Below are 72,089 nucleotides of genomic sequence, written 5' to 3'. Positions count from 1 at the left end.
GAATATAACAAAAAAGAAGCAGACTCACAGATATAGGGAACAAACTTGTGGTCACCAGTGGAGGGGGGGAGGTGCTTCATAGGGTGGAGGAGTGGGAGGGACAAACTACTGGGTGTAAGACAGGCTCAAGGATGTACTGTACAAAATGGGGAATAGAGCCAATATTTTGTAATAACTGTAAATGGAAAGTAACCTTTAAAATTGTATAAATTTTTTTAAAAAAATAAAATAAATTGCTTCCATTTCAAACAGAAATAAAATAAAGTACAGGGTCTTTCTCCCAGCCTTGAAGAGAAACTCCACCCACAACTACTTAAGGTGAGAACTTCAGAATATCAAGTCACCTTGGCATCAAAACCAATTCCTGAAGATGCTTTACTCATTCAACAAATATTTGCTGAGCACACGTACTTCAGTGGAGGATACAGGCTTTATGAGGCCTTAATCTTTCACAGTTTAGGAGAAAAGGGCCTCTTTTAAAAAAGTAATATAAAATTATAAATACAAAAGCATCTAGGAAGGTATTTATTTGAAATGTTAAAATAAATCAAAAAATTACAAATTTTATTAAGTTGTAATGCCAAAAACATAAAATGAGAAAAATGGCATATTTCTATCAATTAACTTCCTTTACTAAATTAACTTTCAGGTTCACAAATTGTCATTGGTAACAAGATGTAAAATTTTAGGATTGTTGTCATATTTGGGAAAACCTCTATCAAGAAGACGACTATTTTGACTAAGTTTAATGAGTACCCATTTCTCTGCTTATACTTTACTCATCCAATGTATGGAAGAATTTTCCACAAATTAGCTTCTGGTTCTGAACATTTCTAACTTTGTCTCTCCCCACATACTTTAGGTGCTGAAGCTGTAGGACACATTCATATGATAAACAACTGCCTATGATGCAGTTTTATGTCTCAACCCTAACTGAGTGAACACAACAGGCTATAGTAATATTCCTAAAAATCATCTCTGCATCAACATGGCTAGCAGTGATTTAACTATATGAGGGAGCAACTGCAAACCACATAAATAAATCTCATTATTCAAGTGTATTACCAAATCAATTTCCTCTAAGCCAGATCCCAAAATTGCCCACGGCTACTTGAATGCCAACTCAGTACAAGGGAAAGTAAGATAAAGGTGAAGATGAAGTGGACAGACTGACTATAGATATTTTAAAATATTACTTTAAGAAAATATTGCAAAATCTTACACAAATATATGAACATTTTTAGGGCCTCTCCCTAGACTTTGGAATGAGTCCAGGCAAAGTAAGGGATCCTGAAACTATGCTTCCTTTAATTCATGCTAAACCTGCCTCTGCATCCTCTCACAAGCAAGACTAGGACTTTATCTTAGAAAAATGGGTGATGTGTAAAGGGTAAATGCTCTGGAATCAAGAAGGCTGGGTACGACTTGCAGGCCCCTATTTAACTGCTGTTGGCAATGGGCCGTGTACTTGACTTTAGTTTCCTCACCTCTAATATGAGGCTGATGACAATAATGTCTCCCAAAAGATTTAATTTAAGTATATGCAGTTCTTAAACTATAGAGTGCTCTATAACTGTTCATAATTATTCTTATTAACATTATCAGTACTAGTATTAGTAGTACTGTTAGTATGAATAATCAACTTAAGGTTATAAAAATTGCTTTTGCCCTTCTGAATTCTTAGCATCTAGACTTTAATATTTGCTCTTCAGTTGCTAACCTAGATGAAATGGAAGCACAGCAAGATTACAGCCTTGTTATACATGGACTCCTAGTACACAACTATCCTTTACCAGTGGGGAAAAAATTTCCTTCGTAAGTTGTCTTACAAAGCCCATTCCTCATAGATACCTGAAATAGCCAAGCAATAGGTTGAGTATGCAAGTTATTTCTTTAGCAATCTCTATAAATTCCTAGCAATTTTTTGAACAGGACTTCTTAAAAAGATTATATCTTCTTCCCTTTTCTAAACATTGTTGAAATGCATTGGAATGGCACCTTATGATTATTTTTGTGTTTTTAACAAAGATATGTGTTGATCTGCTCATATCAAGTGATGAAGCAAATGTAACTCATGACGGTTCATGGTTGATCTCCCAGGTAAATCTACTTGGAAACGCAGTAATACTCCCAAAATTTGTAAGAAATTATAAAACATGTCATTTAATACTTTACATCAAATTTCATTCATATTTCTCTAACGGACTAAATTTAGATTTAAATTTTCTCTTGAATACTTTGCTTGGAAATCAAGTTTTCAAAAAAGAAATTTTAAAAGCTAGGAAAATAATCTGGCATTTTAAAGTGAGTATAAAAGTCTTACAAAATCACTTAAGTGCCAAGGGGACTATTTTAATGTGATTTGGAAAAGAATGAACAAAAATAAGAATATTTCTTGGACAGTGCCTTTTAATAATCCTAAGTAAATCTGAGATCATTTCATAGCCATTATATTACAGCAGAACTCTCTGTAGAAATACAGTAAAGTTTTAAATTTATTTCCACAGTTCTCATAAAGTAATTATTTAACTAATAAATGGAAAGTGAAACCAAAGCATAAAAGTATAGAAATCTATACAATAAATACAATGGTATCAAAGGGACCAATTTAAGAACTTAGGTGTTTTAATCTATAAAGATGACGTTAGCAATTTCTCTGGGTGCCTATTTCCAGGACTGTGTCTTCTCTAGCTGTTGTGTGTTACAGAGTTTAGGATCAGGTTTTCTGGGTATTATGTTTGTCTTTTAATTCATTCAACAAATATTTATTAAACCCTATTATTTTGCATATAGACCCTGGAGATACAAAATCAGAACAGGAGAATAATGATCCCAGATCTCTGGTATTAATTTTTAGTCCAGTGTAACCAAGGACCATATGAGATTTTGTCCTGTTTTCTAGGAATTGCTGCGAAGACTCAAAATTAAATGCAAAACATGCAAAATTCTTGCATTCTAAGCTCAGAGATCACTAGGAGTTGGGGCCAGACACATCTTCAAGGTCTAATGAGAGGCAGAATCCAAGCATCTTCTCTTCCATATCTAATGCCCATAACTCTGACAGTCAAAACACATAGAAGACTGGTGGTAAGAAAATGAACTGCCTTTTCAGAAGCAGTGTCCAAGAGGAAAGACTATTTTCTTCCTTTTTCAGCATGAGCCTATAGGAATGCTTATCCTTCCAAAATCCACTGGAAATGGGGAGCTTCATGAGAATCACTTATTCAATAGTAGGATTTCTGCCAGAAAAGGAGAAAAGTATTTTGTCCCCCAGTTGTACACTGTGTAACCAGCAGACTCATTAATCTGCCCCTGGGTCACCATGAGCTGGGAAAAGAAGAAGACAGGGCTAAAATAGAGGGAAAAGTGAAACTTCACATACTGTTAAGGCTGAGGTGAGTGAACATTTCAGAAGACAGCTGGGTTTGAGCTATCTTGAAAGAACTTCTCCCAAGAGGAACCTAAGCAGGAAGGTGTTGTGGGAGAAGCCAGGAGCTACGAGTACAGGAGGTGGAAAATACCAAGTCAGAGCTAGATCTCCCATATCAGGGACTCAGCAGGAAATCTGAACGGAGCCCTCCTGGGTCCCATGACAGAAATGACCAATGTGAGCCAGACACCTCTCATCAACGAACAAGTAACTGCTTTCACCTACAGTCCAATAAGGAGAGGTCTGCCTTTTCCCTCTCCTTCCTCTCTACCAGAACCTAACAGAGAAGCTAGCACCTAGAAGGAGGAGGCAGATGGAGAAACTGCTCCAAGATGCTAAAGACACAGATAGTCCTACCTATGCTTTGAAGAGAAGAGAAAGCTTTGAACTGAGTTTCAGACAGAAGTTTTAAAATATACAAGACTGGATGTTAAATGCTGAAATAGGACTGTCCTAATAACTGAAAAGTGCCTGGAATGTGAAAGAGTCTATTCACAATTACATTAGGCAAAGTGAATGGCTTTGCTCTCCCCAGAGTTTGGCCCAAGTCTTAAGTAAAGCTATCAGCAATAAAAACTCAGTTAAGCAGCTGTTTTGTTGAAAGCTAGATGTAGGGCACAGGCAGGCCTGAATCCCAGAAAAGGTATCTGAACTGAAGACACGGAGTTGGAAGCTCTTAGCACTTAAAAATAATATCACCAATAAATAATATTAACCAAAATATATTAACAAAAATAATAGTATTAACAATAATAATGAACATTTATTGACCTCTTACCACCGGCCAGGCACTATACTGAGAGTTCTATATGAGTTACATAATTTAATCCTTAGGACATCCTAATGTACCTAAGGTACCACTATTGTGCTTATTTTACATGGAAGTAAAATGAAAATTTGGAAAATTTGAGGAACTTGCCCCAGTTTCCCAGCTAGTAAACAATAGAACAAGCATCTAAATAAAAGTAGTTCTGACTCCAATGTCCACTTGCTTAACTGAATTCATTAAACTGCCTTCTGAACATTTTTAACTGTATGAAAGTAGATGTTATCATTTAGAGAGACATGAAGTAAGAAGGAAGGGGAACTCTGAAAAACAAAGTAGAAAAGACAGAAAATGAATAAAAATAAGTAAGGTTAATTTAGATACTTTGTAAGATGAGGGCAGTGAGATGATTACAGAAATATAAAAGTTTTTTTCTTCCCAATCAGTGTTGAGGGCCAATTTAGGATGGAGAACATGTATTTATAATAGCACCAACTTTGCTGGTGGTTGCTATATCTTCACAGGTAAAATGCTTGTTTTCTTTAAGAAATAACACTTCATCTACCAATTCCATTCTGTATTCCTTGATAGCAGCACAGGATAAGTACATGATTAATAACTTCTATGTATGTATACCTATATGGAAAAGCTACAACTAGTGGATGAGTATATATACATTTTTAAAAGTAGAAGTATAATTTGTGGATCACATTCTTTTAACATAATTCATTTTATGGGTTACAGAACTTATTTCCAGTAAGGTGCAGGAAACTAAACTAAGACTGTTAAGGTCCATTTCATAGCTAAATATCCAAAGCTACTGCATTCACTATCCCTCTTGTTTTATATAGTCATACCTCATTTAATTGACACTGCTCAGGAATATGGTATGCAACATAGATCAATTTTCCAGATAGCTAAAGCTTGCCCACTATAGTATCAAATTGACTCAATTTTAATGAATCTGATAGAAACCTTCTAAAATATATACTTCCTGTCCTTCTTACAGTAGGTGTATTATATAAAATGTATCCTTTTCTTGATGGTCTAGAATCATCCTTATACACATCAGTGTTTGTGCTGCACTATAATATAGTAATGCCCTGAGGAGCTATCCAGGTAGTTTTTCCTTTAGACAAAGACTACTCCAGAGTTGGCATAATTATATTGAATAAAACAAAGCACAACGAATAACACCATGAGCCTTGAATCCAGCCATATATGAATTAAAATCGTGGGTCTCCCATTCAAGAGTTGGGTTACTCTTTAGGTAAGTTATTAACCACTTATGAGTCTTTGATTTCCCATTAGCAAAATGGAGGTAAAATAAGAGCTAATATTGAGTATGTGCTAAGTGCTGGCCACTGTGCTACAGTCTTAACTCCACACTGAGAAGCATACAGTGCAGGAATCAAAAACACAGACTGTGGAGCTGGACCATTTCCTAGCTTTGTGACCTTAGGCAAATTACTTAACCTCTCCATGACTTAGCTTCCTCATCGGTAAAAATGAGACCATAAAAATACCTTCTTTATGGAGTTACTGTGAAAGTCAGTATACTCAAAACACTAAAAGGAGTGCCTGAATCCTAGTAAGCGTTGAGTAAGTGATGATGATGGTGATGATCTCATTTAATCCTCAGAGCGATCTTGAGAGTAACTTAATAACTCCTTATTTTGGAGATGAGGAAGCTAAGATTTAGAGACCTTAATTAACTTGACAAAGTAACAGCACTAGTAAGGAAGTGCTGACTTCAGACACAAAGATGTGACCACTAAACATGGCCACTAGATGCACACTCCAACACATGCTGTTCACATTGTTGGTAATGACCTGGGACTTATGCAGGACACAACCCAAACAGCAGCTCTACCCCCTAGGCTAACTCTCTATTTCATGCAACATTTTTTTGAAGATTAAATGAAAGTATGAAGGCACGCAACACAATTTTTCGCACATAGCCTTTCGATAAATGATAAATCCTTGTTACCTCAACATGCTTCAGTTTTTTTAGCCGTTTAAGCCGCATCCAATCTAGTACACTGTGAATCTAAAGGGAAGTGAGATAACTTGTCAATTCAATAATTAATTCGAAGCCACTTTCTGGCCTGAAAAATATACTCTTATCTCCTACAAGGAAAAGTTCATGGACTTTTTGACAGATGTTTTATTCTGGGTGTTGTAGGTAGTTTCTAAAATGGTCCCCAATGATCCCCACCTCCTGCCTTTGGGTAATCTCTTTCCCTTGAGTATGGGGTCAACCTAGTGACTTGCTTCTAACAAACAGAACAGGGCAAAAGTGATGAATGTCACTTCCAAGATTAAATTATGAAAACTATGACTCCTATCTTGCTTGCACTCCCTCTCTTGTCCTCTCACTTGCTTACTCTGATGAAGTTAGCTGGTATACTATGGGCTGCCTTACAGAGAGGCACTCCTGGTGAGAAAGTAAAGGTGGCCTCCTGGTAACAGCAGCAAAGAACTGAGGCCCTCAGTCCAACAACTCACCAGAAACTGAATCCTACCAACAACCACATGAGTGTGCCTGGAAACAGACCCACTCCTGACAAACCTTATGATGACTACAGCCCAACTTTATTCCAGCCTTGTTAGGGACCCTGAGTCAGAGGACCCATTAAGCCAGCTCCTGACCCACATAAATTTCCAGATAGTTGCTTTAAGCCATTAAGTTATGGGATAATTTGCTACATGGCAATAGAAAAGTAATATAAATCTCTGACAAAACTTGCCACATGGAATTGTCATTATCTGACTCCTTTTCTGCCTATCCTACCAGACTGTGAGCTCCTTGAGAGCTAAAATTGTATCTTTTGCCTTTATTTTTCCAAAATCAGGAGCCCTGTTATCTAACAATTAAAATATCTAGAGCAAGGTTGAAAGACATAGATGAAGTACAAGCCCAGGAGAAGCAACAATACTGGAAGGTAGGGGAAGGGGAAAGAGGAGGCTGTGATCAAAGAGAGATTTCAGAGTTTGAAATCCTACAAACAAAACAATCAGAATGATGATAATGTGTGAAATGTGACAGTACTCTGCTAGGCGGCTGGGCACACAAGCCATTCTTAATTAGCTCTTGAGTAGTAGCTTGTTAAAGGCAATGACCACACGAGGAAGAATTAGTGGTGAGCCAAGCTCCCTCCATTTTGAGAAAGCAGTCTAGAGCTAATGCTGACAGCCCAATGCCTCTCTAACATTTCCTGGCCTCAGTAATGAGATCCAGGATGAGAACATCACACCCAGTTCCATTTCCAGGCCCAGCACGACAAAAGGAGTAGGGGCCCAAACCTTGACACATCACTTAGACTGTTAATCAAAAGAAAAAAGTGTCTGTATGAAGTTTCATGAGCAGAGCTTTGAAAGGTTACTATTAACATTAGTGTATTTTATCTGCCCAAGTTGACCTGATCTTTGATGATAACTTTTAAGACTAATTCAGAAATGTCATAATCAGTTTTTGTTTAATAACCACTCTACTTTTAACAGCTTAACAAATAGGAAAGAGACTATATCCTGTGGGAACAACACAGATCAGAACACAGGAAGTTTGAGTGCAAGTCTCAGATATTCAGTAAACAAAATGTGTCCTTAGGAAATACTTGACTCCTTTATGGCTTAGTTTCTTTATTAGTCCAATTGGTGTGATAACTGCTACAGAATTTTTGTCTAGATAATATAGAATGATGTGAAAACCCTTTGATAAGGTTAAATGAGCTGTTCAGTGCAAATTATAACACAAACACCAATCTGCTTCTATGACCTCCAAGAAAGAACTCACTTTCATTAAGAAACGTTCTCTAACTCATCAGCAATCTCCCTCACTCTAGAATTATTCTGTCCTTCTTGTGTGGTTTATTTTATCATGTGCTTATTTATAGTTACAAAACTTTTCACTCAAGTTAAAGGTACAAAAGTAGAAAAGGTTTTTAAGTTATATATCAAAGTGAAGTTTCACCTTCCTGTTAGCACCAAACCAAACTAAATGTGTGCCCCCATGTAATTTGTTAACCTCTCCAATAACCTGATTGAATGTTTTACATCTAGGATATTCCACAATGCCATCTCTCACCACCAGCAACAACTGGCCAATACTTTCAGAATCACATTTTTCAGGATGCACAATAGCATTTCCAGGAAGTTGGTTTTGTTTATAGGGAATCAAAACCTCCTGGTTTCAGGAAAAATCCCTGCAAGAGATAAAGCCTCATGAAAGAAAGAAATAGAAACAAATGTCTCCACTCTTGCCCTAAGAAGCCCACTTCCCTCTATCCAACTTTACCTAACACCTGATTAGAGCTGGGCCATGGTGCAACCTTCCAAACACACAAGTCCACCCTGCCTAGAATTCCAGGCCAACTGTGAGCACACCATGCTGGACACTTTTCAATGCCATCTACAGACACCCAGTGAGGTAAACTTTGCAGGTTAGAGGATCCAACATCAACAGGTCTTTTTCCTTTGCTGCTGTGGCAGGAGCTCCTCATTTTCTCCAAAACTCTTTTCCCTGTATCTAGGGAGTTCCTCTACATCAGGTACAGGTAAAATGAATTACAAGCATTTCGCAGCTTAAGCAAAACTTAGTTGATTCATATATCATCTCTACTTTTTTTAGGGTTTTACTCCCAGTTCATTGTCCCAGATTTGCTTTCCCCTGTCTTTTGGTGACTGGTGTGGTGGGAGGAAAGGTGAAGAGGAGACAGTGACACATAGTCCACTAACTCCACAAGGGATCCTACCTCAACAGGAACATTACAGAGATGCTAAATCGCTAGGTTGTTAGCACCGCAGTCCTTCAATTGTAATCACAGTGCCCCATCTTTGAGTTACTTCTCTGGCATGAAGGCATTTGCCAGTGCTTTCAAAGTCATCCAGCCTTCCAGTATAGTCACTCTTATCCCAGAGTACACTAGTCATCTCTTACTATTATTGCAGCTTCTACAGAGTATATAGTCAAGACTCCCCAAAACTGTGCTCTCTTTCAAAAGGCAGGAAGCTATTCCTAGAGAAGACAGCATATTCCAGATAAGTTTAAGTCTCTCTTACGTGCACCTACAGCACACTGTGCATGCCCTTATTAAAGCACCTATCACAGCATTGTATTGAAATTATCCATTTTCACAGTTAAAGTGTAAACTCTTTGAAGACACATACCAGATCTTAGCATTCTTTTTTTAGAGCTATGCATCTGTCTTTTAAACTGAACTAAGTGAGAGCAATGTACTGGGAAGTTGTAAATCTCTGGGTTATCCTTGCTATATTTCATATGATCAAGATAGAAAATGTTCCTAAAACCCTTGTAATGAAAATTTTCAAATATAAAATATGCTCTAGGGTATTGAATTTATAAATGTTAAAATCATTTTTTATTCTTTAATTTTTCTGTCATTAAGATTTTCAAAAATGTGTATATTTCTTAATATTGATATATATTAAGATTCTAATTCTTTGGCTTTAACTCAATGTTGCATTATTCAACTACCATAATAAGATACTCTCACCAAAACAGAAAATCTAATACTTCCCATTTATAGAATATGATAGTAGTACAAAATTGGATTATAAAAGATTGTGAGTGCTTGGATAAGCAGTGATTAGGAAGTAGAAATGTATCAAATTTTCTATATTAATTATGATTTAAGGAGATAATAAAGTCTTGAAACTAAGCAACTGAGTAATTGCATAACAGATTAGAAATTGCTTTAAGTGAAAAGCTAGTCATCTCATTTTTTGTTTTAGACTATTAATCATAGGGTATTCTTACTTTTTGCTTTATATTAATAGATGGTATCATAGTAATACAAACAACATAAATTCAGCTCTGTGATTCCTGTAGGCCCCTTGATTTCAGAGTAGACAAATCTCCTCAGTCTCTGTAGAACTGGCCATGCTCATAGGGACCAAGTGCTATCCAAGTGTATTTCTCTCTCCAACACTGCCCCAAACCACCCACCTAACCACAAATACACATAAAGAACCTCCACAGGTACAACTTTTATTTTATTTCACATAAGAGTAAACCTAGCTCTCTCTAAAGAGACAAAGCTTGGTATTGCAGCATGCCATGTTCCTTGACTCAGTCCACAACATTTACTGAAGAGCCACACTATGTCAGCCAACTCCTTCGTTGAATGTGCAATCCAATAAGCATAATCCAACACTCAAGCTCATCACATCCTTAAGACTCTGGCCATTCAAGCACAACCTAAGCAACTTCAATTATTCTTCTCTACGTACTTCTCTTAGTAGAAGCCCATCTACTTGTACATTTTGTAATACCCAGGTTCTCCATCAGAGTATCTAGGTCCTCATGTGCTGTCACTCTCCCAGAGGTCTGGAGTTCACTTGAAAATAACCTGGAAATAAATTATCTTGACCTCTCAAAGCCCTCTTGTCCATAAAGATAGAAATACTCATTGCCACCATTACCTTTAAGTCATGCTCTTTCTCTCCTGAAGGCTTTGGATTCTATAGTCTATTCTCCTTTAATTTTATTCAATCATCCATCTTGTCCAGCCAAACAAGATTATTTGTTTTTATCTCACTATGCTGTAGGAAAATATTAAAACACTAACTTGAAGGAATAAAATCAGAAATGAAACTTCCAGTGATAAGAGGAGAAAAAAAAGCAAAAGATATCTGAGAACAAGGTAGCAGAGACATTAAATTAACATATACTATACTTGAAAGCCATGCTGATTTTTCTGGAAAACTGAGGATAAAGTAGGTAATGAAGCTAACAAAAATGGGATTGATATTTCACAAGGACATTTCTTATCCCTTATCATTAAGGGATAAGAAAGACGGAAGCCCTCTGGAAACAAAACTGCAAGACAAGCAAATAGATACATGAATCCACTGTCAGGTAAGAAAACAGTAAAGGAAAGTTGCTGACAGATTTCATCAAGAATCATTATAGAATGCTTGGTTTATGACGCTTTACCCATATAGAATTATTTATTAGTAACTGATAATTATGCATGATAACATTTCTTTATGATCAAACATTGTTTCATTCATTTGTATCTGATCAGGATTATATATTAATTAGGTTCATGGCATCATTTAGAGTAGAGAAAAAGTATATGAACTTTTCTACATACTGATTCTTTAGGAGATACAGAATAATATTGAACTGGAATAATAAAGCATCACTATTTACAGACAGGTGTCAGGAGATCTCCTTGTGCAAAGTTACTCAAAAATCAAAGACAGCTTCAATCATCTCTTCACTTGGCTGATTTGCTCTTGGCCTTGAGTGTTATTCTAGGCCTTCTTTGAGTTAGATGTTCCTCTTATGTACTCCTATAATATCTCATGCTTCTATCACAACACCAGTTAAACTTTATATTATTGGCTTATATTTCATGCTAGATTTCAAATAAGTTTTACTGACTAATATAGCATTATCTAGCAAAGTCCCAGAACACAGTAGGCAGTCAATAAATATTTACTGAAGCAATGTATGAAAGCTTACATAGGAATGATTACTTACCAAAGAGTCAAGAATATGTAGTCTAAAAAAAAGTTTGTCATTTCCTGATAGGTACTCCTGGAGAATCTTAGAGAGAATTAATGTTAACATTAAGGCTATGATTGAAAGCATCATGGTCCCTAGGAAATGAATGCCTATTAGAAGCTTGGGATTTGAGGAAGTAGGCATCCAACCTAATTATAGTCTCATGATGATGACAAGAGAAGGCAGATAAACTAGACTCATTCCTGCCCTAGCCTGATTCTCAGAGTCCTGTAGTTCATTTTACAGTGTTCATGACACCATGTTTCCTATATTTAGAATTCCTTGTAATGACTAAATTCCAATGAGACTAAAGTCTCTGATATGCAGTTGAGATAGAACAATATTAAATGTTCACGAGCTTTAAAGTACCAACTACAATGCAATCCCCTTGCAATTGCTTGTAATTCCAACTTACATATGTTTTATAAAGGGACAACCCAGAAATAAATTAGAGTTTTAGTAATTTTGATACAAGTAAACACTTTTTCCTCCTCTATACTCAGTAGTTAACATGTGTCCTGAGAAGTGGTTTTGTAATTATAAATCCTTTCATTTAATAAACGATTAAAGAATGATATTTACTCCTATGACCACTTACACAAGAATTTCATTTTAAATTTATTTTTTAAGTTATAATAATGAACCTAATATTTTAATGAAAAGGGAAGCAAGTATAGTAACACAAAATTTCATTTATTGCATCTTAAGTTTTCAAAGAACAAATGCTATTGAAATGGTTGAGACTATTTGATTGATAGGATATTTTGTACTATGGTGGCTGGTTTTATATAGTTTAACATTTTGACTGTTTCTTCAGAAACACTTAGGCCTTTGTTTCATTTTGAATTATTAGAACACATTAAGATCTACAAACACTGTGCACTTTAAAATAGTAATCAGACTGAAGAGACACATAAAACATAATTTTTTGAAAATCAGTAACATACTAAACCTGTAGCAAATACTTTGTGGAGTAAACAATGATGTGAAGAACATTATTTCTTTCAGGATAACAGAAGACAATTTAGTTTAATATCTGAAAGAAGACTTTTACAAGAGAGGAATTAAACTTCCCCTAATAAAAGAAAACAGATTACTTCTAAAAAGTATTTCATTGAAAAATTCCTAAATTGAGAAGCTATGATAACCTCTCATCCATAATGAACCAAACAATTATTTATTAATAATTCACTACTGTACCAAATACAGCTATAAAACCTGAACAGAATGCATAGGGCAGTTACTTGAGGATTCTAAGAATTAAATTGTAGCAAGCAGACTGGGAAAGAAAAAACAGAAATCAGAGTGCCACTAAACCGACATTGAGTTTTAACTTTTATTTTACTCTGGCATCTCGTGTCTGGACTCAATTCAGCCTGAAATTCAGAAATAGAATTTGGTCAAGAACAGCAAATGCCAAGAGAATTCCTGCAGTTCTGGCTCAAGAACTGAGAAAGGCGTCCCCTAACACTCAGAGAGAGAGCAAGAGCTCTATTTTTCTTCCGTTTTCTCCATTCTCTCATGCCCCAGATCCAAGCAAGCCAATGGTGGCTCAGTGACCACGGCAAAGGTGGCAATGAGAGGTATGGGAGCCTAAAACTCTAAGTGAGGAGAATTTTCATCTCCTGTAGATGAGTTGTGGTCCAAAGAGGGTAAGGCAACTCCTCCCCACCCACCCACTTTTGTCTTCTTGCTACTTTGCATCAAATGTCATATTTATAATTCCTCCCTATGATAGAGTCATAGGAAGTATGAGAGTAGAGTAAATAAAGACATATTTCTGGCCAGAGGACCAAAAAGGGGAGTCCCAGGAAACAGGTAAGTACAGTAAATACTGCAGACTAAGGATTGTGGGAAAGTGACATCACAAATTGTTTATGAACTACAGTGCTCAACCCTAGCTACATATGTGTGTACTTGACCTTAAACAGCACACTAACAACTCTGAGAATTGAATCAGTATTTAAACCACTGCCCAGATCCCATACTGGCCATTGTGAGTGGTACACATACAAAAAGGATCCTTTGCACTATAAAAACTTTGAAAACAGAACTGACCTTGAAACCACATTCTGCAGAAAGCTGGTTATAATTCGTGGTCTGAACCCAACTTGACCAACTGCCAGCTAAAACAAAAATATCAATATTTTTCATAGGATTTAAACAAGACCCAGCACCTCATAACATAATATTCAAAATGTCCTAGATATAACCCCAAATTACTTGGGGTTACCAAGAAATCTCTCACAGGGAAAGAAAATCAATAAATGCCAATGCTGTAATGGCAGATTCTGTAATTATCTGACAAAGATTTAAAACCATTATTATAAAAACATTCCAACAAGGTCAAATACCTTGAAATAAATGGAATGGTAGAAAATCTTGAAATAAAACAGCAATTATAAAGAACCACCAAATGGTAATTTTAGAACTAAAAATACAATAACTTAAAAATTTACTGAATGGGATCCATGGAGATGACAAAGGAAAAAGATTAGTGAATTTGAAGATAGAGCAATAGAAACTATGTAATCTGAAAAACAGAAAAATGATTTAAAAAATTAAATGGAACCTCAGGAACCTGTGGTACAATAATAAAAGGTCTGATATTTGTGTCATCTGAGTCCCAGACAGAGTGGAGAAAGAGTACATTAATAAAACATATATATATATATTTATATATATATATATTTGAAGAAATAATGGTTGAAAACTACCCAAATGTGCAGGGAAATGCACAAACCTGAAAGTTCAAGAAACTCAGTAAACCCAAACAGAATAAGCACAAGAAAAATCCATGCCCAGACTCATCATAATTGAACTGCTGAAAACTATAGACAAAGAAAATATCATGATAGCAGCCAGAGAGAAATAATGCATTACGGATAGAGAAACATTTATTCAAATTAACAACTGTCTCATGGAGGCCAGAAGGAAATGGAACATTTAAAAATTGCTGAAGGGCTTCCCTGGTGGCGCAGTGGTTGAGAATCTGCCTGCCAATGCAGGGGACACGGGTTCGAGCCCTGGTCTGGGAAGATCCCACATGCTGCGGAGCAACTGGGCCTGTGAGCCACAACTACTGAGCCTGCGTGTCTGGAGCCTGTGCTCCACAACAAGAGAGACCACGACAGTGAGAGGTCCACGCACAGCAATGAAGAGTGGCCCCCGCTCACCACAACTAGAGAAAGCCCTCACACAGAAACGAAGACCCAACACAGCCAAAATTTTTTTAAAATAATTAATTTTAAAAAATGCTGAAATAAAATAATTTTTAACCCAGAATTCCATATCCATAGAAAATATCTTTTAGGAATGAAAGTAAAATAGTCTCAGATCAAGGTAAATAAACTAAGAGAATTTTCTTGCCAGCAGATCTGTTCCAAAAGAATTATTAAAGGAACTTCTTCAGACAGAAGAGAAATAATACCCAAAAGATGCCTGCAGCATTGAAAATGAAGAAAGAGCAACAGAAATGGTAAATATATGGGTAAACATAATAGACTATTCTTATCCCCTGTAGTTCTTTAAAATATGTTTGATATTTGAAAGCAAGAATTATAACACTGAGTTTTAAAATGTGTGTAGATATAATACATAAGATAGTTACAATACAAGGCAAGATAATAAAAACTATATGGTGGAAAAGTAAGTGGGTGCTTTATAAATGATAACCTATAGGAAGACAAAACTAAATATAAAGATTCCAAATGCAGTGTGACTGTCTACAGGAAAATGACTTCAAAAGTCAGAAGCAAGGTTAATCAGAAATAGATTGGGGAGTGGTATAATATGAAATCCTCACACAGCATATAAGTATGCTCATGATCTTGACCCATCATGAGGACTGCTTACCTCTCCAGCTTCATCTCACTCTTCATTTCCTTGTACTATATACCCTAGTCATATAAAAATTATTTGCAATTCCCCAAATATTCCATACTAACAAACCTCCATGACTCTGTATAAGCTACTCCTTCTCACGAGACTTCCTTCATTCCTTTCTTCACCTGGCTAATTCCAATTTATTTGTCAAGATTAGCTCAGGTGTTTCCTTCTCACACAGGACCCAAAATTAGGTTTCATGACTTTCCTATGCAGTCCACATACATATTATTATATGCATATGTATATTATTATATACACATTATATATGTATATATACATATTATATACACATATACATATAATACATATTATTATATACATTATTATATACATATTAATTATATAATACATATATAATATGCTAATATATACATAAATATTAATTATTTGGTTTAAAATTTCTAACAAATGCTAGCAAATTAGTACATAATAAAATTATAAAGCAATAAAACTATTTGAGGAAATAACAAAAGTACTCTTAAATCAATACATCAGTAGAATAATTGAAAAATGAACTAATTTAAAATCATTTAGAATCAGTAAAAAATGCATTTAAAATTATCTCTAATACACTCTACACTCTTATTTAGTTATCATCTTGCTACCATTATTAGAATGATCTTAACTAATGTATTAAACTAAATGCCCTAAGGTAAAATTACTTTTATGAATAATATTTAATGATCCAGAAGAACAATATTAAACCCACAAAAATGTTTTTCAAAACCCATTTTTAAAACTCCATATTAAAATCACTGTTAAATAAATGTGTGTTCTGGCATTTGATAAATTTATTACAAGTTTGCTGGAACTGAATGAATCTAAGAAATCTACTTCAACTTCTCTAGTTTACAGACAAGAAAATAAAGAACCAGGGAGGTGACTTGGGGAAGTTACATAGCTAATTAATGGTAGGGCTACATTAGAATCAATATTCTTTGACTCCTTCCTAGAGCAGAGTTCTTTTTTTTTTTTTTAATTTGGGGGTATAGTTGCTTTACAATACTGTGTTAGTTTCTGCTGTACAGCAAAGTGAATCAGCTATATATACACATATATCCCATCTTTTTTGGATTTCCTTCCCATTTAGGTCACCACAGAGCACCAAGTAGAGTTCCCTGTGCTATTCAGTAGATTCTCATTAGTTATCTACTTTATACATGTAGTGTATATATGTCAATCCCAATCTCCCAATTCTTTCTAATATGCTACCAAACCTCTCATAGATACAATAAATTCTAAACTTATGAATGGATTGTATTTTAAAAATTCATTTATGATTCACTTTCAGTTAGAACTGGGAATTAACTTTTCCCCTAGAATAATTTTTTATTTGAGTTGAATTCCTAAATTAGTCCCCAAATATAGGTACTCTGAGGAATTAACAGTCCTTTAATTCAACGATCTGAACAGAGAAAAATTAAGTTTAAAGGAAGGGCTATTTTTATGTGTAGATCTTTGACGCTCATAAATTAAACTCCTTGAACATGCCACTAATGATTATTGCTATAGTTGAAAATGCAAGATGACTTTCTAAACAGGTATTACTAGGATTCTAGCACAACTTCCTGACTTTCATGATCCAACTTTGTAAAATTATATTTGGGGATTTTCCCCCCTTCCTTATGGTATCTGCCAGATGTTTTGTAGTTGCTAGCCATCTTCAGCTGTGTACCTACCTGACTTCACAAACCTCCTATAGGAGCTGGAAGGATTTTTGTAGAACATGGCAAATTCAACATACTCATTGGCTTAAATCCAACCAACACTAACTGCATCCAGGAGAACTGAATGTTCTTATTGGTTTAAGGCAATTCAGGGCTACCCCCTGAGCTGGCAGTAGTATATCTCCCTGAACTTATGGGCCATGTACCAAAGGGGTGGATGGCCTAAGAACAATCTGGGTATTATAAGGAAGGTGGGTAAGGGAAAGAGATGTTATGTAATCAATCAATAAATGTCCACTACACTAGGAGATAATGTTCCTTGTTCTATGAAGTTCCTTCAAGGCAGAGTCATTTATAGTCTTCATGCAGTCTTTAATGACCAAAAAATACACAAACTGCCCCTCCTCTATAAATTCTCTTCTACTAATGTTTTTGTCATACCCTGAGTTTACCAGATTTCCCATGTACATAATATAGTTATGGAGCAGTCCACCAAAGGATTTTTTCTGATTTGGGAATTCATACATACATACATACATTCATATCTTAAACATGTATAGTTGTACAGCTAAAGACCAATTGATTATTAATGAATCACTTTTAATTGAAAAACACAAAAATTCCATTAAACAAAGGGGAACCCAGATATTTGATGGTTGTATATTACATTATCATTTTCCACATACACTGACTAAAATTCATTATTAATTTTTACTCCCTGCAGGATATTAAAAGCCCCTGCTAAGCAGAGTTAAAAGAGAATAAAGAATTAGCACTAAAGTTCAAAGAAAAGTAGAAGTCTATAAAATGACATATGATATGAAGACTAGAGTTCCCTGTAGCCTCCTTCCTTACTGCTACCTCGCCATCAGATGAAACAAAGGATGAAGGGGAAAAAAGTAGATAGAATAAAAGAAGACATAAGGGAAAACTACTTCATGTGAATGGCTGTAAGGAAAAAACTAAAGTTCTGCATTAATGACAGAATATAATTTATAAAACTGTATTGCCTATTGTCATGCACTAAACAAACACATAAACACACACACACAAATTAGAATTATTCAAAGAGAAAAAACCCAGGGAGGGGGACTAAACACTGTAACATTCAAGTATAGTAAAACCCTAACCAAAACAAAATTGAAAATTACTTAAAAATTTTTCCATATAATTTTAATATGCTTTTTTTTTTTTTCTTTTTGCGGTACGCGGGCCTCTCACTGTTGTGGCCTCTCCCGCTGCGGAGCACAGGCTCTGGACACGCAGGCTCAGTGACAATGGCTCACGGGCCTAGCCGCTCCGCGGCATGTGGGATGTTCCCGGACAGGGGCACGAACCCGTGTCCCCTGCAGCGGCAGGTGGACTCTCAATCACTGCGCCACCAGGGAAGCCCTTAATATGCATTTTTAAGCATTAACACAGCATCAAAGGAAAGTGATTTATTTTGGAAAGATGTTCAACAATAATATTGAAACCGATAGTATTCTGATTAAAGAGAAAATTCTGATTAGCTAGTATACCCCACATACATTCAAGATCTTTTTATCTGAATTTCAATTTTATATACACACATGCACATTCAACACACGATACTTAAGATACAATTTTCACAGAGATTAGCTTAAATTCTAAAATGCAGAATTTCCCCTTGAAAGCTATTAGATATTGATATTAGTTTTTAAGGAAATGTTCAATTCCTTATCTCTGAAGACTTCTAAAATCTGTTGTGGTTTAGGAGCCATCAAGCCTAAATCAGTACACTTACGTGCTGCTAAACAGACAACTCCAAGGACAGTCCACTAAACAGCTAATATGCAAATATGTGAAAACATTCACATAAACCACAGGAAGAAATGTAGAAAAGGATTCACCGTCACCTTTTTACTGTGTTCTCCCATACATGAATGAGGTGTCTCAGAATCATCACTGCTATTTTTATTATTATGGCTATTGTTAACCAGCTCAATTGCAAATTCCTGCTTTTCCTTATAGTTTCCATTAAGTCTTGGCTAAGAAGCCTTCCCTGTCTCCCCTCAACAGGCTTGGGTCCTTCTTCCTTCTATGATCCAAAGCACTTTGAACACATCTCGATTATCAACATTAAATTATTGCATTTTAATTACTTAATTGCATGACCATTTCTGAAGTAGGTTTCTCCTAGAGAAAGATATTCTATCACTTTGCCTAAGTAACTTCTACTTTGTTGGAGTTCAATATATGCCTGTCGAATGAATGGTCAATCAAAATCTGTATCAGAGATTAATTCCTTCAGTTAATTATATAGAGTAGGAGTTGAGATGGCAAGACAGTTTTTCTGACATGTTTTCCCTTCCCACACTCTGTATTACTAAAGAAAAAGCCTAAATTGCCTTCTTAATAGAAGGGAGGGAGTATTTCCTGCTCCCATCAAAGGTCAGCATAGCCACTTCTATTCCATTCCCTCTCAGTCTCTCATGGGGTTTGCTCCCACAATTATCCCTTTCCTGCATCATCAATTATTTTCTTGAGCTTAATTATTCCCATCAGCTTACAAACATAGCCTTGTATCCTGTATCTTAAATTTTTTAATTATAAATACATCAAATAGAAACCCCCCTGTTGCCTTCATATCCTCTCCCAGCTATCTTCACATTTCTCACCTCTTCTTCACTGCAAAACTTCGTGAACCTGTTAGTGATGTCTGTCTTAACTTCCTCATTCCCATTCTCTTGTCAAGTCACTCCAATTGTCCTTCATTTTTCCCACACTACACTAAGACCACTCTCATGAAGGTGCTGCTGATCTCTGTGTCTCCAACTCCCACAGACAACTTCTCTGCCATCATCCTGCTCAGCCTCTCAGGTCATTGGACAGCGTGGATCACTCCCTTCTGGAGAGTTTATTCTCTTGGCTTCCTTAACACACAGGCTAGTTTCTTTTCCTATCTCAATGACTGTGCCTTTTCTGACTTCTCTGCTAGCTCTTCTTCCTCTCCTCAATGTCAGGAGTGACTCAGTGATGAGCTCTATTCTCTTCTCTATCTACATCTCTTCCTATAATTTTAAATAGAATCTATACACAGATGCCTCTCAAATTTCATTCTGTAACTCTGACCTCTCTCTAAGACTCAAAAATCTTATGTCCAACTGCATATTTGACATCTGCACTTGAATTTCTACTTGGCATCTCATAATTAACAAGTCCAATGCAGAAATGTTGGTTTGTATTTGTTCTTCCCCTAATCTTTTCCATCAGGATAAACTCTACTACCATTTATTCAGTTGATTTCTTGAGAACAATGAAGATCTTTATATTAATCATGTATTGATTGCTGTGTAACAATTCTCCCAAAACTTAACTGCTTAAAACAATGAACATTTATTGTGTTGAACAGTTTCTGTAGGTCAGAAATCCAGATATGGCTTAGTAGCTCTGGCTCAGGGACTCTCATAAGACTGCAGTCAAGATGTTGCCTGAGGCTGGTCGTCCAAAGCCTTGACTGGGGCTGAAGGATCCACTCTAGTGGCTCAACAGTGCTGATTGTTAAACAGAGGGTTTCAGCTCCTCTCCACAGGGACCTCTCCAAATGCCTGCCTAAATGGCCTCAGAATATGGCAACTGACTTCCTCCAAAGCCAAAGATCCAAGAGATAGCAAGACTGGAGCAGGAATTTCTTTCTGATCTAGTGTCAAGAGTCACAATGTCATTTCTGCAATATCCTATTGGTTACACAGGTTAGCCATACTTGGTTTGTGATGGGATGACACAAGGACATAAATACCAGGAAGCATGAATCATTAGGGACTCTCTTGGAAGCTGGTTAATACAATTTTGCATAGGGGAAAAAAAATCACATAATTGAATCCTTCACAGTCTTTTCAACCCCAAATGTTTCTTTCCTGTAAATTACTCCATCACACACAAACACAACACAGAAAAATATGGAATACGGCAGCCTGACTATAGGTCCACATCCTCCTCCTTCTCCTCTCAAACCTCAGTAGACTTGGATAGTGCATTTGAAACCATGAGCTTTACTAGAGGCTTTGGAAAAATAAGTTAGGGACTTCCATCTACTCTGTACTAGGTAGGAGATTGAGGTCTCATGAAGTAAAACTCCCCCCAAAAGACACAACACTATAGGTCACAGAAATAGCTTAGTTGTCAAACACCTGAGAAGCTCTTCAGGAAGACCAGCACCTGATTGTCAGCAATCCGGATAATCTCCCCAATGTAGTCATATGGCTTCTGTTACTATATAGAGTTCTGTAACATAGTGGAATGATATAAAACCTTACCAAGGAGTTAAGTGGCATCCTCCCTAAGAAATATCAACATCATTAGTGTTCTTGAAAAATTCTCTTTTACTGGAGATCTTTATGTAACCGAGCAGGACCCTGTGGGTACTTCCTGGGACAGGAACCCCCCTTCAACCCCATGTCCTCTGCCTGCCTCCTGTTTGTAGAAAAGCCATAGTCTCCTAGGACTCCCCCTGAGTCACAAAAGCGTGGCTCAAGAATTAATGATTGAAAGAATGTGAACATGTAGTGACAAAAATATTAGTTGGGCCAGGAGAACTGGTAACAATTTAAACAGTCAATCTGCCATATATCAGTCACAGAAATTTTAGTTCCTCCCTGAAGAACATAGGTAACAGTGTCTGATGCACATTCCTGAGTCATTTTACAGATACTAAAACTCCCACTAAATGGAAGTTAACTACTTGATGATCATGAGCACAGAGCCCCCGGATCAGCTGGAGCCTGAGGATTGATGATGTTAACCCCTGTGACACCACACTGTTACCTCACCATCAACCAATTAGAGAATTGTGCATGAGCTGGTCACTCACCCTGCGACTCCCCACCCTCACCTGGCCTTTAAAACTGCTTCCCTGAAACCCATCACTGGAGAGTTAGAGGGTTTTGAGTATTAGCTGTCCATACTCCTTCTCTGGCACCTGCAATAAACACTGCACTTTCCTTCACCACAACCCATTGTCAGTAGACTGGCTTTACTGCACACAGGCGAGTGGACTCAAGTTTGGTTTGGCAACATTTAGATGGTGACAAATATCTAAACAAACTGAAAGAAAAAATTATGAATCATGTAATCAAATCATAGGGATATAACTAGCCTCAGAAAGACTAAAACTAGCTCTCTCTAGCTCTCCTTTCTGTTTCTTCTTTGGCATCAGTGCATTTTACCAGACCAGAAGTCTCCATTCAGTTGTAATTATAGCCACCACTGCCTCCTGGCTCATATCTTCTCAGTTCAGTCACAAGAAAGAGAAGGCTCTTCTGACCTCTTGACCCAGTTTGAAAAAAATCTCATAGGACTCTGCTTGACTCAGCTTGGTCACATGACTACCTCATTGAGTCAGGGGAGCAGAATGCTATGACTCAGTTGGACATACTGTTCATTCCTGAGAGCAAGGAATATGGAAGAGTTCATTCAGAATACATGCTACAGTGGGAGAAGTAGTGTTCCAAATGAGGAAGTATGCTATTCTCAAAAGAAATAAGAGTCAGTTGCCAGACAAAACAATGAATGTCAAACATACTTCCAACCCTAAACTATAGCATCTGTCTGCATACCTGAGGATACAGGAATTGAGAAATTAATGGTTGAAAGTAAAAAGTAGTTATTTTTAAATACTTGCATGGACTTATCCAGTCTCCACAGGGATACATCTCAGTTACCGATGGTAAATTTTTTTAAAAATCTCTTATAAGAACACATAAATTAAAGAAAATTAATGTATGCAATGAAAAAAACAGCAGTTCAAAGAAGAGGGTCCTTTTTGAGCATATAGTGAGTTACTATAAAACATAAGAGAGTAAAAGAAATTGGACCAGTGAATTTAAAGCTCAGTTGGAAGAATTCTCTCAGAACTTAAGGGAAAAAAATAATAAAATGAAAATTATGGAAGGAAGGACTTTAGAAAAATAAGATAGGGCTTCCCTGGTGGCCCAGTGGTTGAGAGTCCGCCTGCCGACGCAGGGGACACGGGTTCGTGCCCCGGTCCAGGAAGATCCCACATGCCGCGGAGCGGCTGGGCCCGTGAGCCATGGCCTCTGAGCCTGCGGGCCCGGAGCCTGTGCTCCGCAACGAGAGAGGCCACAACAGTGAGAGGCCCGCGTACCACAAAAAAAAGAAAAAAAAAAAAAAAAGTTTCCTAGGAAAGATAACTGAATTACATCACCTATAGATAAGCTTTCTTTTTAGTGATAAGAAACTCATCCATTCACCAGATATTTACTAAATTCCTACTACGTACTGTTTAGCAGCTGGAGATAGAGCAGTGAACAAACTACACAGTCTCTGCCATAGAATCTTCACTCTAGTGGGAAAAAAATTAAACTGCAAGGCAAAGTGGAGAAAGCTTACCAAGATAGATAATCTCTGTCAAGGTGGAAAAATTTTGTTTCATCATATTTTATGTCTCACCATATTTAAGAAGTGATGCATACATTTCATTTTACTTTGAGATATTCATTCTGTCAATTAGGATTAGGTTCAGCCACAAGAGTAAATTAACAGAGGCCCTTATTTCTTTCACATATAAGTCCACAGTTAGGCAGTCTGTGGGCATTTTAGCAGATCAGCTCCATGAAATATACAGAGACTCAAGACTCCTCTATTCCTAAGAATGTACCCTGTACCACCCTACCATGCCCACCCACATACATACACTCCCCCAAAACTGTTTGGGGAATCCAAGGAATCTGCATTTTAACAGGTATCCCAGGTAATCGAAATGCAGGTAGTTTATAACCCACCTGAGACATCCTGATATAGAAGACTGAGGAAAAAGATGATAAAATGACTCCTAAAACCTTGGTAATGAGAGAAATAAAATTACTTCTAAGAATCAAACTGTGAAATCAATAAATAGTTCCTAAAAGCAGAGATAAGTAAAGTCACCTTAAAGAAAGCCAAACCACCCACATTTGACAAAACCTCAACTTTTAGGTATTTTCTTATCTAAAGAAATTGTCGGAGTGAAGGTGGATGATGCAGAGTGAGCCCATAAACAATATGGAAGCAACTAAAAGATAGTCTCAGAGGTCTTCTCCAGACATGATGCCTACATCTTATTGCACACATTTTCAGAACTCCTCCAACCATTCTCTTATGAAAAGTTTGGATTTACTTTTATTGTTACCTTTTAAAATGTTTCACATGAAACTTTATAATTTTAAATTAATTTTGTGCCATTAATAGTATCCCCTGTCAGGTTATGTCTTGGAAACATAGGTAATATTAGGCTGTGGCTACTCATACCAAAGGCTGTATATCAGATAATGTTCAACTACGGAGCTGGGCAAAAATGCAAGATAAATTTTGGCTTCCACATTCTCATCTTCATTTCATTCTAAAGGGAAATAAAAAACAAAAGAAAAGAGAGAAGAAAACCCTAGAACAATGTGTCATAAAGCCAGATTAAAAAAAAAGGGTTAACACTATTTTGTAACATCTATCACTGTACTTCTTTTCCATAACACAAATGCAAAACTGAGTTGATTATTCCTGTCCACCAAGAACTTTTTAAAAATTCCTGAAAGAATTTTAGGTCCTGTTCAGAAAATATATGTATCTCCAACGAAATAATCCTAAATTCAATAGGTAAGTTAAACTGCATGCCATTATACTACTCCACCCTAAAAAATTTTCTCTTACCTCTCCTTTTTACTAAAGCTTATCCTTTCAAATTGCTGTTTAATTTCCAAATTAATTCTTCCACAGCTTCACATCACTCAGGTAACCTCTCAGTCTCTGAATTAAGGGACTCCCACCACCAGTTTCCGGCTGGAGATAGAACTTTTATTAAAAGTACGAAGTATGAGGTCAGCCAACAGGACCTGAGATTTGGGGCAAGTTCTTCAACGCTGGGAAACTTAGCTTTTTCATTTGAAAAATGACGTTTGATGCAGATTTCTAAAATTCCCTCAAATGTATAACGGTGATTTAAACATAACCAGAACTCTTGTTTGATATGGCAGTAGATTTTCTTAAGGGAAGCAATTTGGCAAGTTTTGCATCACCTGTCCCAAGCCCCTTATTGTGTGCACTTACGGAAAACTACTTAAGCTCCATTTTACTACCGAATTAACCGGTGGGGAGGTGGAGCGGGGGGCGGGGATGTTAACCTACATTTTAGCACTGGGGAGAATGGAACTGTTGCCCCTGCAAAAATCTACGAAAGGGACAACACTGCAACATACACCCAGGAAGCTTTCCAGAAGCAAAACCAAGGGATCTGTCAGGTGAAAAGTACGCCCCAGGTTGGTTTCACATGCTAACCACTGCCTGAGATCCCCTAAGGCCAGGCAGAAAACGCTTGTCTGTTCTTTTTTTCTTTGCAAATTTCAAATTCCTTCAACCCAAAGGCTTGGCTCCAAACCATGCTGTGGGAGCTAAACCGCCTCACCCGTTCTGAATGTGGAAACATGACTCCGCCTCGCCAACAACCGCAAGAGGGAGAAGCAGCTACAGGGAAGCCAGGTTAGGCCGGGCGCCTGTCTCGTCGGCCCCGCCCGGGAGTAGACCAGCCGGCGCAAGCCCCACGGCCCCGCGCGAAACCCTTAAGAGTCCACAGCCCACGCCGACGGCGGCGGGGTCAGGGCGGCGCGTCACGTGGCCCAACGGCGCAGCCAATCAGCGCAGCCCTCTGAGGTATTCAAATCGATGGCGGGGCCGACGGTTGTGGGAGGTTGCGCTGCCGCCGGCTTCTCGGGGGCTGAGTGTCGCCTTGCGCCGCCATGCCGGGCACCGGGCGCTGACAGACCTTCGGGCCCAGTGGGAGGAATGGAAAATCAGGGTGTGCCTCCCGGGCCTTATCGGGCCACCAGGCTGGTAAGACCGCGCGTGAACGAGACTGGCCAGCCGGGGTGATGGCTGCTTTTACGTGAGAACGTTTGTAGCTTTCCCTCGGGCGGAGGGATAGGTCCCAGAACCTCTTGGGTGGCTGAAGAGGAGAATGAGGGGAGTTCACGGATATCGCGGACCCTTGCAGGACACGCCTGTTCCCCTCCTTTGCTCCGGGCACCCCGGGTGGGCGCATCGGAGTCAGCTTCTGAAGCTACCCCTGTTCTTGGTGCTGTCGGCGTCCTCTGAAATGTCTTGGAATATTCTGAGTTTAGCCGCTCCGCACGCCTGATTTTCTACCCGCATAAGGATTCGAGAAGAGTTTTGAGTTCCAGTGCTTTGTAGGGTCAGACTGGGGGCAAGCCCGATTGTTTGTGACAGCTTCGTTTAGCCGGTCCTGTAGAATTTAATGCAGGATGTACCGACTGAATGCCACTCAGTAACAGCTATTTCATAACTAAGAATGTTTTAAATACCCATCAGGAACCACTGTTGGTAGTCACTGGATTTGTACTTGCATAGAGTGGCTTGTGTATTTGGATCATCAATCCAAGAGGATACTGTGCCACTGGTTATGTGACATTAGGAGAGTCACTTCTGTGAGCGTCAGTTTCCACCTTGGTAAACTACAGCTAATGATACATACCCAGGCTAAAAGATGTCCTAGAGTAGACATACTGTATGTGAAAGTGTGCTGTGATCTGTAGAATAACAAACAACTTATTCTCTGGATAAATTGCAGCTCAATATAAGTTTCTCGAATAATATATGAAATGTGGAAGTGTGGAAAGAAAAGAATACAGTTATTGTGTTTTCAGCCCTTAAATTCTGTGTTGTGATGTTGGGACCACATAGGTTAGATAAGTGGTAGCATAGCGAGTAGTAGCATAGTTGGGGTTACAAATCAGATTTCTTAACCTCTAATGTAAGATTTTTTAATTAAAAAGTTATATGTTTATTCTATACCACTCCCCGTAGACCTGCCACGAACCCAAAAGTTTGGGTAATTTGAAAACAGTTTTGGAAAGTGTATCTTTTGAAAATGTAGATATATCACAGCGTCATTAAACAAACAGTAGACTTAAAACTTAACTTACCGCATATGTTCTATGTAAATTATTGGGATCTTCACTAGTAAATATACTAAAGGTATATTAATACTTTAATGCTAAAGGTATTTTACCAATAAAACTATTGCCTGCAAAGAGTTTTGTTTGGCCTGCATAGTTAGTTATGAGTACAGGTTCTAGAGTCAATCCAATGCCTGGGTTTTAGCTGTGTGACCTTTGTCAAATTATTAAATATCTCTGTGCTTCATATTCCTTATCTGAAAATGGGATAGTAATAGTACCTATTCATAGAATTGTGAGAATTAAAGTGAAATAATGAGTGTAATGCATAATGTCTGACACAAATGCTACTATCATATTATTAATATTAGTTGAGGTTAAAGAAACAGGAAGAAACAGGAATAAATGCTTTCTCTGTTGAGGACTAAAGGCAGGTTCATTGTAGTTCTCCTTTATTCCTAGGTTTCCTAAGTAAGCCAACCAGCTAGTGAAGTGCTTGTAGTCCAAAACTATTACATAAAAATATTATTACAATACTAGAATTAATAAAAAGAAATCAGTATGGGATGTAAAATTTTCTTTAGCACAAATAAGACAAGTGATTTCTTCATGAATTTTAATGATTTAACAAGATGCGAATGAGAGAATTTTCTTTGTCTAATTAAAAAAAAATTTTTTCCTTTCTATTTGCAGTGGAATGAAGTTACCACATCGTTTCGAGCAGGAATGCCTCTAAGGAAACACAGGCAACACTTTAAAAAATATGGCAATTGTTTTACAGCAGGAGAAGCAGTAGACTGGCTTTATGACCTATTAAGAAATAATAGCAATTTTGGTCCTGAGGTTACAAGGCAACAGACTATCCAGCTATTGAGAAAATTTCTGAAGAACCATGTCATTGAAGATATCAAAGGCAAATGGGGATCAGAAAATCTTGATGACAACAGTCAGCTATTCAGGTACTAAACAAAGAAATAACTGCAAAACTGAATTACTTAACAATGAAGTTTCACTCCACTTCTAATACTTTTACTAAAACAGCAGCCTCTTCAGGGGAAGTAATATTTTCTGCAGAAAACTTACTGCTCTTAGTCCAATTAAAACCATTTAAAAGTTAAAGTTAGTTAAAGGTTATTGCTGCACAATTAAAAATTATAATAAAATAAGGAGTTGGGAGGAAAGAATGAGATAGTGTCACTTTTACATATTCTGAAAGCTCTGTCAAGGACAGAACATTATCAACCTTTAGTTTCATAGATTTAAGAATTACATGACAAGTTCTCACAGGTCCTTACCTTCAAGTGATATGTAATCTATATAATCTAAGAACACGTGATGAAATAAATAATAGCAAACTTTATATAATAACTAACAAAAGAAATATACCACAGGTTGATTTTTCTCTCTCGTACCTGGAGTTCTTGATTATATATCCCTTAAATTAGGTCTTTGAATTCTAATACCCATGTGTTTTTTTGTGGGGTTTTTTTGTTTTGTTTTGTTTTGTTTTTTGCGGTACGCGGGCCTCTCACCGTTGTGGCCTCTCCCGTTGCGGAGCACAGGCTCCGGACGCGCAGGCTCAGCGGCCATGGCTCACGGGCCCAGCCGCTCCGTAGCATGTGGGATCTTCCCGGATCGGGGCACAAACCCGTGTTCCCTGCATCGGCAGGCGGACTCTCAACCACTGCGCCACCAGGAAAGCCCCCCATGTTTTTTTACTCTGCAAAATTAGTACTTTTCAAATGAAATGTAGAAATTGATTCTTGCCTATGTGTCAAAGATGATATGTCATACAAGTAAACTGCAATAACAAGCATATGAATATCTTGTATAACACCCTACAAACCTTTCCTCTCTCTACTACTCATCAGTCACCTTTTGAGTTCCTATGCTGCTGCTCATCCTTTAGCTTTTACTGTCCTCAAGGTCCTAGGCTTGTCTACCCTTCACCTCTCTCCCTGGGCAATCTCATACCATGTCTCCACTTACTTTTCTTATGATTTTCAAACCTCCAACCCAAATACCTCTCCTGAGCTTTAGGCCCACTTTTGCCTATTAAACAGGCACTTCAAATATAGTATATGGAAAATCACTAACATCTCTTAACCTAAATTCTGACCTCTTATATCCATATCTGAATGAATGGCACAGTCTTCCCTGTAGTTACCTTCATTCTTTCCCTTCTCCCCTTTAAATATGATGTAATTATCAAACCATGTCTATCATGCTGCCTCAGTATTCTCTGATCTGTCTACTTCTCTTAATGAATGTTCTTTTCGTGAGACTACTATTCTCTCTTACCTGGAATTCTGCATAACTCTTCAACTAGTCTCTCTACCTCTAGTGCTTTTATAGTGGTAACAAAACTATGACGTAGTTAAAAATAAAGTATAACAAAAATGTGTAAGACCTTACTGGAGAAAATTATCAAATTGTACTTAAAATAATAAGTGGAGAAGGATATTCTGTTCATGAATGAAAAGACTTAGTGTCATAAAAATAAGTCACTTCTTCCCAAATTGATGTATAAATTCAGTGCATCTTCATTCAAAACCCCTACATAATTTTTTGTAGGATTTAACAAGCAGATTTTAGAGTTCATTTGATAATGTAAAGGTCCAAGTCAATTTTGAGGAAGAGAATTGCCTTACCTGATTATCTGGGCTTAATTAAATTTAAATTAAGACCATTAAGTGCTGAGAATATAAACCCTTACATATAAAGAAACTTGGTGTGAGTTATACATAAATTAAATACCTAAATATGAAAATAAAACTCTTCTGAAAGAATATAAGAAACTATTTTTAGGACAGAGGAATAAGAAAAAAACTTCTGAGGTGACTAAAAACTTATGCAAAAACTTGATGTATGTTAAAAGATACCATAGAGATATTGTTTATGTATATTTATTTAAAGTATGAAAACATGAACAAGAAGGAAATACACTAACTATAGGTTAATGATTTCCCTTAGGAAGAGAGAAATAGAATTAGCAAAGAATTTCTTTCATTAATAAAAAAGATAATGGGGCTTCCCTGGTGGTGCAGTGGTTAAGAATCCACCTGCCAGTGCAGGGGACACAGGTTCGAGCCCTGGTCCAGGAAGATCCCACATGCCGCGGAGCAACTAAGCCTGTGTGCCACAACTACTGAGCCTGCGCTCTAGAGCCTGCAAGCCACAACCACTGAGCCCACACGCTGCAACTACTAAAGCCCACGTGCCTAGAGCCCGTACTCTACAACAAGAGAAGCCACTGCAATGAGAAGTCTGCGCACCCCAATGAAGAGTAGCCTCCACTCGCCACAACTAGAGAAAGCCCACGCGCAGCAATGAAGACCCAACGTAGCCATTAATTAATTAATTAAATTTTAAAAATAATAATAAATTAAAAATTTTTTTAATTTAAAAAAATTTAAAAAGATAATGAAGTCTTGGTAAAATGTTAATAGTTGCATTGGTTGATGGTTACCTATGTGGATGTTGTTTTATATTATTTTCTGTACTTTTTTGTATCTTTGAAATACATACAGTTTACTAAAGAAAGCAGGAAACTATTAAAATTCTTTTAAAGGTTTAATGGGAAAATTAATTTATGTAGAAGATTCATTCCTTGATAATGTAAATAAATCCAGTTTTTTTAAGTTATTTTTAAGATAAATGGCACTAAAAGTTTGTTTATGATCTCACATTATTTAATTGCATATTATTCTTAAACCAGATTTCCTGCAAATTCTCCACTTAAAACTCTTCCACGAAGGCATCCAGAATTGAGAAAAAACAGAATAGAGAACTTTTCCAAAGATAAAGATAGTATTTTTAAATTACGAAACTTATCTCGGAGAACTCCTAAAAAGCATGGATTACATTTCTCTCAGGTAAAACATCCTTTACTAGTTTAAATATAATTACTACGTGCTTAACAATAGAATCATTAAAAGTGAATGATTAATATTTGAAGCCAATACTTGGAATCTCTTAACTATATTATATTCTAAAAATGTATGTGTAAATTTGTTTGGAACTCACAGAAACGAAAATAAAAATGGTAGTGGGACGTACTTGAAATAGTATTTGTATAATTTAAGCCTGTTTTGTTTTAAATTAATTTGAGGGTGGTGGAGGAAGCTGCAAAACCGAAAGCTCTATTACAATATATTGCATTATTTCTTCAAGTGACACCTTACAGCTCCACAATGGGCTGATACTAATAGAATTACTAAATATTAGAAATGGTGTCAGTTCATTATCTCCAAAATGTGAGCATACCATATTAAACCAAAGTAATTCTTTTTTCAGGAAAATGCAGAGAAAATGAACTGTGAAATAATCAATGAACATCAAGAAAACTCCATTGATAATAGAGAAATAAGCCAGAAAGATGTTGAAGAAGCTTGGAGATATGTTATTCTGATCTAGTAAGCTATAACTAAGCTATAAGCAAGTTCCTGAGGTGTTTAGAATGTTAATTTGATATTTTCATCAAGATATGCAGTTGAGGAAGAACAAATTAATTCGCAAAGCTTAGAATTTAACCTGTATATGTGTTTCTTAATAAATATTCTTGCAATAGTTCTGGTACAATAGAAGTAGAATGTTTTCAATATAATTTGCTTTTTCTTTGACTCAAAGTTGTAGCTCTAGTTTGGGGTCTATATTGGAATCCTGCAACGGTTATTAAGATATTTTAAAGTAAATACTAATACAAGTCTTAGAGGTTGATTTAAGAAAAATATTCCAAAAGCTTTGTTTGTTTTCCATTCAGACTCTTTCATATTTGTATTCTATTCCACTTATTTTATGGAGGAAAAACAGTTTGTATTCTTTCTCCTATTTAGCCTGCAAACAATTTTAGGTGTGTCATCCCTAGAAGAAGTCATAAATCCCAAGCAAGTAATTCCTCAATGTATAATGTACAACATGACCAATACAAGTAAGCACGGAGTAGTTATACTGCAAGACAAATCAGGTTGGTATCAATAAAAGAAGTTGGAATCATTTTAAACATGCTAACAAAGGTTGCAGCTATTGTGGGGATAAAGAGAGACCGAAATGTAGAAAGTAGAATACTTCAGTTGAGAGAACGTCAGGGAGACTACTGATTTATCAGAGGCGCTTTAGTAATCATAGTGGGCTAATTTTTAAATGAATATTATTCACACTTATTTTAGCTCTTAAGGTGGATTCCTGAATGATTTTTTTTTAATGACAGGGTTAAGCATCCAAAAGATATGCAAATATAATTAAAACTATTGATTAATCACATTTTATTGAGGACCTACAATGTGCCAGGCACTATGCTAAAGATTAGTGATGAGCAAGAGAGAAATGGTCCATGCCTTCCTGGAGCTTACATGAGAAGTTATATACAAATTTAAAGGGGTCAAGACATACATACAAAAACAAAGTAACACCCTATAAAATAAGTCAAAACTCTCATGAACAGTATTCTAAAGAAATCTGGCTTTGTATTATATATGTGTTTATATAATATATTGATTTCAGATATAAGATAGGAAAATTGGGGAAATAATTTAAGCCAGATGTATTGGAAAGCTTATAGGAAATGTATTAATAAATTTACTGAAAATGTTGGCTCATTTTTTTATAATCAATTGCTGTCTGTAGAATTAATTGACATGCATTACTTTGAGTTTCTTTTTGTGGGCAAGAACTTTGAGGGTTTAATTGTAGGAGCAAAAAAGTAAATGTTAAAACTTAAGAACTATGTTGTGTATGCTTGTAGCTTTGGACCAGTTGTATCTTTCATTACCTAAAATAACTTGATTATATGCTCTCCATCTAAGCTTTCTATTCTTTATAACTATTAACTTTTCAAGTCAAATGTATGTGTGGTTTTTGTGTTTGTGTCAAAAAAATGCTACACTTATGTGTCATGTTTCACATAGTGGCAATTGAAAGATTTTAAGCAAGCCTCACTGCGAAAGTACCTTAATATTCAAATATAGCTTGTTTCAATCATAGGTCTCACTCAAATCAGTAATATTCAAATAGCATAGCTAACTTTTTAAACTTGTATTGTAAAATACTGTCTTGGCCCTATGTCTTATTAAATATGTAATCATTTTTAATCCTGCTGGTACACATACGTGTGTGTGTGTGTGTGTATATATACACACATGTATGTATAATTATATAATATAATAAGTGTTAAGTTTTAAATATACTATCATCATAACTGTATGATTGAACACTATTAATTTTTTGTGTAGATGACCTTCCTCACTGGGTATTATCTGCCATGAAGTGCCTAGCAAATTGTAAGTTAAACAAACTGTGTGTGTGTGTGTGTGTGTATTATATTGATAAAATATTTAATAAGAAGCAAGGAATTATTTTTAATAATTTATAAAGTCCTGATAAAATTAAATTATATTCTTTCTGTTGATGTTTAAATGAATATCTAGTAGAACTGATTACACTTCTTTGCATGTGGAGTGTGTTATAGAGCCCTTAACTTTTTCTATGCAGATAGTGATTTTATAATCCAAGCCCGTCATTTATGACTCAGTTCTCATAAATCATAAAATCATAGGCTAGAGGATCTCAGAGGATTTTTAGGTATAATCTACATCAATTGCTTTAGTGAGTCCAGAGAGTTCAAATAGCAACTTCTAAGTAATGCAGCTGGTAAGTTGAAAGTTTCCGTCAGAAATGAAGTCTTATAAAACCCACTTCAGTCCCCTTGCCATTGTACACGGCTTCAACATTTGGTGTTTCATGACATGCTTCTACTCCATAGGATATATTAATGGGACTTTTATGTTTATGAAAAAAAATGGTCTGTCATTAATCAGATCATTTTTTAGCATTTCATTCTTCAAGTTTTTTCCATAGTGATCAGTGATAAGTGAGTTTTATAATTTAAGACCCTAGTTCTAGTACAAAACCCTAATTGCTCTCGAAAATCAGTTTTTAAAATATGCAGAGGTGTATGCTTCTAAATCATCAAAAGTTAAATTATATTTTAATAATTTTGTTACAAAAGTATTTTTCTAGTTTTTATAAAATTAGCATTTTGTTAATGTTCAGGATAAGTATATATTCCCTTGTTGTCCACTGGGTGTCAATATGACAAAATAACAGGATAACTAGCAATAAGTAAATAATATTAGTTATAGAAAAAAGTTATCAATTCAAGATAAAGATCTTGATCAGAAGCTAAAGATTTCTGAGATTCTCTTTCTACCTTCTCGCTACGTAACTGTCCTTCTCTCTCATACCTTGGCTCATGATTAGCAACTCAGATAGCATACTTCCAGGGATTTCTCTGATGCCCCATCTTTAGGGATTTGTTTCTTTTTCTTCTCAGTCCACATTACACATAAATGATACCAAGATATAGCTTACTAAATTCCAGTTTAACAACAATATGTCTAGCCAGAGGCAATATTAAGACTTTTACTTAACTTGTTTGTTATTTAATCCCCCACTGTAATCCTGTGACATACAGGAATCAAAGATCAGTATACTATTCATAATTTTTTTTCTAGAAGAGAAAACTAAGGCTTAGAAAGTCTTTTTTTCTGATACATAAGGAGCTATGTATTCAAACCTAGATTCTCTAACTGTAAATTCTGTGTTTTTAATTCCAGTAAAGTATTTTCTATCTTAGAAAACTTTTAATGATTATCAATTTTTTTATTCTACATATTAAGAATATTTCTTATATCCTCCTCAGAAAAATCGTCTATTTGTTCCACATAAAATCCTTATTAGCCTTTAAGCTATTAAGTGTGTATATGTGTGTTAACTTGAAAGATAACATAGTAACTCTCAAATCTGAGTGCATATCACCGTCGCTAGAGAAACTCAGCAAATATTCAGATTCAGTCGATTCAGTATGTCAGGATTTTTTTTTTTTTTTTTTTAAATCATGTCTCAGAAGATTCTTACAGCAAGATGCCCAGCTCCGTGTTAGGAAACTACTTAATTAGTGAACCAGAAGCAAACATTTCTAGATCAGTAATTCCTAGCTCCGTAGGAATTCTGATAGATTCTGGACTGTTTAGTGGAGATTATATATACTTTTAATATGTACACTGGATGATTCTGATTATGTAGTCCATGGACCACACTTTAAATGCTATTAAACCTCAAGATCCTGTGACTTGCTCTCGCTTTATACTGCTCTAGATTCTAATTTTAGCTTTGCCACCAAACCTCTTTTACCTTGAGAAAGTTGCTCTGAGCTTCAGTTTCCTCACCTGTAACATAAGATCAGAATTTATTTCTGAGGAAAATACTAATGAGTAGACATGATTATTTCAATAATGTTAAGCTAATGGAACAGCGATGTAAAGATATTATTTAAACTCATTCAGGGTATGCTTCACGTCAGGCAAAATTTAATCACAAAAATGTAAATTTACAAAAGACAATTTGAAAGAATTATTTGCATAATCCAAATAATCTTTGCTTTATAAAATGAATTGTGATAAAATCCCATTAAAATAAGCTGTCCTGATGCTTTTAAAATATATTTCAAATTTTGCTTTATATACAATTTTTCAGTCATATAAATATTAAAATTAAACAAAATGCTAATAGTTGCAGTGATTTCTAATGAAAAGATGGTGAGAAGGAATGAGATACGCACAACCCTTTAAATTTTTAAATTGTGACAATTTGTTAAACATAACTCCTTCATGAAATAAGTATATGTTTTATGCTTTTTATAAGTATCTTTAAAAACTATATTTAAAATAAATTATATTTCATCTTTTTTTTTTATTTTTTGCCTCTACTTAGGGCCAAGAAGTAATGATATGAATAATCCAACTTATGTTGGATTTGAACGAGATGTATTCAGAACAATTGCAGATTATTTTCTAGATCTCCCTGAACCTCTACTTACCTTTGAATATTATGAATTATTTGTGAACATTTTGGGTATGTATAGATTTTTATTTATTATTTAAATGTATTTTATTAGTTTCCAAGTCCCCCATAATTTAAAAGATCTAAAAGTATAGGTAAACATGAAGGTGGCAGGCTATAAATTATTTTAAACTTCAGGAATACTCTGGTTGTTGTTATGTTGTTTTCCAGTAATTCAAATATACCATTCCAACACCAATTCTCTACACCAATAGGGTGTCTTACAATTCAGTTCATTTCTGACACTAACTACCCAGCATTAACCCAGACCCCAAAAAGTTGAGGACAAAGTCTTTCAGCTCTGATACTAACTACCCAGTGCTAGCTCAGACCCCAGAGATCAAGGGCTCAGTTCCACAACGCTGCCCTCACTTCATTCACCAGCTGCAAATGAGGTCCTCAGGTTTACTGACATTTCTGCCTGGCTAACTACCAAGTTAGGGGTTCCCACAACCCCCTGAAGTTTAATAATTCACTGTAACGGCTCACAGAACTCTGGAAAGTGCTTTACTTAATGATTACCAGTTTATTATAAAGGATACAAGTCAGGAACAGCCAAATGGAAGAGATATATAGGGCAAGGAATGGGGGTAAGGGTTGTGCAGAGCTTCTATGTTCTCTCCAGGAATGTCATCCCCCACAAGCGTGTCCATGTATTCACCAACTGGTAAGCTCCCATAGCTGTGTTGTTTCAGAGTTTTAACTGAGATTTCATTACATAGGCATGGTTGATTAAATCATTGCTCATTGTTGACTAAGTCTGACCTCCACCAACCACCACTACCCCACCACCCCCTCCAGGGAGGTCTGAGGTAAGGCTAAAAGTTCCAACCTTCCAAGAAGGGCTAAGCCTAAGTCACCTCATTAGCATAAACTGAGGCTAGCTCTAATAGGCTCATTGTGAATAACAAAAGACTCCTGTCACTGGAAATTCCGTGGGGTTTAGGAGTTCTATACCAGGTACCAGAAACAAAAATGATATATATGTTTTATTAAACTACAGTTGTCTTATAATTAAGAATTTTCTAATACTTGTAGACTGAAAGTAGATATTTTTTCATGTATTTGACTGAATCCATTTAATTAGATTGTTGAAATAAATTTTAAAGTTATTTTCATCACAAGTTGGAAAACCTCGAGTCTTGCACTTTGTAACTGAATGTTGCATGTGTCCTATTAAGTGGCTTCTGAATTAAGCAACTGCTATTTGTACTATACTAACAATATGTACTATAGTGATGCTTTGTTTTTTTAACGTTACTCTTGTTTTTGTTTTATTTTTGTCCACTGTCATACAGTTGCATCTTAATTTTTGTTTCATTTCCTGGTAGTTGTTTGTGGCTACGTCACAGTTTCAGATAGACCCAGTGGGATACATAAAATCCAAGATGATCCACAGTCTTCAAAAATCCTTCACTTAAACAGTCTGAATTCCTTCAAATCAACTGAGTGTCTTCTTCTCAGTCTGCTTCATAAAGACAAAAACAAAGAAGAATCAGATACTACTGAGAGACTGCAGATAAGTGATCAAGGATTTCAAGAAAACTATGCTAAGAAAATGCAGCTAGTTAATTTAAAAAACAGAAGAGCCAGTGTTAATGACATAATGGGAGGAAGTTGTCATAATTTAATAGGCTTAAGTAGTATGCATGTTCTATCCTCTAGCATCAAACCAAGGTGCTATTCATTAGAAGGAATTATAGATTTACCAGGGAGTTCAAGTAAAGAGGTCTCCAGTGTCTTCCATCAATCTGTTCTGAACATAAAAGGACAAAATAATAAACAATTTTTAGAGTCTGAGACCAAACAGGAATCCCTAATGCATCTTCATTCAGAGGAAAGTATTCAAAAACCACTCTGTGTTGGTTTTAAAAGAACCTCTACTTTGACCGTTCAAGACCAAGAGGAGTTATGTAATGGAAAGTGCAAGTCAAAACAGCTTTGTAGATCTCAGAGTTTACTTTTAAGAAGTAGTACAAGAAGGAATAGTTATATTAATATGCCAGTGGCTGAAATTATCATGAAACCAAATCTTGGACAAGGCAGCACAAGTGTGCAAACAGCTATGGAAGGTGAACTCGGAGAGTCTAGTACCACAGTCAATAAAAGACTCTGCAAAAGTACAATAGAACTTTCAGAAAACTCTTTACCTCCAGCTTCCTCTATGTTGACTGGCACACAAAGTAAGGTTGATGCTTTCAACGCATGTAATGTTAACTTTTAGTGTTTACTAACCCTGTTTCACTTACCTGGCTTTTCTTCTCTGAAATTGCTTTACTTTTTCCCTCCAGAAGGAAAGTTTCATATTGTAAAAGACTTGTCATGGCATAACCAAGATTTATTCTACTTACCTAAAGCACTCCTTTTCTTTCCCTTAAATTGCACTTATTCTGAGTCACTTTATTTGTAATAAGTGAAGGATTTTCAATCCTTCATAATCCAATGGGTTATGAAGAAAATAATGAGTATCTTACCATGCTTTTGAAGAATGTGGAAATTTCTGGGAATAGTCAAACGAAATATTAAAATATTATTTTGCCTTCTTTATATAACTATATGCTGGTAGTATGAAAGCAGCTAGTGTCATTGATGATTTTTTTCTGGGGGGTAATTTGCCTTCTAGGTTTGCTACAACCTCATTTAGAGAGGGTTGCCATCGATGCACTACAGTTGTGTTGTTTGTTACTTCCCCCACCAAATCGTAGACGGCTTCAACTTTTAATGCGCATGATTTCGCGAATGAGTCAAAATGTTGATATGCCCCAACTTCATGATGCAATGGGTACAAGGTCACTGGTAAGTTGATTTCTTACGGAAAGATTAAGTCCAGTTCATAAACTGCACCGCACCCCCCCCCCCCGAAAAAAAAAAGAAAGAAAGAAGACCAAACCATCTAAGCATACTACTCAAGTGATGTCATGGTCTTGAAATCCTAGATTCTTGAGTTAAAAAAAGGCTTTTGAAAGTCTAACCTTTCCTAGCAGCAGAATACTGGTGCATTAATCCTTTGTGCCCAGTCTTTTATACTTTCACATCTTGATCTTTACCTAAGGACTTTGCCTATTCACTCACGCTGTATCACTTCATAGTGGTTAACTGTCAGACCATATTATATTGCCTAGAGCCAATTCTGTTTGGTGGGGAAGGAAGAGGAGATGTAGGCACTGTTGAAAGCCAAAGGGCACTATAACCCTGTGAAATAAAGAATTAATGGGAAATTCATGTGTAGTAAGTCAAAGTGTTTCAGATATTGTAGTAGTGGGAAAATTGTATTTGATGTGTTATGTGAATTAGGATAGCTTGTCATTGTGGGCAGGAAGTTGGGAGAGGTACTGTGAAGCAGTCTTAGGCTCCATATGAAGATGAGGGAAACAAGGCATTTATATGCAGATGTTGACTGGAAATGAACTCTTGAAATAGTATCTCTAATATCTCTTTCCCTCCCTCTCTTTATCTCTCTCTTCCTCTCTCTCTCTCTCTCTCTCTCTCTCTGTCTTTCTATAAAGAGCTGCCACTTCCTCAGAGCACAGCTTCAATTTACAGATTGTTCTTGTAGCAAGGAATCTGTAGCTAAGCTCCGTTCTTCCACTTATTAAGGACAGTTTTTTAATAAAACGACATACCTAATATAAAGAGGAAGAATTATTCTTAAGTAACTGTGGCATCATTAAAAAGCATAGGGAAGTTTGTAGGAAAAGATATTTAGAGAGATATGAGTAAGAAGGAGGTAATTTTGATTTTACACTTTTTGAGATTCAGGCTATAGAATATCTAAGTGAAATTTATCCTACAGACAGAAGGTTGGAAATGAATCTGGTGAAGAAATATTAGGGCAGAAAGTATATTTTTTGTAAAAGTGGTAGTTGAGGCTATAGGAGTAAATGAGTTCTATAAAGCTGAGCAAACAAAGAATAAAAGCTGAGGACTGAGCATTGGAAGAAGATAGGAAAACCTGCCAGGCATGTAGGAATAAAATCAAAAATATTTCAATTCAATAAATATGCTCACCATCTATTATGTGCAAAATACTTAAAATACAATTCTGATATTCAAATTATTTTAGAATGAGGTGTGTGAGTGTTTATGTGTGCGTGTGTACATGTGTGTGTCTTATATTTGGTGGGTTATATGGACATGAATGAGAGTAAATTAGTTTTGAAACACAAAATTTACCCCAGGATTTGAAGATTGTCATGATGGAATTGAAAAATACAATGTACTAATTGTTTTTAAAGACTAATAGAATAGCATTAAAAACTGTTTTCCAATTTCAAAAGATAAATGATGCCAACCTTGTAACCACTTGTGTTTATATATTCTCCTAATCTGTGCTTTTATGGGGTTAATTTAATAAGTCACTGTTCTCTAACAGTCTTTAAGCACCATATTTGTATGGTATTAATGGAACCTAGGTGTTTAGTGATAAAATTGAGACAAAACTGAAGAAAAAGCTAGGCCTTCTGTAATCATTTGGAATTTATATTAAGGAAATACTTAACAAGCACTATAAAAAAATTGGCATTTTATTCTTTCTAATGTAATAAGTTATTGTCCTCATTTTGTAAGCTGAAGTCTGCTTATCACTTTATCTCAATCCTTTAGCATAATACTACCTAGAAATTACTGGTATTCTAATTTATATAAAACCTTAAGTTTTTAAATTCACATCTTTTAACGTTTCTAGATGATACATACTTTCTCTCGGTGTGTGTTACGCTGTGCTGAAGAAGTAGATCTTGATGAGCTTCTTGCTGCACGATTAGTTTCTTTCTTGATGGATCATCAACAGGAAATTCTCCAAGTACCCTCTTACCTACAGACTGCAGTGGAGAAACATCTTGACTACTTAAGAAAGGGCCATGTATGTATTCTAAGTCTTAAAATTCTCTGCATTAGTCAGTTGTAAGTGGCAAACTCATCTCAAACTAGCCTAATCAGAAAGGGAGACTTTATCAGCTCACATAAATAACCTCCAAAAGTCAAGAATGTAGACAGAATATGGATATTCAAATAGCAATAGGACTGTTTCCATCCCTTCATCACTTATTTCCATTTCGGTCCTATATTTGAAAAATGGCTCCTTCACATGATTGGATATGGCTGATTAAAGCTCTTGAGTCATAGACTTATATTTGCCATCCAAAGGGAAAAAAAAACCATTCCTCACCTCCAATTTGAAAAGTTAATGGTATATACATAGAGTGGCCAAATCTAGATTAAATGCACATTCTTTAGGTGGTTGAGGGTGAGTGGGTTGAAGAGAGGGCCCATTCTCTGAGTGGCTCTACATAGATTAGAGAAGAATCTGTTCTTCACGAAAGGTAAGGATGGTTGGAGTAGAATGGGAAGAACTTTTATAAGGAGAGAAGGAATCTAAGCAACCAAAAACAACAGATGTCTGCTATATTCAGTCCTTAGCTGCCCAACACACATATTCATATTTCTTCCTATACATACTATTCTAATATTGCCATGACTTACTGTAATTATAACTATCCCCTACAATTCTTTCTCTTGTCTACATATTTTTTTTTTTCCTACAGCAGGTCCTAATTGGTCATCAATTTTATACACATCAGTGTATACATATCAATCCCAATTGCCCAATTCATCACACCACCACTCCACCCCCCCACCGCTTTCCCCCCTTAGTGTCCATACATTTGTTCTCTACATCCATGTCTCAATTTCTTCCCTGAAAACCGGTTCATCTGTACCATTTTTCTAGGTTCCACATATATGTGCTAACATACGATATTTGTTTTTCTCTTTCTGACTTACTTCACTCTGTATGACAGTCTCTAGATCCATCCACATCTCTACAAATGGCCCAATTCCATTCCTTTTTATGGCTGAGTAATGTTCCATTGTATATATGTACCACATATTCTTTATCCATTCATCTGTCGATGGGCATTTACATTGCTTCCATGACCTGGCTATTGTAAATAGTGCTGCAATGAACACTGGGGTGCATGTATCTTTTTGAATTATGCTTTTCTCTGGGTATATGCCCAGTATTGGCATTGCTGGATCATATGGTAATTCAATTTTTAACTTTTTAAGGAACCTCCATACTGTTCTTCATAGTGGCTGTATCAATTTACATTCCCACAAACAGTGCAAGAGGGTTCCCTTTTCTCCACACCTTCACCAGCACTTGTTCTTTGTAGATTTTCTGATGATGCCCATTCTAACTGTTGTGAGGTGATACCTCATTGTAGTTTTGATTTGCATTTCTCTAATAACTAGTGATGTTGAGCAGCTTTACATGTGCTTCTTGGCCATCTGTATCTCTTCTTTGGAGAAATGACTGTTTAGGTCTTCTGCCCATTTTTGGATTGGGTTGTTTGTTCTTTTTAATATAGAGCTGCATGAGCTGTTTATATACTTTGGAGATTAATCCTTTCTCCGTTGATTCGTTTGCAAATATTTTCGCCCATTCTAAGGGTTGTCTTTTCGTCCTGTTTATGGTTTCCTTTCCTGTGCAAAAGCTTTGAAGTTTCATTAGGTCCCATGTGTTTATTTTTGTTTTTATTTTCATTACTGTAGGAGGTAGATCAAAAAAGATCTTGCTGTGATTTATGTCAAAAAGTGTTCTTCCTATGTTTTCCTCTAAGAGTTTGATAGTATCCAGTCTTACATTTAGGTCTCTAATCCATTTTGACTTTATTTTTGTGTATGGTGTTAGGGAGTACTCTAATTTCATTCTTTTACATGTGGCTGTCCAGTTTTCCCAGCACCACTTATTGAAGAGATTGTCTTTTCTCCATTGCATGTCCTCGCCTCCTTTGTCATAGATTAGTTGACCATAGGTGCGTGGGTTTATCTCTGGGCTTTCTATCTTGTTCCACTGATCTATGTTTCTGTTTTTGTGCCAGTACCATATTGTCTTGATTACTGTAGCTTTGTAGTATAGTCTGAAGTCAGGGAGTCTGGTTCCTCCAGCTCTGTTTTTTTCCCTCAAGACTGCTCTGGCTATTTGGGGTCTTTCGTGTCTCCAACCAAATTTTAAGATTTTTTGTTCTAGTTCTGTAAAAAATGCCATTGGTAATTTAATAGGGATTGCATTGAATCTGTAGATTGCTTTGGGTGGTATAGTCATTTTCACAATATTGATTCTTCCAATCCAAGAACATGGTATATCTCTCCATATGTTGGTATCATCTTTAATTTCTTTCATCAGTGTCTTATTATACTTTTCTGCATATAGGTCTTTTGTCTCCCTAGGTAGGTTTATTCCTAGGTATTTTATTCTTTTTGTTGCAATGGTAAATGGGAGTGTTTGCTTAATTTCTCTTTTAGATTTTTCATCATTAGTGTATAGGAATGCAAGAGATTTCTGTGCATTAATTTTGTATCCTGCAACTTTACCTAATTCATTGATTAGCTCTAGTAGTTTTCTGGTGGCATCTTTAGGATTCTCTATGTATAGTATCATGTCATCTGCAAACAGTGACAGTTTTACTTCTTATTTTCCAGTCTGTATTCCTTTTATTTCTTTTTCTTCTCTGATTGCCGTGGCTAGAACTTCCAAAACTATGTTGAATAATAGTGGCGAGAGTGGACATCCTTGTCTTGTTCCTGATCTTATAGGAAATGCTTTCAGTTTTTCACCATTGAGAAGGGTGTTTGCTGTGGGTTTGTCGTACATGACCTTTATTATGTTGAGGTAGGTTCCCTCTATGCCCACTTTCTGGAGAGTTTTTATCATTAATGGGTTTTGAATTTTGTCAAAAGCTTTTTCTGCATCTATTGAGATGATCATATGGTTTTTATTCTTCAGTTTGTTAATATGGTATATCACATTGATTGATTTGTGTATATTGAAGAATCCTTGCATCCCTGGGATAAATCCCACTTGACCATGGTGTATGATCCTTTTAATGTGCTGTTGGATTCTATTTGCTAGTATTTTGTTGAGGATTTTTGCATCTATATTCATCAGTGATATTGGTCTGTAATTTTCTTTTTTTGTAGTATCTTTGTCTTGTTTGGGTATCCGGGTGATGGTGGCCTCATAGAAGGAGTTTGGGAGTGTTTCTTCCTCTGCAATTTTTTGTAAGAGTTTGAGAAGGATGGGTATTAGCTCTTCTCTAAATGTTTGATAGAATTCACCTGTGAAGCCATCCGGTCCTGGACTTTCGTTTGTTGGAAGATTTTTAATCACAATTTCAATTTCATTACTTGTGATTGGTCTGTTCATATTTTCTATTTCTTCCTGTTTCAGTCTTGGAAGATTATACCTATCTAAGAATTTGTCCATTTCTTCCAGGTTGTCCATTTTATTGGCATAGAGTTGCTTGTAGTAGTTTCTTAACGATGCTTTGTATTTCTGTAGTGTCTGTCGTAACTTCTCCTTTTTCATTTCTAATTTTATTGATTTGAGTCCTCTCTCTCTTTTTCTTGTTGAGTCTGGCTAATGGTTTATCAATTTTGTTTATCTTCTCAAAGAACCAGCTTTTAGTTTTATTGATCCTTGCTATTGTTTTCTTTCTTTCTATTTCATTTATTTCTGCTCTGATCTTTATGATTTCTTTCCTTCTGCTAACTTTGGCTTTTGTTTGTTCTTCTTTCTCTAGTTCCTTTAGGTGTAAGGTTAGATTGTTTGAGATTTTTCTTGTTTCTTGAGGCAGGCTTGTATAGCTATAAACTTCCCTCTTAGAACTACTTTTGCTGCATCCCATAGGTTTTGGATCGTCATGTTTTCATTGTCATTTGTCTCTAGGTATTTTTTGACTTCCTCTTTGATTTCTTCAGTGATCTCTTGGTTATTTAGTAATGTAGTGTTTAGCCTCCATGTGTTTGTGTTTTTTACGTTTTTTTCCCTGTAATTTATTTGTAATCTCATAGTGTTGTGATCAGAAAAGATGCTTGATATGATTTCAATTTTCTTAAATTTACTGTGCCCTGATTTGTGACCCAAGATGTGATCTATCCTGGAGAATGTTCCGTGCGCACTTGAGAAGAAAGTGTAATCTGCTGTTTCTGGATGGAATGCTTATAAATATCAATTAAATATATCCGGTCTATTGTGTCATTTAAAGCTTCTGTTTCCTTATTTGTTTTCATTTTGGATGATCTGTCCATTGGTGTAAATGGGGTGTTTAAGTCCCCCACTATTATTGTGTTACTGTCGATTTCCTGTTTTATAGCTGTTAGCAGTTGCCTTATGTATTGAGGTGCTCCTATGTTGGGTGCATATATATTTATAATTGTTATATCTTCTTCTTGGATTGGTCCCTTGATCATTATGTAATGTCCTTCCTTGTCTCTTGCAACAATCTTTATTTTAAAGTCTACTTTATCTGATATGAGTATTGCTACTCCAGCTTTCTTTTGATTTCCATTTGCATGGAATATCTTTTTTCCATCCCCTCACTTTCAGTCTGAATGTGTCCCTGGGTCTGAAGTGGGTCTCTTGTATACAGCATATAGATGGGTCTTGTTTTTGTACCCATTCTGCAAGCCTGTGTCTTTTGGTTGGAGCATTTAATCCATTCACGTTTAAGGTAGTTATCGACATGTATGTTCCTATGACCATTTTCTTAATTTTGGGAGGTTTGTTTTTGTAGGTCCTTTTCTTTTGTGTTTCCCACTTAGAGAAGTTCCTTTAGCATTTGTTGTAGAGCTGGTTTGGTGGTGCTGAATTCTCTTAGCTTTTGCTTGTCTGTAAAGCTTTTGATTTCTCCATCGAATCTGAATGAGATCATTACCAGGTAGAGTAATCTTGGTTGTAGGTTCTTCCCTTTCATCACTTTTAAGTATATCATGCTACTCCCTTCTGGCTTGTAGAGTTTCTCTTGAGAAATCAGCTGTTAACCTTATGGGAGTTCCCTTGTATGTTATTTGTCAGTTTTCCCTTGCTGCTTTCAGTAATTTTTCTTTGTCTTTAATTTTTGCCAGTTTGATTTCTATGTGTCTCGACGTGTTTCTCCTTGGGTTTATCCTGTATGGGACTCTCTGTGCTTCCTGGACTTGGGTGGCTATTTCCTTTCCCATGTTAGGGAAGTTTTCAACTATGATCTCTTCAAGTATTTTCTCGGGTCCTTTCTCTCTCTCTTCTCCTTCTGGGACCCCTATAATGCGAATGTTGTTGCATTTAATGTTGTCCCCGAGGTCTCTTAGGCTGTCTTCATTTTTTTTTCATTCTTTTTTCTTTATTCTGTTCCGCATCAGTGAATTCCACCATTTTGTCTTCCAGGTCACTTATCCATTCTTCTGCCTCAGTTATTCTGCTATTGATTCCTTCTAGTGTAGTTTTCATTTCAGTTATTGTATTGTTCATCTCTGTTTGTTTGTTCTTTAATTCTTCTAGGTCTTTGTTAAACATTTCTTGCATCTTCTCCATTTTTTCCCCCATTCTTTTTCCGAGATCTTGGATCATCTTCACTACCATTATTCTGAATTCTCTTCTGGAAGTTTGCCTATCTCCACCTCATTTAGTTGTTTTTCTGGGGTTTATCTTGTTCCTTCGTCTGGTACATAGCCCTCTGCCTTTTCATCTTGTCTGTTTTTGTGAATGTGGTTTTTGTTCCACAGGCTGCCGGATTGTAGTTCTTCTTGCTTCAGCTGTCTACCCTCTGGTGGATGAGGCTATCTAAGAGGCTTGTGCAAGCTTCCTAATGGGAAGGACTGGTGGTGGGTAGAGCTGACTGTTGCTCTGGTGGGCAGAGCTCAGTAAAACTTTAATCCACTTGACTGCTGATGGGTGGGGCTGGGTTCCCTCCCTGTTGGTTGTTTGGCCTGAGGAGACCCAACACTGGAGCCTACCTGGGCTCTTTGGTGGGGCTAATTGTGGACTCTGGGAGGGCTCGCACCAAGGAGTACTTCCCAGAACTTCTGCTGCCAGTGTCCTTGTCCCCAGGGTGAGCCACAGCCACCGCCCACCTCTGCATGAGACCCTCCAACACTAGCAGGTAGGTCTGGTTCAGTCTCCCCTGGGATCACTGCTCCTTCCCCTGGGTCCCAATGTGCACACTACTTTGTGTGTGCCCTCCAAGAGTGGAGTCTCTGTTTCCCCCAGTCCTGTCGAAGTCCTGCAATCAAATCCCACTAGCCTTCAAAGTCTGATTCTCTAGGAGTTCCTCCTCCCATTGCCAGACCCCAAGGTTGGGAACCTGACGTGGGGCTCAGAACCTTCACTCCAGTGGGTGGACTTCTGTGGTATAAGTGTTCTCCAGTCTGTGAGTCACCCACCCAGCAGTTATGGGATTTGTTTTTACTGTGATTCCGCCCCTCCTACCATCTCATTGTGGCTTCTCCTTTTTTCTTTGGATGTGGGGTATCTTTTTTGGTGAGTTCCAGTGTCTTCCTGTCAATGATTGTCCAGCAGCTAGTTGTGATTCTCGTGTTCTCTCAAGAGGGAGTTAGAGCACGTCCTTCTACTCTGCCATCTTGGTTCCTAATCACCTTGTCTACAGATGTTATGGGCCCTGCCCATGCTCTTACATCTCAAAAATAGTAGATGAACCCTTTATTACCATTTCAGAACGTTAATGTTTTAAGATGAATTAAAATATCACTTTGTTAATGTTTTGTAGTTAAAAGAATAAAATCCATGGTTATTGGTTCTAATGGTGTTAGCTACCTTTATTTAATACTTGTGTGCTAAGCATTTTATATACATTATCTCACGTACATTCACATTTTACAGGTGAGGAGACAGACCAAGACCAGTTTAAATAACTTTCTGATGGTTATAAAGCTAGTAGGTTGTAGGGCTGGGATTGAGACCCTACTGACTTATTGCTACTCTGCTGCATAATACAGTTTTCTTAAAGTGTTGAATGTTTGGTGGCAAAATAATAGGTATTAAAACCCATCAGAAGAACCCTTTACCAAATAGGAACATGACCAGAATTAATAGATTTGACTGTATGTATCATTTTGTTCATTACAGATTAAAAATCCTGGAGATGGAGTGATTGCTCCTTTGCCAACTTATTCATACTGTAAACAAATTAGTGCTCAGGAGTTTGATGAACAAAAAGTTTCTACCTCTCAAGCTGCAGTTGCAGAACTTTTAGAGAATATTATTAAAAATAAGAGTTTGCCTGTGAAGGAGAAAAGGAAAAAACTAAAACAGGTAAGGGAATGAACAAGTTTCAATCGTAAATATTTTCTAATATGCTATTGCTGATTGTTATTTAATGACATTTAGAATCGAATTTCTCATTTTAATATTTTGAATTTTAAATATCATATATGTAGGCTATGTATGACTACCTGCCTGGTTTTACTCTGTCCTGAAATTTTCATAATAACCATAATAACAGATACTCTCCTTTACTTCCAGTGTTTTATGTTTAAAGCATGCATTACCCTGGGAAAATAATTATAAACTTAGGACTATAATATGTAACTTTTAGTGACTCATCATTACCATTTAGAATTTTTAGCTCTACATCAAAACCCTGTAGCCACATGATTCTGGCAAGTCCAATTCCTGGTCTGAGACACTCAAAGAAGTACGAAATGTACTAACTAGATCCTTGCGACCTTCATAGGCTTTACCAATGAGAAGGAAGAACATCTGGAATTTAGGAGAATTAACAGCAGAAGAGAATCCTAGATGTTAATGCTAACTGGAATCTAAGAAATATTACAGGGTACCTTTCATGTGTGAGAAAGTGGAGGGAGAAGCAAGAATAAAGTGAAAGGATACTGATCTCTGTAATACATCTTTGAGAAAAGCACTGAATCCTTATAAAATGTTGACCAGTGGCTTCAGCTCAGATAATAATGTTAAATACCCTCTAATTCCTCACCTCATTTTTAAGTTTCAGAAGGAATATCCCTTGATATATCAGAAAAGATTTCCAACCTCTGAAAGTGAAGCAGCACTTTTTGGTGACAAACCTACAATCAAGCAACCAATGCTAATTTTAAGAAAACCAAAGTTTCGTAGTTTAAGATACTAATTGAATTGAAAATTATGTAATACTTGTGGAACTTTGGTAAGTGAAGCCATATCTAAGAATTCAGCTACTAAAAAGGAAGTCTCTTTATCAATAAGGTTTTTCTAAATAGAACATTATGTAACGAAGTGCCAAAATAGTTTTCATCAATGTGAAACTGCTGAGAAACTAGTGAATCTCAATGGAGAGCAAGTGACAATAGGTGATACCAAATATTTTCATCAGAAATAATCTTTTGTTTTTTATACAACTATCTGGAAAAGCTATCATAATGTGTGCTAAAGTTTCATTTACTTGAATTTTGAAAAATGACATTTGCTCTTCAAGATTAAGCTGTAATTCTTTAAAAAAAAAAACTTATCTGCATGTGCTTATGGATGTTAGCTTAAAGAACTAGTTGTTTAGGATTACTTTTGTTTCTAAGTGTAAGAATGTGAAGAATATTTGAAAATTCAATGAATTAATTTTCAACTGCTAAATATTGCACTCATATGTTCTTTTGCTACTTTTTATCTATTTATATATGTATGTGTTTTTAAAATATGAATATATATTATAAGACTTTGGTTTGCCTTAAACATTTACCCTAACTGCTTCAGTCATTCATTTTTTCAATAAATATCTTTTGCATTCTTATCTTCATGAATCTACTAGAATATAAAGATATGAAAGAAGTATAAGGCAATCACGTATTCATTTAAAAGATATTTATTTAGCAACTACTATGTGCCTTTCATTCTTCAAGATGTGGAGAGAAAATGACGAATAAACCAGAAAACCTCTTCCCTAAAGTATTTGCTTTCTAATCAAGGGAGATATACCTACCAGATACTTAAAAAAACAATACACCCCCTGAAATCAAGTCATGAGGATTCATTCAACTGAAGACTAACCTTTTTAATTATGCAACAATTTCCTAAGCTAGTGTTTTCAAATTGTTGCATAATAGAATCACCTGGAGAGTTTTAAAATAATACATGCTCAGGCCCTACCTTATACTGATTAAATCAAAATTTTAAGGGATGGCATATAGGCCTCAGTATTTTTTAAACTCTCTAGGTGATTCCAATATTCAGCCACCTTTGAGAATCAGTGCCCTAAATACTTTTTATAAATAAAATGTCAAGCTGGTTTCACACTGGCTTTATTATTTCATTGGAAGAAAATGCCAAGTGTAAATCCCTCTCATCTTAATAGAAGGTTCTACAAATTTCTGCTTGACTAACTGCGTACAAACTTGAAGCAGCTATTCTTCCACATTTTTATGAAGATTATTTAATATCTATTTGGTAAGTGTAAAGATATACATAATGCCTGGGATGTAATAGACACTTATTGTTCAATGACTGTTTTGATTTTTCAGTGTCATGTTGTACTGTAAAATGACAATGTTCCATTTGAAATTAATATTTTTATTAAAAATATGGACAGAAAATAACTATATCTTTTGCCCAGAAACCTTAGCTATAAAAATATTGAAGCGAATTACAATTCTTCCCAAGGTGTTTGTATACTAAAAGTTTTTCTGTTTAAAGGTATGTAATAATGTGAATTATGTTGCATATTGAGATAAAAACTGTTGTGGGTTTTATAACAATTTAATTTTATATTTATTGATTGATATTAAATATATAAATATTATAAAGACATATAAATTTTGATCTCCCTTAATGTGCCGCAATTGAGGTTACAAAATACATGATGTAACACTTTAATAATGTGAACTCTGAAGTCAGATTTGAATCCTACTGTGCTGTTTAGTGTGTAACCTGAGACAGGTTATTTAACTTCTCTAAATCCCAGTTTTCTTATCTGTACAATAAAGATTATAATAGTACCTGTTCCTTAGGATTGTTGTGAGTATTAAATAGAATAATTTGTGAGAAGTTTTTAGCACAATGTCTAGTATAGAATAGGCACTCTATTAAATGTTAGAAATTAATACTAGAAATACCTAGAATTATAACAATAGAAGAGATCTTAGCAAAAATACAGTCCTCTCAATTGCTTTGAGCAGAAAGGAACCAAAACAAAATTGTGAACAACTGGTGAGTCTTATTAAACTATTTTTTAGTCATGAAACACAGCTTCTGATTGTACATACTGGTTGAAAATACCTGGTCTAATATAATGAGAAAATTTGATGAGGAAGGAAAGCATTAATATCTTCAGAAGCAATATCCTTGAATATGTGAAAGCATACAGGACACATTACACAAATAGAAGCCTTATTAACCTTTGGCTAGAGCATGGACAGATACCGTTGTATCAGAAAAAAAGGGCAGAGTCTTTAATTTCAAATATTGATGGGTTGATTTGATGTTGAGTGCTTATAAAAAGTATCTTCTAGTTGCTTTTGCCTTCTCAGGAAATAAGAATCAGAGTCAACACTTGAGAGTAAAGCATGGTGGGGAAGATATTGCAAGTTTGAAGGGAGAGGGTGTGAAATAGTAAATCTGTGGCAATGCACAGGGAATTGTAGTTCTGGTCCCAGAAGTTATTGCCACCAACCATTCCCAACAGCTTCTGCTAATTGTTGTCATTTAGTGATCCACTCTTCTCATATACTGTCTAGTTATCTAGCACTCAGTAGTGGAAAGTATCAATACAAGGAATTTCCTACTGACTAGCTTCTGTCCTTGGAAAATGTAAATTCTGAGTTTTCTCATCCATAAAATATGAATAATAACATCTACCTAACTGGGTTGTTAAGATAATTTAAAGCAGCAATATATTTAAATCTTGACCTTAGCAAGCCCAGGCTCAATTTCTAAGTCCTTTCCTCTGATAATGAGTTTAATAAGATTTCTGCTGATTAAAACTCCTTCCCTTCCAAATCTCTGTCCTCATATCTCACAATATATTTTCTTTTCTATTCTATCAGTGGCGATATTTTTTACCCCATCTTTGGAAGAATTAAAAATAGATCCAGAATTTTATATCCTGACAGCCTGTGTATCTCTCCCAAAGATATATCTCCTTTTGATTTTGAAGGTAAAGCACATATGTGTATATGTATATGCATGTGGTGTTATTGTTGAAATGAAACTTCTAGGAGAGAAAGGATTGCTGGTTTTAATATTAAACTCTAAATTTAAAGAAATAAAGTCAGTTCACTGGAATAAACTTAATAGTTCTAAATACAATAAAGTATAGCAACTAAGAATCTTTTGTTATCTCAGAATTAGCTTTTGTATTAACTAAGAATCTTATTTTCTAAGAACTGGGGGAAAAAATGTACAGAGTAGCTGTTTTTAACTCTCCTGAAAACCTCTCAGAATGTGTACTGAGGGAACACAGAATGTATAAGACATTTGAAAGTAGTTTTGACTTTTTGCTCATTGTAAAAACAATTTTTGTATCATTAGTTGGTCTCTAACTTATCCTTCCATAAGCAAGTAGAAAACCAAAGTATATGCAACAACTGTTTCTAGGCATCGAACTACAGGTAATAAAAGACTGATTCCTGAGAAAAGGAAAACAAAGGAGGTAAGTCCTATGATTGTCCCCAGATTACTGCCTACAGGCAGTTGCCAGGCCACAGTGCAGGGAGGGGCAGCCAAAATAAAGCCCAGTGTCTCACTGCATTAAGGAGCTAGAGATCAGAGTTCAGGATGACTGAGAGAGATAGTAAAAAAAAGAAAAGAAGAAGAAGAAAAGAAAAAAACCTTCAGAGATCTGCAGTGGTCTAAAGGTTTTGTTGAGTACTAATTGGCATGGAGCACAGTGAAGTAAGTCAGTTGAGTACTAAAAAAAAAAAAAAAAAACTAGCCAAGGAAAGAATGAGAACGGACTGGAAAGCAGTAAAACAAACAATCTCTGTACCTCATGGATCTGGGAATAATTCATATTCCCACCAGCCAAAATATAGAGAACTTCTAATACTTGGGACATTGGGTAGCATCTTCAGAAGAGTTGTGCTTCAGTAGTGAGGCCAAATTAGCCCTAGAATAAAAACTGCTATAAACTCACCCTAATAAATCTTAAAAACAGCCTGAAAATGTTCAAATTGCTCCTCAAGTAACTTCCTGTATGCCAGAACAAAGTTCAATACTTTAAAGAAATACAACAAAATCCAGCACTTAACAGTGTAAAACTCACAATGTCCAGCATCCAATCAAAAATTACCAGTCATACAAAGAAACAGAAAAAAATATATAATCCATAACCAGGGGGAAAAGCGATCAATAGAAACATACCCAGAAGTGACAGATAATGAAATTAGAGACACTTTAACAGTTATTATAAACATTATAAATATATGCTAGGATATAAAGAAAATCAGGAATATAGTGATAGAAATGAAAGATATAAAAAAGATTCAAAGAGAAATTCTGGAGGTTAAAAATACAATACCCCAAATGAAAAATACATGGAATGAAATTAAGAGCCAATTAGACACAGCAGAAGAAAAGATTCATGAACTTGCAAACAGCAATAGGAACTACCCAAAATAAAGTACAAAGGAAACAAAACTGAAAAAGACAAAGAACAGAGTCTCAGTGAGCTATGTGAAAATAACCGAGTAACATGTGGATTGGAGTCTACGAGAGAAGAAAATGAGAAATGAGAGAAGAAAGAAAAAGGGAGGGCATAAAAGTTATTGACCAAAAATAATGGCTGAAGTTTTTCTAAATGTGACAAAGACCATAAACCCACAGAAGCTCAAGTAACCACCCCCAAAAAAACATAAATTTGCAACAAGGCACACATAATCAAGTTGCTGAAAACTAGTGATAAAGAGGAAAATCTTAAAAGCAGAGAAAAAGCAGTTTATACAGAGGAACAAAAATAAGAATTATAGACTTCTTTTAAAAAACTGCAAACCAGAAGACAATTAAGTGATATTGTTTTAGATTTGTTTTCTTGGCTGAGAATTGGTGCCAATTCACCACTAATAAAAATTTTGGCAGGGACTGTCAGTACTCTACCAACCACCAGTGATAGTCTCCTCATTACAAGCCAGCCATTGATTGATCCAGATCCAAAATTCTATTTTAGTCAGCGTCCTAAGACTAGTCTTAGTTCTACCTAAGGTCATGTTACCCATAATATTGAGACAAATGTTTGTGTACTGGATGGTACACTTAGGAGCAATACTTAAAGTGCTGCAGGGGATGGGGCAAAAGAAAAAGTTGAACTACCACAGAATTGTAACAGAGGCCTCAACTGATCCAGTGAACAGGCTGTGGAGCTGGGATGGGCCTTCCGAATTGTCCACAATAGAGAAAAGGAGCTGGGCCTTTGTACCTTCATGTAAACCAGTCACTGAATATGGGTTGATTCGGGAGGAAGTGTAACCTTGGGTAAAGCAGTTCCCTTCAGCCAAGCACAGTTCCTAAAGAGGAGTGCAGCCAATATTCCTGACAGCTGGGAAATGAATGAGTGTGCACTGAGGGGTTCTATGGAGAACACCTCATATTCACTGCAAAGGATCCCTAGCATTAAAACGAACAAACTAGAAAAGGGATTGTGTTACTATGAGAGAGGTTATGAGAATTGATGTTTGGGGATTATTTTTTACTTTATTATTTGTTGATTTTATTAAAAAGTAATGTCTGTTCATTATAGGTGATTTGGAAATGAAAAAGTTTAAATCACCTATAATCTTATAAACCACATAAAACCCTGTGAAATCTTGGAGTATTCTGTGTCTCAAAAACTCAAAAGAAAGTGGCTCTCTTTTTTTCTAAAGCTTATATGATTGACTAAGGTTAGAGATTAGCAATATTTTTTCTTAAAAGTTCATGGTGAAGCTAAAAATACAGTGAAAAGACCTACATTCTTATTCCTTATGTACAGTGTCTTAGACTTTTGTATTTTGGGGTTTTGATCAGCTTTCTGATTTATATCTTGGAAGTTCTAAAGACTGCATCCATCTTTAGGTTTAGCAGTTTCAACCTGTCTCCTCACAATTAAGTGACCTGATTTGTCAGGCAGTACTTTATGCTAAAGCAAAGAGTCCAAATGTCTTTCTCTTCCCCAGCTTAATATTCATGTATCCCCTCCACTCAGATTTATGTTCCACCTATTGCTAGGCTGTAGGGCTATTAAACATTGCTATTAAGTTCATTAAACAGAAAATTAAATTTCAACATCAAATCATAAATTGGAAGGAATTACACAATTTATAAATCACAGATGTTGGTGGAAGTTTAACTTTTGGAATCAGTGTTATATAATTCCTAAAATGACTGTGTATTTATTTTTTAAAAAAACTATTAGTAATTAGATTTGGATGACTTATGGGCAGCAGTGCCATCTGCAGGCCTCCTCTGTTGTAGTTCTTTTTAGTCTGATGTTCTCTTTAAAAGGGATTTGACTCTACTGAATATTTATGGCTTTATAATGTCAAGTACAAAATGGTATTAATCACAGACTGCAGAAGGGTGAACTTACAGGTACAGATCCTCATTAGGGATTTTTAAACCACTGAGCTAATATCAACTGTCATATCCATATTTATAATTCAAATATTAAACATAATGTGTAAGATCTAGCATATATATAGAATGAGTGTGGGTATTGGAATCAGGCAGAACTGAGCTCTAATTGTGTTTATATTAGTTGTCAGCTGTGTGATATTAAAAAATTTACTTCTCTGAGTTGCAGGTTTTTTATTAGTAAAATGGGGATAATACTTCCTTCATGACATCCTTGAGAGCTCAAAATAGATAAAATGTATAAAGTACCTAGCACAAATGTACATATAATATGCCTCCAATTGATAATAGTTCCCTTTCCCTTAAAATTAAAACAAAACAAAAATCTCAAGACCATTTATTGCCTTTGTACACAGTGCATTTGAGAGTTATAAAATATATCATTACCTTTTTGGATAAAGTGGAGTTTGAAGGAACAGTTTTACTGGGATACTTATTATCCATCCTGTCCTGTATGTCTTTTCATTCTTATGTCTTTTAAAATTTAAATGTAGATATATGTTAGAAGCTGCATAGAGTATTTCTGCGAGGTATTTACAAGAAATGATAAACAGTGATTGCTGAATTTTGGGGATATGATGGAGTCTTATTTTTTTTAATGTGTATACCCTTGGAACTGTTTTAATTTCTATCATGTACAACATTGCTTTTTCCAAACTAAAACAGTAATAAATATCAACATTTGGAAAAGGAAAATGTCTGAGATTATCCTTGTATTAAAAATGAATCATAGTGACTTCCCTGGCATTCCAGTGGTTAAGACTCCACCCTCCCAATACAGTGGGCACGAGTTTGATCCCTGGTTGGGGAGCTAAGATCCCACATGCTGCAAGGCACAGCTAAAAAAAAAAGAATGATAATTTGGTCTCCTCACCCCCACCTCCAAAAATCTTTGCTTCTAAATGAAACAAGACAGAAAGGAGAAGGCTAACCTGAGCAATTCAGATTTTGAATAAACTTTCTCTGAAATTGTAATATTGATATATACTTTCAAGGGAAACTGTATACAATTTTCTTCAAAATTGATAAGAATAGAATGAACTGCCTAAGATCTCTCCTCTCAGGAAGCAGAGGCTGACATATTATCCAACTGCTAGCTCTGTGATTATGTAGTAGACTATGATTTGAATCACCTGACATGCATGCTTCCAGCTGAGGTTGAGCAAGATGAGGCTCTACCTTCTTGTTTTAGTTCTCATGCTATGAACAAGTGTCCTCTTTGCAGTCTATGTAGTGCCGTGTTTTTCTTATTTTTGTGGTTTTTATAGGTGATTTCACTGTTTAAATTGAACCCCAAGCATAGTGCTGAAGTGCTGCCTTTTATTCCTAAGCATAAGCATAACAAGGTGGTGATGTTCCTGACAAGCAAATGTATGTGTTAGATATGCTTCACTCAGGCATGAGTTACAGTGCTGTTGGCTGTGAGTTAAATGTTAATGAATCAACAATACATATTAAATAATGTGGTTTTGAACAGATACATACATAAAACAAGGTTATAGATTAGTCAGTTCCTGAAAATATTATGACCAAAGGCTCGAAAGAACCTAACCCTGTAATTCCCCTAGGAGCAACGGTTCAGGATTTGCTATTTCAGTGTTTGTGGCGACTTTATAGAAACATCACTGCAAATAATGAGAATCAATTGTATTGCCATATGTGTACAAAAGAGTGGAGGTATCATGGCTGACTTTTTATTTCTCCTGTACATTTCTGTATTTTCCAAATTTATTCTCATGAACATACACTAATTTTATTACAAGGAATAAAATTTTTCAAAATATATACATTCTTAGAGACAGTTTGTATAAGTAAAACACATTGATTAGCAGTCAGATGTGGATTTGAGTTACTGCTCTGCCATTTAATAGCTATGTAACTTTGGGAAAGTTGTTTAACTTTTCACAGCCTCTATCCCCATCTATAAAACAGATAATATTATGTAACTTGGGAAGTTATTCTGAGGATTAGGAGCAATGTATCTAAGTTGTCTAGCTCAATATCTGGTATAGGATGGAACTCAAAAAAATGTAACTACTAATATTAACTCCAAAAAATGTAACTATTAATATTAACTCTCTCCTAGGACTAAACTACAGAAGCCCAAGCCTCAGAGACTTACAGGTCTTTGGAAAATCATGATTTTTTATGCCAGTTGTTATCCCCATTCACAAGCACAAATTTTATAGATTCAGTGCTTCAGTTTCTCTATACTTATTCTTGTTCCATCAACTGTTTGTTGAGTATCCACAGTGTGCTGGAACTCTTCTAGTGGGGAATAAAACAGACAAGGTCTCTGCTGTCTGGTGTGTTAAATCATGTAATTTAGGCCTTTGTAGAAGAACTTTAATGACTTTGACCTCCACTGATGTATCTCATCGAATACCCGGATTTGGAGACTCTGACAATTAACCCTAAAATACACATATTCTGGAAATTGCTTCCTTTTTTAATCAAATCCATCAGATATTTGCTTAGGTATTTTTAATCCCTAAACTGTTTAATATGTGTGGCATTATAAGGCTTGATTTTCCTTCTAACAATACTTAGATCAACCTTTATTGCACCTGCTCCTTTTTTTTTTTTTTTTTTTTTTTTGAGAGTTCATAATGTCTCCTTTCTCTCTCTACCAATCTGGGGAGATTAAAGTTGCCGAACATTTACACTATGTTAGTTTGAGATGGTGAATAGAATCTGACTATTATACAAATTTAGAAAGTTTCTAAAATGGAAGCTCTATTTCAAAAATCAGTTTTTGAGAATAACTGAATCCACATCTCAGACAAATTTAATAAGGATGATTTAACTTGGGCATAATTCATAACAGAAGTTATGCTTCTAAAAATAAACTACACAAATGGGAGTTCTATTTGGCCTCCCATACACAAAGAGGTAGAAGTGTATGTCTGTGTCTCTTTGCCCTCAGTCATGATCTGCTAGCTGTGTTGTCCTTTTCCTTAGTATAAGGTGCTGGAATGTCATTACCTGTGTTCCCATGCATGTGTTTTCCAAGAGGCTGGCAAAATCTGTCCATGTGTGGTCCAGTGTCCCATTGTGTCCATTACTAGTACAGCTTAGCTGACCTCACCCATGTGCTGCTGCCCTTTTGCATTTTTCTATTTTATCTTGTCTCTGCTTTTATGTTGCATTCAGCTTTTCTCTTCTGCACACTGCAATGTCCTCTCTGTGCATCCTCTTTTCATCTGCTTCAGCTCTCAACCATGTGGGAGAGACCGTTTACCTTTGGGAAATGATTTTATTTTGTCACCGGAAAAACCAACCCCTTCCCCAAGTGCTTATTTTCTAACACACTCTGGATCTTGGAAACAGGAAACAGTAAGTAGTTTTTCTTCATTCCAGAACATCCTGGGCCATAGCTGCACAGCAGAGATCAAAGCAGGCACACATCAAAAGCACCCCAACCGAGAGGAGCAGCCCTGAAGCTTCAGTGCCTCCGGCTCTTATTATCATCACTGCCTGTGAGTCATGTATATCTCATCTTTCCCCTGTCTGCTATTCCTTTTCTAGACTCAGCAAAGAAAGCTGCTCTTTACCAAACTTTCTTAACAACTCAAGATAAAAACTCCTTCAATTTTTCCCTCCCTCCTTCCTCTCATAATTATTATAGTTAAACAATTTCAGTGATACTCATTTATTTGACATTTCTTAAGCTCTTATTGTGTGCCAAGTACTGTGCTGAGTGATGAGGCTAGAAAAAATGAATGCTATACTCCCTACTCTCAAGGAGCTTTCAACTAATGGAACAAGGCAAACAACACATAAACAGATAGTTCTAATATAGTGTGATCAAATCCACAGTAGAGGCAGGCAAAGGTCTTTTGCTAGTAAATGGAAGGGGCACCATTTCACTGGTAAGGTGATGTATTGGATGAGGGTTTTGCCAGGCAGAGGGTTAATGGATGTAGGGACAGGGTATGGGAGGGCTAGGGTAGTGTAGACAGAGGCAAATCACAGGGGGTAAGATATAGCAGATGTGTTCTTGAGGGAAGGGTAATAGAAGCAGATCAGGATTGCTGAGCTATGTATTTGAGGCGGGGAGATACTGCTGGGAAGAACATCGTAAAACTTTCATTTTTTTTTCCCCTTTGTTCTGCAGCAGTGATTTCCATCAGTCTGTCTTCCAGCTCACTTATTTGTTCTGACTCGTTTATTCTGCTATTGATTCCTTCTAGTGTATTTTTCATTTCAGTTACTGTATTGTTCATCTCTGTTTGTTTGTTCTTTAAGTCTTCTAGCTCTTCGGTAAACATCTTTTTGTATCTTCTAGGTCTGTGCCTCCATTCTTTTTCCGAGATCTTGGATCATCTTTACTATCATTACTCTGAATTCTTTTTCAAGTGAATTGCCTACCTCCACTTCACTTAGTTGTTCTTCTGGGGTTTTATCTTGTTCCTACATCTGGAACATATTTCTGTGCCGTCTCATTTTGTCTAACTTTCTGTCTTTGTGGTCTCTGTTCCACAGGCTGTAGGATTGCTTTTGCTGTCTGCCCTCTGGTGGGTGAGGTTGGTCCAGGGGCTTGTGCAGGCCTCCCGGTGGGAGGGACTGGTGCCTGCCCACTGGTGGGTAGAGCTGGGTCTTGTCTCTCTGGTGGGCAGGGCTGTGTCAGAGGGTGTGTTTAGAGGCTGCTGTAGGCTCAGGACACATTAGGCAGCCTGTCTGCTGATGGGTGGGGCTGTGTTCCCACCCTATTGGTTGTTTGGCCTGAGGCGTCCCAGCACTGGAACCTGCAGGCAGTTGGGTAGGGCCAGGTCTCAGTGCCAAAATGGCAACCTCCAGGAGAGCTCATGCTGATGAATATTCCCGGGGGACTCCACCACCAGTGTCCTTGCCCCAACAGTGAGTCAGAGCTGACCCTCACCTCCCCAGGAGACTCTCCAAGACCCAGAGGTAAGTCTGGCTCAGGCTCCTATGGAGTCACTACTTTGCCATAGGTCCCAGTGCACATGAAACCTTGTGTGCACCCTCCAAGTGTGAGGTCTCTGTTTCCCCCAGTCCTGTGGAGCTTCTGCACTCAAGCCCTGCTGGCCTTCAAAGCCAAATGCTCTGGGGGCTTCTCCTCCCAATATCAGGCCCCCAGCTGGGGAGCCTGACGTGGGGCTCAGAACTCTCACTCCTGTGTGAGAAACTCCACAATATAATTCTTTTCCACTTTGTGGGTCGCCCACCCAGCAGGTATGGGATTTGATTACATCACAGAAGTGCCCCTCCTACCATCTCACTGTGACTTCTTCTTTGTCTTTGGATGTAGATTATCTTTTTTTGTAGGTTCCAGTCTTTTTTGTTGATGGTTGTTCAGCTGTTATTTGTTATTTAAGTATTTTCATGAGAGGAGGTAAGCTCAAGTCCTTCTACTTTGCCATCTTGTATCCTTCCTGAACATCATAAAAATTTATCTGACACACATTCAAGAACGTGGACTTTATTCTATAAAGGTGAACTTTACTAAAATGTGACTTCTTGTGTTAGGTTGAATAACAGGCCCCCAGATAAGTTCATGTCCTAATGCCAAAGCCTGAGATTATAATGCCTTATATGATAAATATATATATATATACTTTGCAAATGTGATTGAAATAAGGATCTTGGGATAGAGGGATTACCCTGGATTATCTGGATCATCTGTGTAAACCCAATATAATCACAAAGGTCCTTATAAAAGAAGCTAGGAAAATCAGAGACAGAGAGAGATGTGAACATGGAAGCAGAAGACAGAGAAAATGCTGTGCTGCTGGCTTCAAGATACAGGAAGAAGCCACAGGCCAATGAATATAGGTGGCCTCTAAAAGCTGGAAAGGTCAAGGAAACATTCTCTGCTAGAGGCTTCAGAAGAAAAGCAACTCTGTGAAACTGGTTTAGACTTCTGACCTCCAGAAACATAAGACAATAAGTTTGTGTTCTTTAGTCACTAAGTATGTGGTAATTAACAGCAGGAAATTAATATGCTCCTTGAGAGCAGAAGTTTTTGGTTTATTGCTGCTCTATCATCTTGAACAGTCCCAGAATAACTTTCAGAGAAGAAAAAGAAATAAAAGGAATCCAAATTGGAAAAGAAGTAAAACTGTCACTGTTTGCAGATGACATGACACTATACATAGAAAATCCTAAAGATGCTATCAGAAAACTACTAGAGCTCATCAATGTATTTGGTAAAGTTGCAGGATACAAAATTAACACACAGAAATCTCTTACATTCTTGTACACTAAGAATGAAAGATCAGAAAGAGAAATTAAGGAAACAATCCCATTTACCATCACATCAAAAAGAGTAAAATGCCTAGGAATAAACCTACCGAAGGAGGTGAAAGACCTGTACTCAGAAAACTATAAGATACTGATGAAAGAAATAAAAGGTGACACAAACAGATGGGGAGATATACCATGTTCTTGGATTGGAAGAATCAATATTGTGAAAATGACTACCCAAAGCAATCTACAGATTCAATGCAATCCCTATCAAATTAGCAATGGCATTTTTCACAGAATTAGAACAAAAACTTTTACAATTTGTATGGAAACACAAAAGACCCCTAATAGCCAAAGCAATCTAGAGAAAGAAAAAGGGAGATGAAGGAATCAGGCTCCCTGACTTCAGACTATACTGCAAAGCTACAGTCATCAAAAAAGTATGATACTGGCACAAAAACGGAAATATTGACCAATGGAACAGGATAGAAAGTCCAGAGATAAACACACACACCTGTGGTCACCTAATCTATGACAAAGGGGGCAAGACTATACAATGGAGAAAAGAAAGTCTCTTCAATAAGTGGTGCTGGGAAAACTGGATAGCTAAATATAAACAAATCAAATTAGAACACTCTGTAACACCATACACAAAAATAAACTCAAAATGGACTAAAGACCTAAATGTAAAACTCTTAGAGGAAAACATACACAGAACACCCTTTGACATAAATCGCAGCAAGATCTTTTTTGATCCACCTCCTAGAGTAATGAAAATAAAAACAAAAATAAACAAATGGGACCTAATTAAACTTAAAAGCTTTTGCACAGCAAAGGAAACCATAAACAAAATGAAAAGACAACCCTCAGAATGGGAGAAAATATTTGCAAATGAAGCAACCAACAAGGGATTAATCTCCAAAATACACAAACAGCTCATGCAGCTCAATATCAGAAAAAAGCAGACAACGCAATTAAAAAATGGGCAGAAGTTCTAGATAGACATTTCTCCGAAGAAGACATACAGATCGTCAAAGAACACATGAAAAGATGCTCAACATCACTAATTATTAGAGAAATGCAAAACAAAACTACAATGAGGTATCACCTCACACCGGCCAGAATGGCCATTATCAGAAAAATCTACAAACATAAATGCTGGAAAGGATGTGGAGAAAAGGAAATGTTGGTGGGAATGTAAATTTGTACAGCCTTTCTGGAGAACAGTATGGAGGTTCCTTATAAAACTAAAAATAGAGCTACCATATGATCCAGCAATCCCACTCCTGAGCATGTATCTGGAGAAAACCATAATTCAAAAAGATTCATGCACCCCAGTGTTCATTGCAGCACTATTGACAATAGCCAGGACATGGAAGTAACCTAAATATCCATCAGCAGATAAATGGATAAAGAAGATGTGGTACATATATACAATGTAATATTACTCGACCATAAAAAAGAACAAAGTAATGCCATTTGCAGCAACATAGATGGACCTAGAGATTGTCATACTGAGTGAAGTAAGTCAGACAGAGAAAGACAAATATCACATGATATCACTTCTATATGGAATCTTAAAAAAGGGTACAAATGAACTTATTTACAAAACAGAAATAGAGTTACAGATGTAGAATAGAAACTTATGGTTACCGGGGGTAAGGGCGGAGAGCAACAAATTGGGAGATTGGGATTGACATATACGCACTACTATACATAAAATAGATAACTAATAAGGATCTACTGTATAGCACAGGGAACTCTACTCAATACTCTGTAATGGCCTATATGAGAAAAGAATCTAAAAAAGAGTGGTTATATGTATAAATGATTCACTTTGCTCTACACCTGAAACTAACACAACACTGTAAATCAACTATACTCCAATAAAAAAATTTTTAAAAAGAAATATTGAAGTAGAATCTACAACTTGGTTAGAGTCAATAAATAAATAAATAAAAATGAAAGCTGGAAAAGTCAAGGAAACATTCTCTCCTAGAGGCTTCAGAAGGAAAGCGACTCTGTAAAACCAATTTAGACTTCTGACCTCCAGAAAGATAAGATAATAAGTTTGTGTTGTTTTAGTCACTAAGTGTGTGGTAATTAACAGCAGGAAATTAATATACCCCTTGAGAGCAGGAGGTTTTGGTTTATTGCTACTCTATCTTGAATGATGCCAGAATAATCACCCCAAAATATGCTTCTTTGAGCTAAAGGCCAGTAGAACCTGAACACCCAGGAAAAGCTCTAAAACCAGGGCACAAGATTCCCTTTTGTAAAGCAAATTTACATTTATGAAGGGAACTTACATTTGTAAATAAGATGTCTTATTTTCCTATACCAGAAAGAGGAGGACTCTTTTAACTCTTGTGAATGGAGAAGGCACCAAAAAAAACTGGTTAACAAACTTTATTAAACAACTCTTGTTTACCATATTTTTCTGGCCGCCTTCCCCTAACTAACCTCTCTCAGAAGCCCTTTATCCCTTTATCTTACCTAAGATGGTATAAAAACCCAGATTCTAACCACATTTTGGGTTGCTCATCTTTGGGTACTCTCATGTGTACATGCACTGTGCATATTGATAAACTTCTCTTTGTTTTTCACTTGTTAATCTGTCTTTGGCCCGATTATCAGGGCCCCAGCCAAGGAACTTAAAGTGGATAGAGGAAAAGACATTTTTCCTCCCCTAGACTTCTGGCAATGAGAATGGGCTAGCTGGGACACACCACTTACTCTGGAGACTGTAGCTGAAATCCAGGACCCCTGACAAAGCTGGCCGAATGTAAAAATTCTTACCAAAGTCAGCCTCCCAGGTTTCTATCTGCAGGGTCCAATCAAATGAGGGTGGTAAATGTTTCTTTCTCTTATCTTTTCCAAATTTCGATTAACAAGTGAAAAACATTTGTAGAAATTAGTTATTTGGATTTTTACTCATGTGAATTTGGTTCTGAGGGACTGATTATTGATACTTTCCCTCCCAGGGACAGCTATTGCTTTCTTCTTTGTCTAGTTCTGTGCCCTGAGAGTTTGGCTTTCCTCCTGCCAGGGCATGCAGGTTGTCATACCTGCAACTGCAGGCAGCCACCTGTCAGGGAGGTGGGGTGGAGGCCAAGAGCAAGTGGATGGGTTGCACTGCATTCACAGCTGGTGTCTTACCATTGCCAGTTCTCAGGGTTGGTTTGTCCAAGTCTTTCTTGCTTTTGGCTACCTTTGGATAGATCATGAGATCTATCATGAGAGCTTCTTTTTTTGCACCTTCTATGGTGATGCCTCTTGTGTCCCTGGTTATGCTATAAGAAAGCTAATATTTTTGGCTTGAGTCACAATTGGAATAGTATATCTTTGTTTTAAAAAATCTCCAAGACCTAAAACAGTATCTGGAACATAGAAGGTCCTCAATAAATATTTATAGAGGGGTGAAATAGGACTTAACAATGAGGTACCCCAAAGAGAGAACCAGAGGCCTTGTGAATTTTTATCCTTTACTGTATCAACAGTATATAGAATTTTTTTTTTTGCTTGACCACCTTAAAATAATGTGCTTTTCCAACAGGAGAGGTCATATTCCAGGACATAACCAAAGACAAATAGGACTCATCTTTCTGCAGAGTCAGTTTGTCATGAAATTTTGGAGGAGAAAAATATAAATAAATAATCTATACTATGTGATAGGGTATATGAATATTTTACAAACTTAAAGGAAATTTAATCCTCCAAGCCAGTAGCCTCTGGTTATGCCCACAGATGCTTAGAGGGTGAGTTAATTCTCATCCAACATTGAGACTATTTGGGTGGAGAGACTTGATAGGCACATATCTACTGGTAATGATGCAAAATACCTCAGTCATGCAGAACTGCTCTCCTAAGCTTTCCATGGTCACATTCTCTTCTCTTTCATAAGAAGTTCCTGAGCACTTTCCTTTACTTTGCTTCCAAAATCAATATGCATTTGTCCTCATTCCTTTTTATTCTCCTAGCATTTTGCAAATCTAGCTTTACAATTACTTATATGAATGACATTTTACAAATCACTTTACCTCTTTGAGTTCCAGTTTCTTCATTTGTAAACTAAGGAGTTTATACCAAGATATCTTAAAGTCTATACCAAGTTTAAAATTCTATGATAATATGGTTTATAGTATTAACCAGCTGCTAGTAGTTGGCTTAGAGTAGCAAATAAGCCAACATTTATCACTTGATATCTGTCCCTCATCTTTAATTACAAGATATCAAGTAGTTATTTTTGCATTAAACAACCACCCTCAAAATCTAAAAGCTTAAAACGACAACCGTTTATTTAGCTCACAATTCTGCAGTTCAATAATTTCAACTGGGCTCAAAAGGACAGTTTTTCTGATCTTACCTGAGCTAGAATGGCCTCAGCTGAGATGACTTATCTTCATTTCATGCAGCCTCTCACCTTCCAGCAGGCTAGCCTGGGCTTTTTCTCATGGCAGAGCAAAGGCCCAAGACACAGAGTGGAATTGCACAATGCTTCTAGAGGGCTAGGCCTGGAACTGGCATACCTTCCCTTCTACTGCATTCTGTTGGTCTAAGGAAGTCACAGATCAGCCCAGACCCAAGGAGTGGGGAAATAGATTCCATCTCTTGATAGGAGGAGTTGCAAAGACACGTTGCAGAGGGCATGGAAAAGGGAGAAAAATTGGGGTAATCATTGTCCTCAATCTTCCACATAGTTCAATGATTCTTTTCTTTCTACCCCCAGCATCATAACTACTCTCCTTCTGAAGTGACAATAATAATAATAACTCACATTTGTTAAGCACTTGTTGCCAGGCACTCTTCTGAGCACATTACATTAACAATTCATTTTCTTCTCACAAGAACTTGTTGAGGTAGTTATTATTGGTATATTAGAATGAGAAAACAGGCACAAAGAGGAAAAATAATTTACAAGATCCTTTCCACCAGGAAAGAAAAGTTCTTAGAGGATAAGCCATGTGGTGTTGATGAGAATTAAGCCAGAACTGAACAGCTCTCCAGGTCATCTGAGGGCATAAACACCTTTCCATTGCTTTTCCAGAAGATTCAAAGGCTAGAGCACTCAGGAGAATGAAGTTGTCCCACCATTGTTAAAGAGATATTTGTACATTTACAATCTCAGCCAATGATTTTAAAAAGGCAGATTTTAAAATCATCTTTAATGGAAAGAATTCCTCTGTATAAATTTTCTTCATATCCCTATGGAATCTATTTTGTTTTAATTCCAGCAATCTTTATCAAGTGACAGTGATGCCAGACACTGGGGATATCAAGAACCATGGAGTCTTTTAATTTAACATAACAAAATCAACTTCAACTAATTATGCAGTTCTAGAGGAAGCATCAGCTAGGTAATTCTAGAGCATTCAGCCTTTCCTCAGAGCCACTAATGTCACTCAATGACCTCAACTTTTAAGCACACTCTAACTAATATGACCAAAGACATCTGCCTCTATGTCTGAACTATCTCTGATCTTCCTCTTAAGTTCTTTCTCCCCTGGTACAGCCATCTAAGCTCTATTGTACCTGCCTTGCCTGTGCTAGCCCACAGACCCTATTTTAGTGTTTTCCAACGTTGCCTAATCTATCACATCAGACCTAATGAGTCTGAATCTGCAGAGAGAGAATCTGTATTTCTAACAAGTACTCCAGGTGATTCTTATGACTATGTAGGTTTGGTAAATGCTGCCTTATCTTTTATCTAGCATGATTTTAATTAGAATGATTAGTTTAATCTAGCATGATTATAGTCTAATTCTAATTGGCTTGACTGAATCCTAAAATCTGGGTTCATGAAAATTGTTTTTCATGGCAAGAAGTAAACTTTGCCTGGGAACTTAGTCTCATCATTCATACTGGGTATAGCCTAATAGGGAGACAAGATCTGGACCCTCCACCCATGATAATTAAAAGTGATGTAGAGAAGTACTATCTGGTATCCATTTGGGCCATACATGGGCTGTTGGAAGTAAACATTCTCTGGTGGGGAGAAAAGACTAAGACTGATAGATATGTAAAAAAAATGTGTTTTAAATATCTCAAATCTAGTTGCTATATCCTATACCAAGGCCATTTCAATTCTGACCTAATTGAGAATAAAAACAATGAATTCTTGGGCTTTTACTAATAGGTTAGGTAATTGATCTTTTTGAGTTTTAATTTCCTAACATGTAAAATGGGAAGCTTGTACTAGATATTCTCTAAGCTTTTTAAAGACTAGTGTCTTGGATTCTAAGAGTTAGTTTAGTCAAATAAAATATGACAAGTCATTAGATGACTGAAATGTTTATTGAATTTATTATAGCTTTACTATACTGATCTTATTGGTTAATTCAATAATGACTAATAAAGCTATTTGTTTCTGTAAATACAGCTAATGTTTTTCACTTTTTCCAAGTTTGGATATGGAGGAGAAAGGAAGAAGGAACACCTAGTCCCTCCCTTTTCTCTTCACCTTTTCTCTTCCAAGAACCTCTGAAAGGGTCCAGTGGTCCAATGATTGGTTGGAGTAGTTGCCACCCATTCCAAAATAGAGAAAATCACTTAATGCCCTTCAGAGAAGGGCATTTCTTCTTTTACTCTCTTTCAAATGTTAACTTTACTGATTCTTTCAAACCTAGAATCTTCTAGTTAGGATCATCACAACCATAATAATCTAACATAGATCTTTTGAATGTAACAGTTAAAATTTAATTTCAGTGTGGTTGGAACATTTCTAAATCCAGTTGTTAAAAGAAATTCCTAATTAAATATAACATCTCTAATTAATGAATGCAAAAATAATACATTAGGCACTCAAAAATGTGTCCTCATGCAAAAAAAAATAAAACAGAAATTTGACTCAACAGTAGATAATTCAGGCAAAAATTGAAAGTGTTAATTCATAAATATGAACATTACAGGTCAAAGTAATTTTTTTAAGACCAAGATTCTTTGAATAATTGCCTCAACTGCACACAACCTGGACAGACATGATTAACTTAGCTAAAGAATGATTATGAGGAATTTATGTGGGAAAAAATTACTTGCAAATCTGATTGAATGTGAATTTCTGCATTTACGATTAATGCCAGGAAAAGACATTGTAGCAGTCTCATGGAATATCTCACAGCTCTAGTGCACATTTTTGTGCCGTTATCAGCAGTTGCAAACTAATCGACAGAGCTTGCATGGTAAGCAATTAGAATCTACTAATCTCCTTTTTTTCCCACTCAGCTTTTTTGTTTTTTTTTTTGGTATGCGAGATAAGCAGAGTCTGGAAATAAATAACTCAACAAGTCTGATTTGGGCATCTTCAGTGGATTCTTTTCTGATATTTCACCTTTTCATAATTATATTTGATGTCTTATCAAATGTTTGGCCAAATTTTTAATTATGAAATATCATTAAAGCCCTATAACTTATGCACAACTTTACCACATTATCTTTGTGCATGGCTTTTTTTCTTCTCTTCCCCTGTGTGCCCTTTTACTGTCCTGCTGATTACGGAGAAATATCTTCTGAGAAGCAAGTTAAAACCTGACAGAGGTTTTCAATCTGACATCTCATTTTACAAACTTGATTGGAATTCAGGTTATTGAATCATGGCTTGAATAACTTGAATATAAAGCTAAAGCCTTATATTCCACAAATATTCTGAAAAGCAATCTGCTCGCCCATTTTCTGCAGTGGGCCAAGGCCATTTGATTAGAAAATATCTGCTTTTTTGAAGAGGCAGCTTTAGAAGAAACCCTTTGAGAAATGGAAATTCTCTTCATAAACCATAATAATGCCATCCTCATCAGATATAGAAATTTGAAAATGAAGTCACCTATTTCTTTTTTTCAGCTATGCTCCCAGAGTCATTTTGCTGATAGTGAATTAGCCTTGAGAAGGATGAGATGTTGTTCATTCATCTCTTCATTCATTTCTAGGCATTGTTCTAGATCCTAGAGACACATACAAAGATCCTGCTGCTGTGGACATGAGCCACAATTGTCTGCTGCCTCTTTTTTTTTTTTTCTCTCTTTACGTTGACGATCACAGAACTGCATTTGTCATATTGTGAAGTAAGTACTGAGTAATACTCAAGTGGATACATGACTAGCTTCTCACTTCTTTGAATTTAGGGAGTACTGCTGCTCATTTGTTTAAATTTGAAGGCAAAACAACTTGAAGTTGTCATAGAAGATTAGTATTAAAACTTTAGAAAAAATGTACTGAGCACTTAACCTATTGTTATTACATACCAACCTCAGTTGTGCTTGAGAATAAATGTGTTGGCCATTTTGACTGATGGGTATTAGGGCAGCGGTCAGAAGGCCCATTTATCCAAAATAACTCCCTTGACAATCAACCCTAGTACAGAAAATTTGCACCGTTCATTTATCCATTCATTTATTCACTCATTAGTACCTGCTATGTGCTCTGCATTATGTACACAATGGGGTTAAAAGACTAAATAAAACACCCTAGTCCTGATATAGAGATGCTCACAGACTGGTTAGAGGAAGAGATGAATAAATTGCCAATTATAATGTAACAAGTGCTATAACAAAGGAAGTATAAGGCTACGAGGTAACATATCATATGTTGTGTATTTTTTGGATTACATCATCTACCGTAATTAAATAAAGCATCTCAATTAAGTGAATATAAAAATACTACATTAGGTACTCAAAACTTGATCTCATACAAACTGGGATGAAGTTTAATGAAGGAAGGGACTTTGTCATTTTATTCACTGCCATATATACCACAGTACATGACACTATTTGTATCTTATAAGTCTTAACAGAAAAGTCTTTCTTAAGTTTCTTGCCTCCTGCATTATTTGACTTCCAATACCACCATATCATATGTAATGCCTTCAGTCATGAAACTCCATAATCTCATTTTCTCACTTCTAAAAATGCACAACAGAAGCTCCCTGCCACTGTTCTGTATGTCACTCAGGCAGTTCTCTGAAATTTATTTCCAAAAAAATGTATAGTTATCAATCAGTGAACTTTAGCTCCCAAACAAAATTAAGTACTAAGGACCAGATTAACTCTCCTATCTGAAATAATTTTTAAAAGAAACAACACTGTTCATGATATGGGACATCATCAATAAAAAAAACAGTGGCCACTAGACAAGGTAAACCATCCAACTGCACCAGCTTAATGCTATGAAAGGATTCTAGGCTGTGATGCCCAGAAAGTGAATCTAGATAGAGCCAAAAGATTCCAAGTTAAGGAGATGGAGCTGAGAATTGAGGAAAACAAGGTGACTAGAGTTCATACGAAGGAGTCCTGTGAAAGAGGAAGTCTACAGAGAGAGAATTCTGAAGCTCTGCAGAGTGTCCCCCTTGAATATTCAACTGAAATACTTATTAGTGCTTCTGTGTGAGGAGATTACCCAAGGCCAAAAGAATCACCTGAGTGGATTAGAGGTCACAGTGCTAGTCACCCACACAGAGATGAGAATATAGTACCTATTCCCAGCACCCAAACTAGAAAGTCTCATGATTCATGGAGAATTTGGTAAAATAATCAAAAAAGTCTTGAACTCAGTATTAGACAGTAATACTGCATAATACAGTGTTGAGGAAAATTGGTCTTACACTGAGCACTGCTTCAATCCAACCTAACAAATCCTTTAAACAAAACTCAAAAACCAAACTGTTTCCAAAAACAATGAGTCACAGAATAAAGCTCAATAATATTTAAAGGAATACAAATAAACCTAGCAAGCAATGAAGTAAAACTTAAAATGTCTGGCACCCACAGAAGGGAGTGGCAAGATATATTCAAAGTCCTGAAAGGGAAAAATTTGCAACCTAGGATACTCTACTCAGCAAGATTATCATTTAGAGTAGAAGGAGAGATAAAGAATTTCTCAGACAAGCAAAAACTAAAGGAATACAGCAATACTAAACCTATCCTAAAAAAAATATTAAAAGACCTTCTCAAAATAGAAAAGAAGCAAGAATCTATAGGAAAAAGAAAATCACAGTTGGAAAGTAAATCACTTAAATAAGCCAGTATACAGATTTTCTTTTTAATCAAAAAAATTTCTGTGAAAGTGATGATAACCAAAATGAACAGAAAAGGATAAACATGAGGATGTAAAAGAGGAAATCGAAATTATAAAATGAGGGGGAGGAGAGTAAGAAAATGTAGTTTTTTGTGTTTTTTTAGAATGTGTTTCAGCCTATATGACTTTTAGTCTAAAACAAGTAGATATAGTAATGGGTTAACATACTTGAAAAACAGGGTGACCACAAATCAAAAACATACAATAGATTCACAAAAACCAAAAAGAAGAGAACACAAGCATAATAAAAGAGAAAATCATCAAACCACAAAAGGAAAAACAAAAAGAAACAAAGAAGAAATACAAAATCAACTGGAAAACAAGGTTTAAAATGGCAATAAATACGTATCCATC

At 36.2% G+C, this 72,089-nt stretch overlaps 1 protein-coding gene across 2 annotated transcripts; it reads left to right on the top strand.

Annotated features, from left to right (window-relative positions):
- The first annotated feature begins 26,014 nt into the window (after nucleotides 1-26,014).
- DEPDC1 (DEP domain containing 1) lies at nucleotides 26,015-49,976 on the top strand. 2 transcript variants are annotated; one of them, XM_060005880.1, is made up of 12 exons: nucleotides 26,015-26,123; nucleotides 27,899-28,164; nucleotides 30,924-31,080; nucleotides 31,502-31,620; nucleotides 32,041-32,171; nucleotides 33,436-33,483; nucleotides 35,975-36,115; nucleotides 37,435-38,286; nucleotides 38,727-38,899; nucleotides 40,788-40,964; nucleotides 48,006-48,191; nucleotides 48,886-49,976. In XM_060005880.1, the coding sequence occupies exons 1-12, from the start codon at nucleotides 26,076-26,078 to the stop codon at nucleotides 49,024-49,026; spliced, it is 2,439 nt and encodes an 812-aa protein (XP_059861863.1). In that variant the 5' UTR covers nucleotides 26,015-26,075; the 3' UTR covers nucleotides 49,027-49,976. The 2 variants fall into 2 exon arrangements, with proteins under 2 accessions (XP_059861863.1, XP_059861854.1); XM_060005871.1 differs by lacking the exon at nucleotides 37,435-38,286 and having other exon boundaries at nucleotides 26,016-26,123.
- Nucleotides 49,977-72,089: the final 22,113 nt, after the last annotated feature.

This window comes from Delphinus delphis, chromosome 1, assembly GCF_949987515.2.
Source record: "Delphinus delphis chromosome 1, mDelDel1.2, whole genome shotgun sequence".
Taxonomy (NCBI): domain Eukaryota; kingdom Metazoa; phylum Chordata; class Mammalia; order Artiodactyla; family Delphinidae; genus Delphinus; species Delphinus delphis.
This window is presented reverse-complemented; position numbering and strand designations above follow the sequence as displayed.

Coding starts and splice junctions, on each gene's coding strand:
- DEPDC1 (XM_060005880.1), top strand. CDS start 26,076: ATGGAAAATCAGGGTGTGCCTCCCGGGCCTTATCGGGCCACCAGGCTG. Junction 33,484..35,974: donor CATGAAGTGCCTAGCAAATT/GTAAGTTAAACA, acceptor GCCTCTACTTAG/GGCCAAGAAGTAATGATATG. Junction 48,192..48,885: donor AAAGGAAAAAACTAAAACAG/GTAAGGGAATGA, acceptor CTCATTTTTAAG/TTTCAGAAGGAATATCCCTT.